Source organism: Hibiscus syriacus, unplaced genomic scaffold, assembly GCF_006381635.1.
Source record: "Hibiscus syriacus cultivar Baekdansim isolate YM2019G1 unplaced genomic scaffold, ASM638163v2 tig00111745_pilon, whole genome shotgun sequence".
NCBI lineage: Eukaryota > Viridiplantae > Streptophyta > Magnoliopsida > Malvales > Malvaceae > Hibiscus > Hibiscus syriacus.
Genome location: NW_024063168.1, coordinates 796,830 through 868,918, shown reverse-complemented (window position 1 = coordinate 868,918; position 72,089 = coordinate 796,830). Strand labels below are relative to the sequence as shown.

The 72,089-nt window shown below is 34.6% G+C and overlaps 4 protein-coding genes and 4 pseudogenes across 6 annotated transcripts; 5 read left to right on the top strand and 3 right to left on the bottom strand.

The window, feature by feature from the left end:
- The first annotated feature begins 9,178 nt into the window (after positions 1 to 9,178).
- LOC120169058 lies at positions 9,179 to 15,386 on the top strand (annotated as a pseudogene).
- A 2,772-nt stretch (positions 15,387 to 18,158) lies between these two features.
- On the top strand, positions 18,159 to 20,379 carry LOC120169027 (bet1-like protein At1g29060). The gene is made up of 4 exons (XM_039177262.1): positions 18,159 to 18,321; positions 18,452 to 18,575; positions 19,124 to 19,180; positions 19,981 to 20,379. The coding sequence occupies exons 1-4, from the start codon at positions 18,254 to 18,256 to the stop codon at positions 20,140 to 20,142; spliced, it is 411 nt and encodes a 136-aa protein (XP_039033193.1). The 5' UTR covers positions 18,159 to 18,253; the 3' UTR covers positions 20,143 to 20,379.
- A 21,904-nt stretch (positions 20,380 to 42,283) lies between these two features.
- Positions 42,284 to 44,558, top strand: LOC120169077. The gene is made up of 7 exons (XM_039177304.1): positions 42,284 to 42,583; positions 42,678 to 42,950; positions 43,283 to 43,440; positions 43,568 to 43,673; positions 43,751 to 43,876; positions 44,019 to 44,138; positions 44,307 to 44,558. The coding sequence occupies exons 1-7, from the start codon at positions 42,392 to 42,394 to the stop codon at positions 44,355 to 44,357; spliced, it is 1,026 nt and encodes a 341-aa protein (XP_039033235.1). The 5' UTR covers positions 42,284 to 42,391; the 3' UTR covers positions 44,358 to 44,558.
- A 5,153-nt stretch (positions 44,559 to 49,711) lies between these two features.
- On the bottom strand, positions 49,712 to 51,000 carry LOC120169085 (annotated as a pseudogene).
- A 3,721-nt stretch (positions 51,001 to 54,721) lies between these two features.
- LOC120169028 (14-3-3 protein 7-like) lies at positions 54,722 to 57,173 on the bottom strand. The gene is made up of 7 exons (XM_039177263.1): positions 56,941 to 57,173; positions 56,125 to 56,431; positions 55,958 to 56,045; positions 55,725 to 55,834; positions 55,335 to 55,483; positions 55,101 to 55,135; positions 54,722 to 54,966 (listed from the first exon to the last, which is right to left on the bottom strand). The coding sequence occupies exons 1-7, from the start codon at positions 56,999 to 57,001 to the stop codon at positions 54,961 to 54,963; spliced, it is 756 nt and encodes a 251-aa protein (XP_039033194.1). The 5' UTR covers positions 57,002 to 57,173; the 3' UTR covers positions 54,722 to 54,960.
- Positions 57,174 to 59,202: 2,029 nt separating this feature from the next.
- Positions 59,203 to 62,515, bottom strand: LOC120169070 (probable protein phosphatase 2C 10). Of its 3 annotated transcripts, none has more exons than XM_039177297.1 (6): positions 62,289 to 62,379; positions 62,060 to 62,182; positions 61,265 to 61,504; positions 60,893 to 61,169; positions 59,626 to 59,780; positions 59,203 to 59,476 (listed from the first exon to the last, which is right to left on the bottom strand). In XM_039177297.1, exons 2-6 carry the CDS (start codon positions 62,090 to 62,092, stop codon positions 59,336 to 59,338), a joined length of 846 nt encoding a protein of 281 aa, XP_039033228.1. In that variant the 5' UTR covers positions 62,093 to 62,182; positions 62,289 to 62,379; the 3' UTR covers positions 59,203 to 59,335. The 3 variants fall into 3 exon arrangements, with proteins under 3 accessions (XP_039033228.1, XP_039033229.1, XP_039033227.1); XM_039177298.1 differs by having other exon boundaries at positions 62,060 to 62,162; positions 62,289 to 62,377; XM_039177296.1 differs by lacking the exon at positions 62,060 to 62,182 and having other exon boundaries at positions 62,289 to 62,515.
- A 3,538-nt stretch (positions 62,516 to 66,053) lies between these two features.
- LOC120169067 lies at positions 66,054 to 68,799 on the top strand (annotated as a pseudogene).
- Positions 68,800 to 70,704: 1,905 nt separating this feature from the next.
- LOC120169075 overlaps positions 70,705 to 72,089 on the top strand; it is a 5,582-nt pseudogene continuing 4,197 nt past the window's right edge.

The window sequence follows — 72,089 nt, the reverse complement described above, 5'->3', positions numbered from 1 at the left end:
TCATTGAACTTTTCCATCATTCTACTTTAATCACCAAATTCTGAAACTTTACAATTTAATCACTAACCCGATATGGAGGATGTTACAAATCTCACCCTTAAGAAAATTCATCCTCGAATTTTCAATAAGAAAAGAGATGGGGATACTGATTCCTCATATCCTCCACACGCTCCCATGTTGCTTCCTTTACTTTGTGATTCTTCCATAAAACTTTAACCAATGGGATAGTCTTATTCCTTAATTGCTTAACCTCATGAGCTAAAATTTGAATCGATTCTTCCTCATAAGTCAAATCCGGTTGTACCTCGATCTCTTCTGGGGTTACGATATAGGAGGGATCCGATTGATATCTCCGAAGCATTAAGACATGTAATACATTGTGAATCTTTTCCATTTCTGGTGGTAAAGTCAATTGGTATGCTACTGGTCCCACTCTTTTTACAATCTCATATGGTCCAATAAACTGAGGACTTATCTTTCCTTTCCGACTAAACCTCAACACATTCTTCCATGGAGATACCTTTAAAAACACTTTATCCCCAACTTTAAATTCAATCTCCTTTCTTTTAAGGTCAGAATAGAACTTTTGCCAATCAAATGCCACTTTTAAGTTATGCTAAATTTCCTGAACTTTCTCTTCCACATCTTGAATCAAATCTGGACCAAGAACACTTCTATCTTTGAGCTCATACCAGTTTAATGGCGTACGACATTTCCTCCCATATAACGCCTCATAAGGTGCCATCTTGATACTAGGCTGGTAACTATTATTATAAGCGAACTCTGCCAGTGATAAATATTTCTCCCACGATCCTTTAAACTCAATGACACATACTCGCAACATATCATCCAATATTTGAATAGTTATTTCTGATTGTCCGTCTGTTTGGGAATGAAAGAAAGTATTAAAGTTTAAGCGAGTCCCCAACGCTCCATGCAAGAATTTCTAGAATCTTGAAGTGAATCGAGGGTCTCGATCAGAAACTATAGAAACAAGCACCCCATGCAGTCTAATAATTTCTCTAATATACAATTTCGCATATTTTTACATAGAGAAATATGTTCTGACAGGAAGGAAATATGCTGACTTGGTCAATCGATCAACAATTACCCAAATTGAGTCTCTTTTGTTTGGAGTCAGGGGTAACCCCGAAACAAAATCCATCGTTACATTTTCCCACTTCCATTGTGGAATGGAAAGTGGTTGCAATAATCCAGACGGAACTTGATGTTCGGATTTGACTTGCTGACATGTTAAGCACTTGGACACAAATTCAGTAATGCTTCGCTTCATCCCTGGCCACCAATACCGATCTTTTAAATCCATATACATCTTGGTTCCACCCGGGTGCATCGTCAATGGACTGCAATGAGCCTCTGCCAATAAATCTTTCTTCAACTCTTCATCGTCTGGTATCACAATTCTTTCTTTATAATACAATTTCACATTAAACTTCACCTCAAAATCCTTAATCTCTTTATTCTTTACTAGCTCTATTCTTTTCAAACATATTTCATCTTGGCTTTGCAATTCTCCTATTCTATCCAACCATGCTGGTTTAAGTTTTAACTCTGCACATAGACCACCATCTCCAGTTAAAGATAATCTTGCATCCATAGCTCGTAAGGCTGCAAATGTTTTCCTGCTCAAGGTATTTGCTACCACGTTAGCCTTTCCGGGATGATAGTCAATTATCACATAATAATCTTTTAAGAACTCTACCCATCTACTTTGCCTCAAATTCAGCTCTTTTTGATTCATCAGATACTTTAGGCTCTTATGATCCGTATATAAGTAACAACGCTCCCCATAAAGATAATGACACCAAATCTTGAGAGCGAATACTACAACAACCATTTCTAAATCATGAGTGGGGTAATTCTTTTCATGTGGTTTCAACTATCTCGATGCATACGCTACCACCTTCCCTTCTTGCATTAATACACAACCCAAACCATTATGAGATGCGTCACTGAATACTACAAAATTCTTGCCAGATTTCGGTTGAACCAAAACATGAGCTTCTGTCAAAATTTTCTTTAAAGCTTCAAAGCTATCTTGACATTCAGGAGTCCAAACAAATGGTACGTTCTTTCTCATCAACTTCGTTAAGGGCAGCACTATCATCGAAAAATTCTTAACGAATCTTCGATAATAACCGGCAAGTCCAAGAAAACTCCGAACTTCAGATACATTCTTTGGAACTTCCCATTCCATTATAGCTTTTATCTTTTGAGGGTCCACCCGAATCCCATTAACAGAGATCACATGCCCTAAGAAAATTACTTCCCTTAGCCATAATTCACATTTGGACAGTTTGGTATAAAGCTTCTTATCTCTAAGAATTTGCAAAACTGTTTGTAAATGTGCGCTATGCTCTTCCATGGACTTTGAGTAAACCAGTATGTCATCAATAAAGACAACAACAAATTGGTCCAAATAGGGCTGAAAAATTCTGTTCATGAGATCCATGAAAGCAACAGGTGCATTCGTTACTCCGAATGGCATTACGATAAATTCATAATGACCATATCTCGTTCTGAAAGCCGTCTTTGGAATGTCCTTATCCTGAATCTTTACTTGGTGATAACCCGAACGTAGATCAATCTTCAAAAATACCGAAGCTCCTTTTAACTGATCAAACAAATCATCAATGTGCGGGAGGGGATACTTATTTTTTATTGTCACCTTATTAAGCTGTCGATAATCAATGCAGAGACACATTGACCCATCTTTCTTCTTAACAAATAACACCAGAGCTCCCCAAGGCGACACACTTGGTCAAATAAATTCCTTCTCTAACAGCTCTTGCAATTGATTCTTTAACTCTTGCAATTCTTTCGGAGCCATCCGATAAGGTGTCATTGCAATTGGAGCGGTTCCCGACATTACTTCAATTTGAAATTCTACCTCTCTATCTGGAGGTAATCCTGGCAACTCAGCAGGGAAAACATCAGAGAATTCCCAAACTATTGGAATCTCATTTAATCATTTCTCTTTAGTTCTAAAATCTATCACATTAGCAAGAAAACCTTGACATCCTTGCAACAGTAGCTTCTTGGAAGACATCACTGATATTACATTTGCAAAAGGATTAAGCCTTTCACATATCACACTTATTTTTGTTCCTCCTGGACTCTTCACGGTTACCTTTTTCAATCTACAATTAACATCTCTATAATAACGGAACAACCAATCCATTCCCAAAATTACTTCAAATTCGTCAAAGGGTAATTCCATCAGATTAACAGGGAATTCAATTCCCTGAATCTTTATGAGACACACCTTACAGACTTTGTTCACCCGAGCACTATGGCCTAAAGGATTAGTTACTATAATCTCATTACTCGTAGCATCTAAGGGGATCCTTAATTCCTTTACTAACTTACTTGTAATGTAAGAATAATTAGAACCCAAATCCGTCAGTACCAATACTAATTTATCATACAGTTGAAAAGTACCTGCTATAATATCAGGATCATCCCGATCTTCACTTATCTTCAAACTGTATACCCGAGCGGTTGAGCGAACTTCATGTTGCGCAGAGGATTCAGACTGGTTCCTTTCTTTGCCTCTTCCTCGTCCTCTCTACGAGGAAGAGCCAACTCTCTCAGATATTACAGGCTCACCAACCATTAATGGACAATCCCGGATAAAATGTACGGCATCTCTGTATCGAAAACAGGTTCTAGAAGCCATCCGACATAACCCAGAATGATTCTTCCCACAATGCTGACACTGTCTCACTTGACTTTGAGTGGATCTCCCAGCACCAGATCCCACTGATTGTGTCTATCTAGGTTTCACCTGACTTGCTCCTCTAGCAGAGGATGCAACTGATTCTGATCTAGCTTGTGTTCAAAATCCCAAATTTCTTCCTCTTTTTGATGGTGCTGAGCAGGAAGAAACACCTGTCCTCTTTGATGTTTAAACTCTTGAATCCCCGAATCTCTCATTCTGAGCTCTCTCTAGAGCTTTTGCACGATTGATCACCTCCTGGAACGAGGACAAATTCAATACTATCAGCATCTCTTTCAATCTAGGGCGTAAGCCCTCGACAAACCATTCACAAGCATATTTTTCAATAGGCACAAGCTCGGCTACGAACCGAATCGGCTTATTGAACTCGCGCTCATACTTATATACAGAGCGATTCATCTGTTTCAAATTAAAAACTCCTGTTTCATCTGCCGAATGAACTGATCTCTAATGTACTTGTTTTTAAATTCATCTAAGAACAAAGACCAAGTCAACTGGTCACTGGACATCCTCATGGTGATGTTCGTCCACCATATCCTCGCCTGACCCCTCAGCAACGAGACAACTCCATCTAACTTCTCCACTTCAGAACAGTGGAGACCATCCAACATGATTTTCAAATCATTTAACCAAAGATCCGCCGCAACCGGACCTTCCTCGACTTCTACCTTAAATTCGGGAGCTCCTAAACCTCTCAACTCTTTTGCTACATTCATTCTTTGAGTTGGTGGAGCAGGAGGTTGAAGACGCGTTAGAATATCATCCAACGTCCTGAAGAAAGTATCTTGGTCTTGTACAGGCACTCCCTAAGATGCATGTCCTTCACCTTGCCTGGCCAGGGCAGGTGAATTACTGTTTTCAGCAGGCCTATCCTCTCCCGCTTCACTTCGGGAGCTACTATGTATGGACATCTAATAAGAATAAACACATCGTTCTATTAGCAAAACAACATACGCATACTATACCAGATCAGAAGTTCTCACTATATGTTGGCATGTATTCCATTTAAAGACTCTATAGACTCTGGTTTATGCTTAGAATCGGCTAAACCATAGCTCTGATACTATTAAATGTAACACCCTCAACCCGTACCCGACCCGGATACGAGTCTAAGATGTCACATTACCTTTTTAAAGCATTATTCTTAACAAAATAATAAAACCTTTGAATTATATTAAGAAAATATGATAATCTACATATATATATATTATACAAGGTTCACAAAATACTCAGAGCATACACAACTTAACCTTCTATTACATGCCAACACTGATTTACATAACAAAATGACATACTATTAAGTTGCTTCTGATCTGATAGTTGCAGGAGTAATGTTGTCCAGCTGCTTAACCTCGATCGTCTACTTTATCGAATCCTATGTGTGCAACACTCACACGCTAAGTCATCGACTTAGTGATGCAATATAATAATAACCATAAAATATAAAGAAATTGCCAAAATGAGATGGGTTGCAATGATAATATGAATGTAATCAATGCAATAACCATAACCATATTCTTACACATAGACTTATCAAATTTCACATTCATAAGTTCACATTATTAAGTTCATTAGCCCATGATATCATACTGAGAACCTAAGGTATGTGAGTATTGTGAGGTTATGCACTATGCTGTCACCACAGCTCGTATAATTGCACCGAAGTGCCATGTAGAATTACACCGGAGTGCTGCGTAGAATTGCACCATAGTGCCATATAATAATGTCCATAAGGACCACATATCATTCCTTAAGAATCATATACATATACTAGGGATCAAGTATGTGTCTCACAAGACTTCACACATGTTCCAAAGAATATATATATATCCCGAAGGACTGCGTAGACCCTCTACCCTTGGCATGCCAACTATACCTATAGTTCTCATCTACATAACATGGGCTTTCATAATTCACATAATTTGTATCACGTAGACATAATATTTTCATACCTTTATCACATAGACATATCATTTCCTGCATATTCATGTCACATAATGCATATGGTATAAACTCATATCATATTCCATAATATGGAATGTAATCATGTATCAAAATATTGAATCTAGACTTATCATAAGTCTAGAACTGATTATAATACTATATTCATGCTATGCATATGCACTCACCTTGATTTCTTTGTCTTTCCCTCGATCGATCCTACTTGTCGATTGTTCCAGAACTCAATTAGGCTCAATATCTACATAAACATAATTTTCAAGATGATTATCAGATGCCTAAGTCTTGAAATTAACCTCTAATAGCCTAAACAATTTAAGGAATTGATAGTTTTTTATGGGGGAATCGGTTCCCCCCCTGTGGGGGTATCGATTCCCCTCTAGCATTCTGGAATTCATATTCGTTTGAGGGGGAATCGATTCCCCTTGAATGGGTATCGATTCCCCTAGCCCAGAAATCTCATTTTGACCTCGAAAATCACCTTATTTCAACTCAAACCTTCCTATTTTACTCCCTTTAATATTCCTAACTTTAATACACATATTTAAACTCATTTCTACTCCATAATCACTTCTTTAAACTCCAAATCTAGTCATTCTTATATAATTGCAAAAGTTATACTAGTTTTGCAACATGCTCAAATTCCTATTCTAACACTTCTTATCCCTTAATTAACTTGATGACAAGTCAAATCTCACTTCCAATTCTTATTATGAACTCTAATCCAAGATTTCACTTTTCTACTTCCTTTCTTTAATTCTTCATATACTTCTCATCTTGAGGTTTTAAAACAAATCAAACTTCCTTTAAGCTTAACTATTGCCTAATGGTCATAAATCAACCATAAATTCATCAAGAAATTCACTAACAAGAGATCTTACCTTTAGCTTGGGTCTCACGTATGAAGAAGAAGAAGAAGAAGAAGAGAACTCTGGAAGCTTGTTTTGATTTCCTATACTTCCACGTGGTTTAATATAATACTAACCCCAAATAATTATCTTGCTATAAAAAGACTATTTTTTCCTTCTAATCCTCCTTCTTTATAATTTAATCCTACACAAAATAGCTCAAATAAGTCATTGAACTTTTCCATTATTCTACTTTAATCACCAAATTCTGAAACTTTACAATTTAATCACTAACCCATATGAAGGATGTTACAACTGGTGTCTGGTTGATAATCAAATCTGAACAATCTTTTCTTCATGTGGAGACGATTCTGAGAGCTTTTCTTTAGGATTTTTTTCCTCCAATGCTTTCCACATCTTACTTACATAAGTCTCGTTCTTGTAGCCATACTTATGCTCCTTGGAAAGACAATATCGAATCGTGCTGCACGCCAAACGATTGATTGTTCCCCATTCTTTCTCCTCCATATATTCGGGCTTTTCTTCCTCAATGGAGATGTCTAGACCTTGTTGGAATAAAGTGTCTAACACCTCGCCTTGCCACATGCTAAAATGACCGGATCCATCGAACAACTCCACCGAGAAATTTGCATTTGACATCACCCTCCTCATCGGTCCAGATGAAGAGCTTGATGTCTCAATTGATCCATATTTTGGCATTTTAATTCTAACGAACAATATTCAATATCACGAACTGTATCTTCAATGGAACCACCAGGATAACCTCAACCGAAGCTCTGATACCAATTATTGGGGAAACTGTGTTATTTCCCACACGAACGTAGTTTCAAAATTGACCTAAAATGTCAAGATCAAAATCACCAAAGGTTGCACAGCGGATAAACTTGTCAAACTATTGAATATTGAACCACAATGGAAAAACCGAATAAAAAACAATAAATGAGAGAACACACCAAATTTACGAGGTTCGATGAGAATATCGTCTACTCCTCGGGCACCACACCGGATGATAACTTTACTATCAACAAAATATTACAACAAATGGAATTCTTTAGAATTCTCAAAGTGAGAGAATGAAGAAAACAAATGAAAGACATAACTTGTTTTGGGATGATTTCTAATGGAAATACTTAGGCATATTTATAGTTGAGTTTTAAGGACTAAACTTATAAATAACCTAATATTTTAGGGATCAAATATGAAATTCTCATGTTCAAAGTTTGGGCACATACCAAAGAATTTTCCAATGTGTACAAATTAGCCACCAAATATGAAATTCACATGTTCAAAGTTTGGCCACCAACCAAGATGAAATTTCCAATAAGTTGGCCACCAACTAAGATGAAATTTTTAACTTGCCAACTTAATTTCAATCCAAATCTAACAACAACAATGGACCTGCAAGTTATAAATGCCATTGTAGAATATGTTAAAATTCACATACAATTATATATACCTTTCCAATGCAAGTTTAGTGATAGGTCAAACATTGACATCATCTGTAATACTAACAAATTCACATTTACATTAGTATTTGCACGTATGATTTGAAAGCATCGATGTTCATTTATAAGTAATGAAACAGTAATCAATCTCACCTCCTGATATTCTGAAGCTTCAATAAGAAACTTGGCTGAAATTCCAACCAGCTAAAAGGGTGGCCCTGCATCAAAGAATGTTGTCACCTTCATTTTTCTTTTTGAGATTCCTGTTCTAGCTTTAACCGCCCAACTCTTTTCTAATTTACTCGCCTATGCTCTCTCGAACTCACATCTTTTAGGAGTATGTCAACCGCATCGGTGCCACCCGAGCCATATCCAATTCGAACAACATTTATGTCGATTTTGAATTATTTGCTTGTGTATCTAAGAGTTTCAAATTGGCTAGGCAACACATCTCATCCGGAAGCGATGTTAAATTGGGAAAATCAAAGAGATGAAGCCACTCCGGAAGATGCACACTTTGGAATATTTGCCAGAAGTAGAGAGACTATTTGGATGCCATTTACAGATAACTCCAGCTCATTGCAGTTACATATTTGAAGCTATTCAAGGGAAGTGAGATGTTGGAACACAGGAAAGACTGACTTCAATCCACTGCAATAACCGATGGCAAACACTCAAATTATCATAATTTACATCATTAGGTACTAAATTGACCTATATAAAAAATATAAAAGTCACATTGAAACATAGAAACAAAAGGAAGAATGCACATCCTTTTTGTGTGTGACAAGTATAGGAACAAGATTGTCAGTGAGTTGGCATACCTACTTCTTAAAGTGTAAGTTGTGATTAGAGTTGAAAGGCGCAAAACAAAAGGAAGAACATGACAATGAACACCGGGATTGTTTACGCAATTCGGTGTCACAACTACATCTGCAGGGGCCTTACCTAGAAAAAAATACATCACTATTGAACTAACAGTACAAGATACATTTAGTATTAATTCTCCCCAAGCAACCTTTCCTACTAGACATTGTATAAACACTCTTTACAAGGAACCTGCTCTCGCTGCTGCTTTGGATGTACAATCTGGAAATGCCGACGCAAATATAGTCTCAGCAGAACCATCCATTGACTCATCCGGAATGACATTAAGTGGGATGAAGCTCAAAGAGGGTCCCAACGGGTGTACCAAATGCTGCAAACGTGTCTGTTTGACGGGGTTTAACTGCAAGTGTGGAAGCCTCTTTTGTGTAGCTCATCGTTTACTCTGATAAACACAATGCCCTTTAGATTACCGGGCTGCTTCTCGGGATGCTATTGCAAGAGACAAACTCACAAACCTATAGTCCGGGCTGAAAAGCTCGATAAGATCTGAGAGACCTGGATCAAGATAAGTGTGAAGGTTTACGTAAGTCGGTTGCTTATCACGTAAGTTATCCACTCGATTGATATTACATGTCGGAGTCCATCATAGGGAGGTACGTGATTGGCAGTGTAAGTCTATATTTCCCCAGTTTGTAAGTCTGTTTATTTGTGCGGGTTTGATGGAACATTCATACGATCACCTTGTAATGCTTCCTTGTGGTATGCATTTCTTTCTAAATTAAGATGCCTACGAGTGTGCTGCCTCAGCCTCGGCACCAGCGCCAGGCTCTGAGTCCGGAGCTGCTGCCACCTTGCCTGTGCTTGGATCCCTTGTTGGAGCCTCAATTGTTTCTTTTCTTTCTCACGTCTTGAAGTAAACTGATTAATGCATGAAAATGAACGAGCGGATGTTGAAGGAGAGAATGGAGCTTTAACTTATATATAAATTTTTTAAATGTCACTTGGTGTCCAATTGTTGAAGAATTTATGTTTATGATATTAAATTTATGAGTTTTGAACAATTCCTTCAATTAAGTTAACAAAATAAAATCATAAAATATATATCCAATAATTATGAAATTTGTATATAAATTAAATGATATAATATATAATCAGAGTGATAGATAATATATTCAATAATTATATAATTTTAATAACATAGAGTTAATTGCATCACATGTCCTCAAAGTATGACATTCATTTTAAATTGGTATCTAAACTTTTAAGTGTCCCAATTTCATCCCTAAACTATGATTAATATTCTAAAATAATACTCAAACTTTTGAAAATTTTAATTTCATCCCCAAATTATGACCTTCATTCTAAATTGGTCCCTAAATTTTTGAACATTCCAATTTCATCTAAAGTTATACGTATATACTAATCACATCATTTGTTAATAAAATCTTTAGGTTAAGTTATATTATTATATGTTTGAAAGAAAATAAAATTAAGGTTAAATTATGGTTGAAACTAATTATATATTTAGATGGATTTGGGGTTGAAATTGGAACATTCAAAAGTTTGGGGACCAATTTAGTAAGATGGTCATAGTTTATGGATGAAATTAAAATGTTTAAAAATTTAAGGACTAATTTAGAATGAGAGTCATAATTTGAAGATAAAATTGAAATATTCAATAATTTAAAGAAATATTTAAAATGAGAGTTATAGTTTAGGGACATATACAAATAACTCTAAAAAAAATTATTTTATTGATGATGTTTACCTTAAAATTTTATTTGTACGAATTATTTTTACTTTAAAAGTATTAGACTTCATTTGTTGCTTTTGGTTTTAATTGCTCCCTTGATCTAAGAATCTCAACATCTCAATCCACAATCCACAATCCACCGGGTGATTCTGCTGTGTGGCGCCTAAAAAACGCCTAAAAATGACGTGACCTGTTAAACAAGTGACCAGTTAAAATTTAGACCGATTATGTTATATCATTTAATCGAAAATATTATCAAGTACAATAATATATTAGGTAGCACTTATATTGACCTATTTTCTAACTAAACAGTATATTTAAACCGGTAACATTGCAAATTTACCTATTACATTATAATTATCGGTTTTGATGTTTTTGGGATTGATACAATTTTAAATGTATCGACATTTTATGCGTGTACCTCGTTGTGCTTTCATTTTGGGAAAAAAATATCGACACATATTTAAATAGTGCCGATACATAATGTAAACCTATTTGCTAATTAATCAGTATATTTTTACCAGTTACATTATAAATTTACCTCTTACATAATAATTATCTATTTCGATGTTTTTTGAATTGATACTTTTCATAAATGCATCGACACTTATGCGTGCACCAGTTTGAGTTCTTCAATCATAAGTTTATTCTTTAAGAAACTAAAACTGACCTAACTTTATCCTATGGAGATGATAAGAGTATATCATAAGTTTGAATTGAGAGATGTTTGTTTCTGGGTTTTTGTTCTTTGAGAAACTGATAACATGGTGGGTTTCCCAATGTTATTCTTTTGTTACTGCAAAGTTTTTGTTATTTTCTTACTGGGTTTTATTTAAAATATCCAACTTTTTGTATTAAAAAATAAAAATTCTGAAATAAAAATGATCACACAAGCACACTTTTTTACTACCGGTTTTGTCATTTCGAGATCGATTTTGTTATATTTTTATTTGTTATATTGTTATGGATCGATACATTTTTATAAAGTATCGACACTTTATTGGCGCTATAACTTCTTTTCTTTTAAATTCAAAAAGTGTCGATACTTATAATAAAGTATCGACACTATCAACATATCCGGTAGCTCTTTACCGGTTTTGTCATTTCGAGATCGGTTTTGTCATATTTTTACATGTTATATTGTTATAGATAGATACATTTTTATAAAGTATCGACACTTTATTAGCTCTATAACTTCTTCTCTTTTAAATTCTAAAAGTGTCGATACTTATAATAAATTATCGACACTATCAACATATCTGGTAGCGCTTTACCTGTTTTGTCATTTATAGAACGATTGTCATTTTTTAACTATTTTATTGTTATGGATCGATACATTTTTATAAAGTATCGACACTATCAACATATCTGATAGCACTTTACCTGTTTTGTCATTTATAGACCGATTTTGTCATTTTTTTACTTGTTATATTGTTATAGATCGATAAATTTTTATAAAGTATCGATATTTTCAATATATCCGGTACACTTTACCTGTTTTGTCATTTATAGACCGGTTTTGTCATTTTTTTTACCTGTTATATTGTTATGGATCGATACATTTTTATAAAGTATCGACACTTTCAATATATCCGTAGCGCTTTACCTGTTTTGTCATTTATAGATCGGTTTTGTCATTTTTTTACTTGTTATATTGTTATGGATAGATACATTTTTATAAAGTATCGACACTTTAAATATATCCGGTAGCGCTTTACCTGTTTTGTCATTTTTTTACCTGTTATATTGTTATGGATCGATACATTTTTATAAAGTATCGATACTTTCAATATATCATGTAGCGCTTTACCTGTTTTGTCATTTATAGACCGGTTTTGTCTTTTTTTTACCTGTTATATTGTTATGGATCGATACATTTTTATAAAGTATCGATACTTTCAATATATCCGATAGCGCTTTACCTGTTTTGTCATTTATAGATCAGTTTTATCATTTTTTTACCTGTTATATTGTTATGGATAGATACATTTTTATAAAGTATCGACACTTTCAATATATCCGGTAACGCTTTACCTGTTTTGTCATTTATAGACCGATTTTGTTATTTTTTTACTTGTTATATTGTTATGGATCAATATATTTTTATAAAGTATGGACACAAACCGACAAGCTAAGTTTACCGATTGCCAAAATTTTTAATATTTCTTCATGATTTACACCTATTACATTATTATTACTCGATATTTACAATAACGCTAAATCAAATTTATTAAATATATTTTAATATATCCGATAACACCATATATTAATCAGCCCCTCCCTAGACAATCCCAATCCACCCCATGGCTGAAGATGGTTTTTTAAGGCCGTGCGTGCAATACTAACTCATCTGATACGACGTACCATGGCGGACCAAATGCCTGACGACGACGAAAGCCGGCTTTCTCCGCAGTCGGATCTTGATTTCACTTCCAACGAGGTGAGAAATTGCATCGCGACCGGGTCGATGTCCGCCATCCCGAGTTCCAGTCACCGTACCCGGATCAGGTTCTGGAGAACGTGTTGGAAAACGTCCTCCACTTCCTCCCGTCCACGCGGGACCGGAACGCCGCCTCATTGGTGTGCAAGTTGTGGTATCGAGTGGAGGCGCTCACCCGATCCGAGCTTTTCATAGGGAACTGCTACGCGGTTTGGCCGACTCGGGCCACCGCTAGGTTTCCCAGGGCGAGAGCTCTTCATCTGAAAGGGAGGCCCAGGTTCGCGGACTTCAATCTTATGCCTTCCGATTGGGGTGCCCGCTTCAGTCCTTGGCTGCTGCCTTTCGCCAAAGCCTGCCCTTGTCTGGAAAAAGTTCACCTGAAGCGTATGTTCGTGACGGACGATGATCTGGCTACGCTGGCCGAGTCATTTTCGGGGTTTAAGGAGCTCGTTCTCGTTTGCTGTGATGGGTTTGGAACTAATGGCCTCGCCATTTTTGTTAGCAAGTGAAGGTATTGCTCTTTTTTATCTTTCAAAAATTTTATTTTGATGATTACAATGCTATGTGTATATGATTAACTGACTTATTCGATCTGTTTGATGAGGTGAGAGTACTGATTTGTTGTTTATTTGCTATGGTACGAAGAAATACTATTCATTTCTACTGAGATTTTTGGTTGATCCGATGCTTGTGTTTTCTAGACTGAATGTTTTTAGATCCATTATGATTGCCCTTGATCTGGGTATTGGTTGGAGGATGTAAAAGTTTATGGACACTTGATTGATGTATTTCTATATTTGCAGACAGCTTAGGGTGCTTGATGTGATCGAATCCGAGGTTGCAGATGATGATACAGATTGGATATCCTGTTTCCCCGAGTGTGAATCGCATCTCGAGTCATTGATATTTGGTTGTGTAGAATCCCCGATAAATTTCGAGGCACTAGAAAAGCTGGTGGCTAGGTCTCCTTCACTTAAGAAGCTTAAGCCAAATCGACATGTTTCAATTGGACAGCTATATCGATTGATGGTTCAAGCTCTACAGGTCACACACCTTGGGACAGGGTCCTTTAGCCCATTAGAGGTTGCTTTGCAAGGCGATCAAGAACCAGATTATGTCTCCGCTTTTGCTGCCTGCAAATCTTTAGTTTGCCTCTCCGGGTTTAGGGAAACAGTTCCAGATTATCTTCCTGCAGTTTACCCTATTTGCGCAAACCTCACGTCTCTGAATTTCAGCTATGCCAACATAACTGCTGAACAGCTTAAGCCAGTTATAAGCAACTGCCACAATCTTCAGGTTTTTTGGGTATGCGATTCAATATTTTGTCCTGCACAAGCTCTGTGACGAAATAAGTGCTTTGATGCTTACCTTATCTTTCATTATGCAGGTCCTTGATTCAATTCGCGATGAGGGACTTCAAGCGGTGGCTGCAACATGTAAGGAATTACGTGAGCTTCGGGTTTTCCCGGTTGATGCTCGGGAGGATAGTGATGGCCTTGTTTCTGAAGTGGGCCTCCAAGCTATTTCTGAGGATTGTAGGAAATTGCAATCTGTTCTGTATTTCTGCCAGAGGATGACTAATGCAGCTGTTATAGCAATGTCCAAAAACTGTCCAGATCTTGTTATTTTTCGGCTGTGCATAATGGGACGTCACAGGCCTGATCATGTAACCGGGGAACCTATGGACCATGGTTTTGGAGCCATCGTTAAGAACTGTAAGAAGCTCACTCGCCTTGCTGTATCTGGTTTACTGACAGATAAAGCTTTTGATTACATCGGAAGATATGGAAAATCGGTACGCACATTGTCAGTGGCTTTTTCCGGAGACAGTGACACGGGACTTAAATATGTGCTCGAGGGCTGTCTGCAGTTGCAGAAGCTTGAAGTTAGAGATAGCCCATTCGGTGACGCTGCACTGCGTTCCGGTTTGCATCGGTACTATAACATGAGGTTCCTTTGGATGTCTTCATGTAGACTAACTCGTCAAGTTTGCCAGGAGATTGCTCGTGCCATGCCTGGCCTAGTGGTTGAAGTGATTAGGTCCACCGAGGAGGAAGAGATGGATGACCGTGTTGGAACACTATACATGTATCGATCTCTTGTAGGGCCAAGAAACGATGCACCAAAAATCGTGACCATCTTGTAGGCAAATGTGGTGAAGGTCAAAAGAAAGTGGGGTAGTCACCCTCAATGTTTTGAAAATCGGACTAGATCGATCGATTCAACCGGTTTAACCGAAAATCGTTACCTAGTCCGGTTTAATCTACACTGGTTGAACCGTTGCTAGTGAACCGGTCGAAACCGTTAAACCGTTCGAACCGGACCGACTGAAAACCGGAAAAAACTGTCAATTTTGTTTTTTTATTAAAAAAAATTAAACCAAACGACGTTGTTTGTTAAATGAGCCAAGTCGAACTCGAGTATTGCTCTCGAACTTGAAAACTTTAAAAGTAAGCTCAACTCGACACAAACTCAGGAGTTAAAAATTATCAAGTTCAACTCGAACTCGAAATATAATATTGAAATTTGAACTCGAAAAGTCTTGAACTCAAAAAGAATTTAAAAGCTCGATTGAAGTCTAAAATTTAAGTTTGATTGAAGTAAAAAAATAGTTCACTTAATGCTCACCAAAAGGCTCTATGATTTTGAATGTCAAATTACCTTTATTATTTATAGAAGTTAGTTGGGATGTTCTTCTATATTTCTTAGTCATGTGGGATTGTTTTGTTTTCATATTTTTACTCTTTAGATTTTTGGGATGTTCTTCTATGTTTCTTAACCATGTGGGATTGTTTTTAAAAAAAAAATTAAATCAAACAATATTATTTTATTATGATTTTTTTATCTTCAAATTTATTTTTTAATTATAGTTATATAATTATATTTATTATTTAATATATTTTACCTTAAATATTATGTTGTAGTTAATTTGAATCATTTTGTTTCACTTGATGTTATAACTTGTTTTGAATATGACTTGTGATATAAAAAAATATTTTTTATTAAATATTTTTGGTATTTTTATTTAACTTTTTAAATAATTATGATGTCGTTCGGTTCTTCCGACCGGTCGGACCGGTTGAACCAGTGAACCAATGGCATGATCGGTTCGTTAACCGGTTCGATTCTGAAAACCATGGTCAACCTTACCATGAAATTCGCCTTTTACAAAAAGTAGTGTCAGATATCATCTCAAGTTAAGCTGGTCAAAAGAAGATTGAAAATAGCTAACCGGTTCGATTCTGAAAACCATGGTCAGACCCTTATTTTTAGGCTTAATTAGAAAATAGCTGCTCAAATTGTATAATTTTTCTTATAAAGGTGCTCAAACTTTTTTTAATTACAAATATTATCATTTTAGGTACTTTGACAGTAATGATCATTAAAAAATTCATTAAATAATAAATGTCACATTCTAATAATTTTAAATTACCAGAACGCGACATGTTTTACTTAACGTGTTTTTTAACAGATATGGATGGATCCGAAAAAAGTTTGGGCACCTATTTAGAAAATCGTTATAGTTTGGCCACTTATTTTCTAATTAATCCTTATTTTTATTTTATTTTTTTCATGGCATTACCCTCTTCAACTTAACAACCATCCATGAAATAAATCTCCAAGCTTGCACAACAGATCAATTTGAATGAAAATAAAGGCTTCCTAACTCTTTCCTTTACCCGTTCTTCTAAAGATACCAAAATAAAATATCCTACGATGCAGACTTTGTAATGGAGAAATAAGAAAATTGGAAACCAAGACGCTCCTATTCTAGGGCAACGTGTACGACTTCGAACAAAGGATACTCCTTTGACAAACACTCCAGTGACTAGGCGAGAACGTCAGCCATGCTATTCGCTTCTCGGGGGATGAGACAGAACTCGATCGTCCAGCTTTTGTGCAACACCTCTCGAATCCTTCGAAGGATGGTCGGTTCATGGTCCTAGTTCTGGCCGGTAACCAAACAAATGGCTTCCGCGTTGTTTATTTCCACCATGAGATGGCTAGCTCCATGTTTCCAAGCCACATGAAACCCGTCCAGCAAGCCCCAGAACTCGACGTGAAACACCGAGCAGTTTCCAATATGACGACTATAACCCGCAATCCAGTTTGCTTCAGGGTCACGGATAATGCCACCACTAGCTGCTCCCATGGTTCTTGGATTGACAGCACCATCGGTATTCAAGTTGAGCACACCAGAGAGAGGAGGCCTTCAGACTTGGCTGCTCTTCTGCCCAACTAGTTGATGGGTATGGTTCGTCACTCTTGCAGCGATGGAGATGGCCCAGGTGCGAGCATTCTGAATAATCGCCTCTGACGACCAGCTCTCTCCATTAAAAATTAGAGTGCATCGTTGTTTCCAGATTCACCAAGCCATTATACCTATGTTCCCACCTGTAAGGAAAACCATCAGAACCTGCATTTATGTATTTAATATTAATATAATATTTTAATAGTATATTAATAATATATTATATATTTATTTAATATTAATATAATATTTAATATTTTTTAAATGTTTTATATTAATAATTAGTAAAAAATTCAAAATATATTAATCTTATTTTAGTAAGTTAATAATATTCATTATTCTAATAAAATATATTAATCTTAATATTATTTATAAAATTGTAAAAAATATTTTAATAATAATAATATCAATGGAAATAATATTTAATAATCATTATAATGTTTAAAAATATTATTATTGAATTTTTAATAATGAGTAATATTATTTTATATATTTAATATTAATATAATATTAAAAATATTATAATATTTAAACATATTGAATAATATACAATTTTTAGTTTAATAAATAACAAATATAATAAATAATTTTTTAAAATATTTTAATCTTAATATTTTATGAATATAAATAATATTTTAATAATGATATTTATATAATAATTTTTATTAAAATATACTTTTTAAATAATAATATTTATTTTTTATAATAAATAATGAGTAGTGTTATTTATTATGTTTGGTATTCATCCCATTTTGGCCTAAATATAAAATCTACGTAAAATCGAAGTCGAAAAACAATTCTATCTAAAATCCTAAAAGAATATATAACCGCACGATTATAATCTTTCAAACCAGCGAGCTCTCGTGTTAATTTTACGCTTTTTCCCCTTTACTCAGCTCCCTTGTTGTTTAAAGGCCCTTTTTGCTTATTTCGGCTCGTTCGTTTCGATGGCGTTTACTTCGAACCGAACCGGTGGCGATTCCTTCTACGGTGGTGCGACTCCTTACCGATCTAGGTCTAATTTTATTTGTTGAATTTCTTTTGATCCAATTATTTTTTAATTAGAAGCGAGTTTAGAATTTATTTAGGGTTTTTTTCCTTATTTTGTCTGAGCCGATTTTAATTTGTTGTTAATGTTGAAATAGGGAGGGTTTAAGCACGAGACCGGTGGCTAGTTCCGATGAAATACAATTGCGGATTGATCCGATGCATGGCGATTTGGACGATGAGATCTTCGGTCTCCGTAGCCAAGTTAAACAATTGAGAAACGTAAGACCTTTTCGTTTATTGATTGATTTTCTAATTTCGTATTCTATGATTCATTTGATATTTCTTTCTATATTGGATGAAGTGGATGAAGTGCATAAAGGATTTTGATATGATTTTTACCTTCCTCAGTTTGGCTTTAAGCTAAAATCTGAGTGTAATTATTCCTTTGGATATCTTTCTGTTCTCCGTAGGTGTCGTGATTCGTGATAATATTATCATTGTTTATTTGGTCCATTTCCTTTCATATTGAAAATCAAATTTAAGCCAATGTTTATAAATATCAAACGTCACTTTGAATTGAGATAAACAATGCTCATAAGAATATATCATCTAATGACATTTAATACTATTTCTCTTTTTCTGTTGGAGTTGTGTATGTAATTCTATTTCTTTTTTTGTAAGGACTTGTTATTTGACACTTAAAGTGAACTTTGGCTTCGTTTTTTTTTACCTCTCTTTTATTATTCTCTAGAGGGAGGGTTATTTTCCTCTATATTCGTTCTATACCTTTAACTAGCTAAATTCTGTTAATCTTAAATATTGTGCAGGTTGCTCAAGAAATAGGATCAGAAGCCAAATTTCAGAAGGACTTTTTAGATCAGCTGGTATTATTACAGCTACATTTACCCGTTCTTCACATTTGCTTTTTTTGTATGGTTTCTTGCATGCTGTGAATAATTGCTATAATGTATTGTTCCTTGAAAATGAGGAATGACCACCTTAGTTTATCACACATTTTGTGTTTTTACTATAATATTTCTACATTCTTGTATAGCAAAGTGAAATCAAGGTGGAATAAAATTTTGAACTCTTTGAAACATGGAAGTCTTGGAAAATAACCTGAAAAAAGCGGGAAATAATTATTAACTGGCTATCTGCCCTAGACATAGTATTTATCATATGATTTCTCTATTGTGTAAAAGATATAGGATATTCATCTGTTTTTTATTCCTTCAGTTCATATGTTGTATTATTCAAGTAACTTTTTATTGGTTGAACATAACGCACTCTTTTCTTTTATTCATCCGGTTGTTATTTGCCTCCGTCTCTTTGAATCTTAGGGTAGACATGGAGGCAGGATCCTGTTAGCCATCTAGTTGGTATTGCTAAGCTGTAATGCAAAAGAAAACTGAATGCAAAGGATAAGCAGGAAGCTTTTCTTGATGATCAACCCTTTCTTGATTTGAACTGTTATCTAATGTGATCCCTTTCTATTATGCCTACTTTATTAAGTACATGTATACATGCAAAATCAATTCTATCAGTTCATGGTCTTAAATGGCGATTTTCTGTTGAGGATTACATGAATTGCTCGGTGCTTTGCCTGCCATTTATATTTGGGAGGAAAAAGATGCTTAATATTTTTTTTGCTGCTTCCTGAATGTGTGATCTCACTTTATGACAGCAAATGACAATGATTAAAGCTCAAGCAGGGGTAAAGAACAACATTAGGAAACTGAACAAGAGTATAATCAAGCACGGCTCTAACCATATTGTTCATGTGGTTCTTTTTGCACTATTTTGCTTTTTTGTTGTCTATATATGGTCCAAGTTGTCAAGAAGATGAAGCTTGTGTGACTGTTGAATGCGTGTCGAATGACGATGAGGGATAGTGCCAAAATTTCGATGTTGCTAACGGTTTCTGTAAAGGTCGTTCGTGTATCACTTTCTCGGTGATTTCTCAGCTGTAATTGACAAGAACACCAATGTTTCTAGGTTTCTTCTGTTAATCTGTGGTAAGAACATTAGTTATATTTTAAGGCATGATTTGTATGATCCACGCAGCTATTTTCAACAACACTCGGATGGAAGTGTTATTATATGAAGAGCATACTCTCCTAGGTATGCCTTCTGTTCTTATGGTGTGGGATGAGTCTAAGATACAATCGAGTAATACAAGGTTAAGAAAATATAGAAATCGATTGTAATTGAAAAACATATCAAGAATGTAACTTTTTAGAATAAATTGGATCGCATTCAGGTTGAAACAAAAAATATTACATTATCCATAACATATCATGTAAATTTTATAAGTATTCTGGTTGCAACCTAAAAAGAAAGTTACCATTAAGATTCTCAAATGTAATCACAATTATTACCAAGTTTTCCCTTTATAAAAAACCTGAGACAAACATGAATATTCTTTCTCAAAAAGCTTTGCAACTCTTTCCTATAAGTTAAATCCATAGAAATATCTCGTTCATCAACCCAAATTCTAAACTCTCTAAATATCATCCTAACAGCGTAACAATCCCTGTAAGTTCTTCTAATCCCTCGTAAACTTGTAAAATAAACAACAATTCGATCTTCAGCTCCAGATAGTCTTATCGATGCCCTTGAAATCGAAGGTAAACTTTGTCGGCTTTAATGACGGGAATGGTATTGGCTATCGCATCATGATTGGTTCCCTTGAAATCGAAGGAGCACTCGTGTTTTTCCGGGTACCAATGCTCGCCGCAAAATGTACTCCTCAGCGGCACTTGAACCCAGTCAACCCCACATTCTTTTCGCAGATGAAGCACCTGTTCGGCAACTTCGACTCTGGTTTTCATCTTTGGTGAGGACAACGGTCGGTTGTTTCTAAATTGCAACCGATGAGGAACTCTCGTGAAATAGCTCCTCGAGGGGCTTAATCGCTTCATTAACGACCTCATCTTTCATTTTGGGAATTTGTTTGCTCTCTTCGTTCATTTTCAAGATTAAGAGAGACTAGGGGGAAATTAGGGATTTTTGGGTAAAGGTGTGATTTACATGTAATAGGTAAAACCACTGGCAGAAATTAATGATTCTATTAGTTTTAACGGTCCATAATATAAAATAATGTAATTAAATAATTTTAAAAGTTAAATTAATACGAAAATACGATAACATGAAAACGATAAATTTGATTTATTACAAGTCAACAGTGACCCTTAAGCCTAATATTTATAAATAATAATGAAGTTTGTAATGTACATGCAGTTCTATTAATAAAACTAAATTAGAAATAGAATATTTAAAAAGAAAAAGGATATTGCCAAGTCATAGTGGGACCACATTGTAAAGTCTGATCTTAAAGGAAATTTTACCTAAATAATACCCTAACAACGAAACATTATCTGTCAGATATCATTTCTCTGAATATTATCGATTTAGCACTCTTTCTGACAAATTGCAGATCATGAGGCGCGTCTTTGCAGAGTTTTATCCGAACTGGTGTAACGATAGAAAATCACAAATCATGAAGCGTGTCTTCATGGGGTTCTGTCTGAGTTAGCGTCACATAGCAAAGGCGTAAATTATGAAGCGCGCCTTCACTGGAAAATCTGACACGTGCAGGGAAGACGCAGATCATGAGACACTCGTTCCTTTATTCACTTTGAATTATTGCACACTTTATTATTACTTGAGTCTTAACTCTCTCGGTTATTCACATATTCCCTTCCCCTATAAATACCCCGAATGCAAACATTAAACCACACTAAAATTACTTTCACATTATTCCTTCTATCAAGGTAAGTAGATTTTGTTATAGTTTTTAGAAGGTAAAATTATTTTTTTATTATATTATATTTAATTTATATTTAATTTTATCAAATTTTATTATACTAATTATTTTGTATTATTTTTTGTGGTTGTAAAATGGAAGGCAGAGCAATATCTCGAGACATTTTGTTGATACAGTAACAATATTAAACTATGTTATTTAAATTATTGTGATTTTTTTAGCATTATTTTATATTTTAATTCATATATTATTTATTTAATTAGGTGTATTTCAGCTATTATTTTTTGCAGATATATATGACTTTTAATCTTTCAAACTCTCAAAATGAATCGTATTTCAACTATTGTTTACTATGATAGAGAAATTCGGGAAGATGAAACCAGCGTTGTTTTCACATCAAATCATTCACTCAGAATATCCTTCAAGAGAAACTTCACTCTTAAGGATTTGATCACTAAAATTTCAACGAAGATTCATGTTGGAAGTACTAGAAGATTGTCCTCACTTCAGTACAGATTTCCAACTGCACTATTTTCGTTAACTTATACAGCGTTCAGACTCTCTAACGATGACAATGTTGCTATAATGGTTGATGCTCAGAATCAAAATTCAGACGTTGATACAAAAATGTATGCCACATTTGTTGAAGTGTCTGCGATTCGTGGTATGTTATTATGCTCCCACAATGGGCTGCCTCAACAAGTTGATCAAGTTGACAGCCCAACTCAAGTAATATGTAATGATTTTAACTTATTAATGGGAAATCAATATCATGGTACCATTCCATTAAGTTCAATGGGGAGACATTCATCAGCAACTTGTTACGATCTCCAACGAGGTGGCTCCACGAATAATCCGTATGGCATCATCGCTTCCAGTTCAAGGGGAAGACATTCATCTGCCAATTTCTTTGACCTGAATATGGAGATGCCCTTGACACAACAATCTATTCAGTACCCATTTGACATGATGCCTACAAGTTCTACAGGGAGGCATTTAATTGCGAGCTTCTTCGACCTCAATATAGAGATGCATGCGACACAACACTCAGTTTAAAACCCGTACGACATGATGCCTTCAAGTTTAAGGGGAAGACATTCAACCACCAACTTGTTCGACCTAAATATATGCATCACAGAGGAACCCTCATCTCCACCAGAAGAACCTCTTTGTGAGTCAGGTGCAGATTGTGCTGAGGGACTATTCGTTGAGCTAGAATCACCGCAGTTTGTGTTATTTCATTTTCGTTTACTTTTAATTAATGTGTTACTCAAGTGATCGGCTACTCAAGTGAAAATTAAATAAAAACATTACAAACTAAATAATAAAAACAATTAAAACAATTAAATACAAATATTAAATACAAACGTTACAATTCAAACAATTAAATAATAAAAACATTAAGAAACAAAATAAATAAAAAGTTCATAATTAAATAATATAAATATTAAGAAACAAAATAAATAAAAAGCCCATAATTAAATAAAAACATTAAGAAAAAAATAAATAAAAGTCCATAATTAAATAAAAACATTAAGAAACAAAATAAATAAAAACAAGTCTATTGATGTATGCATCTTGAATGTGTTCCACAGGGCGATAGCTGTCTATTTCGATGATGATTGCTTCGTATAAGTTGATCTTCCTCCTCACTCTCATCATCATCAGCAGCAACAACAACAATATTAGTAGATACATTTTGTTGATGAGGGACGAATGAAAATGTAGCACCTCCATAGAATAAGGACCCTGGAGGTGTATGACTAATCATCCTACCGCTCATAGAAAACTGTGAAAACTGCAAAAACATCGACATCGATGAATGTGAAAACTGAGCCAGAGGTGTTTGTTTCTTTGGTGGAGCATCACCTGCAAAATAAGTAGCATATGAAGACCACACTGAATCTATAAACATGGGAGTTTATCTACCAGGAGGTGTCATAAAACCATACGATGGTGGCATCTGAAATGATGCGGTGGCATAAAAAATAGTTATTGTGGCATCTGAAATAGTTGCGGTGACATCTGAAACAGCTACGAAATATAAACTAGTGACTGTTGTGATGGTTTCGGTGCTGTAGCTGAGGACGAACCGGAAGCGCTTACTCTCCGTCCACGAGTCGGGGGATGATGTTGTTTTGACAGTGGACTTTTTTCTCGACACCGATGAATGCTCATGCCTCGTGCTTCCTTGGAAAGTAGGAACAACTTCTCATTTATGTTGAACCACTGATAATAATCATCTGAAATCAAATAATGATCCACACAAATAGGCTCCTTACAGGGAATACGTCCACATCGATCCTCCCATATCATTACTAACTCGTTGTGCTTCATCAGTCAGTTAACTTCTTTTTTGCCCCGTCTATCGATATTATGCATGTTATCGAGATTCATATGTGCTTCAAAAATAGATTTAATGAAACCAAATTGGTGAAGCATACGATCAATAGGATGTCACTCGACAATAACATAACATATCAGAGGGACCACCGTCATCCATACATCTAATGGGTCACTCAAGTGAGGTGGGATGCAACGCCTCATTTCTTTAGTAGAATAAGGAGCCCATTGAAACTAAAAATATATATATATATATATAATTCTCATCAAAATAATATTCTAATTATATAACGATAATTAAAGGTAAATTGTTGAAAACATTTTGATATTTCAATATAACAAATTAAGTTAAATGAATTTTAAGATTGTGCAATAAGGTTTTCTAAGTATATTCGATATAATTATTCGAATATCAAAACATTACTCTAAATCTTTCAAAAATCATTTTTAATCCTTACTCAATTATAAAATTAAGTTTTAATCTTAAAACAATTTCAAAATAATTTTACAAAGTATTTCGAACCATTTCAAAGCCAAAAATTTCAGATTACTCAGAGGGAACCGATTCTCCCCCAAGGGGGTACCGATTCCCCCTGAATGGTTTGGCTCCGAGAATTCCAGTATGCTCGGAGGGAACCGATTCCCCATAGGGGGTACCGATTCCCCCTACGCTCCAAACTGTTTTATTAATTAATTTCACACTAAAACGGCTATATTATCTTCATTAATGATCCCCAACGTTCAAAAGTGATTCAATGTGTATTTAAGCAAGCTTAGAAGCCATTGATCAATAACAAGAAACATCAAGCAACTAGAATCAAGAGAGAATCAAAGAAAAAACATCAAACCTCAAGTTTGAGCATTTCAAGCCTATTTTTCATTCAATATTCATTTTGCTTTCAAGAACACTTATTGTGCTCAATTGTATTCATTTTTAGTGTTCTTTTCTTTGTTCTAGAATTGTGCAAACAATCTACCTTGTGAGGATTTCCTTGTAAGTTTGCAAATTTGTATTGTTCTCTTTGGGAGAGAGTCTTCTCAAGAATTTGGGGTATAATTATTGAGAGTTTGTAAGGTTACTCTTTGTCCTCAAAAGAAAGACAAATTAGTGAATTTTTGGAAAATCCTTAGTGTGTATAGCTAAGGTAATGGACGTAGACTTTGGTTGAGAAAGTCGAACTACTTTAAATTACTGTGCAATTTCTTTCAATTTTCTGCAAAAGCTTCCACCAAAATTGTTATTGCCAATTCACCCCCCTCTTGGCCAATTTCGTCAATCGATTAACTCAATAATTGGTATCAGATCCTAACTCATTTCAAGGTTTAATCACCTCTTGAGTCGATTCGGGAAGAGTTACATCGATAATCAAAGTCATCAATGGCCTCTACTTCAAACTTCGACTCTGATCTCGATTCGATGCCCGTCAACAAGTCTCATTTCTTCAATGGGGCTAATTATGCCTATTGGAAAAATATGATGATGTACTTCATTCAAGCAAGTGACATGGGAGCATGGATACTTCAAGCCTCTCACTCATCCAAGATTATGGAGTGAAAGAGAGACAAAAATGTTTCAGCTCAACTCCAAAGCCATCCATATCATATTTTGTGCTCTTGGACTAGATGAATACGGAAGAGTTTCATCTTGTACAACCGCCAAAGAAATATGGGACAAACTTCAAGTCACTCATGAAGGTAAAATTAGTATTTTAACGCATAGCTATGAAAATTTCAGGATGAAACCAATTGAAGATATCAAAGCTATGACGGATAGATTTTCAACGATTGTCAATGGTCTCAAATCATATGGAGAGATCATTTCAAATGAAAAGCTTGTGAGGAAGTTAGTCTACTCCCTTCCAAAATCGTGGCAATCAAAGAATACGACAATCATCGAGTCTAAGGATCTAACATCCTTAACTCTTGAAGAGCTAATCGGTTCACTCCTCACTCATGAAATGATGCTTGAAGATGAGGTGCACCTTGATAAGATTGAAGAGACACGAAAGGAGAAAGAGAAGAAGAAAAACATTGGAGTTGCTCTCAAATCCACAAAAAATGAGAGTGATTCGGATGAAGATGACGATGACGAGGAAATGACATTGTTTGCCAAACGATTCAGAAAAATGATGAGACCTTACCAAGGAATAAAATTCAAACGGAATGAAGGCCTCAAAAATGAACCAAAAGATAAGGACCCGATCATTTGCTATAAATGCAAAAAGTCGAGGCATGTCAAATATGATTGCCCACAATTGAAGAGAAATGGTCAATCAAAGAATAAGCACAAGGCTCATGTGGCTACATGGAGCGATGAAGAAGGTTCCGATGAAGAGGAACAATAAGTACCAAACTTGTGCTTAATGGCATTCGGGGAAGATTCTAAGGTAACCTCTAACTCATCTGATTTTGATGATTTATCTTATGATGAGTTATTAGAGGAATATAATGGGTTGGCTATGGATTATGAGAAATTGTTTTTAAAATATAAAAATGATGTTTCAAAATTGAAAAATGAAAATAAACTCATATCCAAAACCAACAACGATCTTAAAAGTAAAATCAAATATTTGCAAATCAAACTAGAAGAGTTTGAAAAGAAAATTTTGGATTTACAAAATTTACTTTCAAAGGTCAATGATGATCATCAAAAGAAAATTGATGATCTTAAAACTTCTTTTGATAAAGTTGGAACAAAACGTTTTGAAAATGGGGAAATTCAAAATCCAACTTTGTTAGAAAAAGTTTTAAAAACTACAATCATAGAGGTCCCCAAAGAACCTCTAATGGAAAAATCGTTAGAAGTATATAGATTCCTAAAGAGCTGATTACTACTAAAGATAAGGATATCCTACACAAATGGATACCTAAGGGGACTAGGATTTTGGAAACTAATGAATATGGACCCAAAAGAATTTGGGTACCAAAAATTAGAAATTAATATATGTTTGTAGGAAAAGGAGCATTGCTACAAGGCACGGGAAACAAATCCAAATTCATGGTACCTTGATAGTGGATGCTCAAGACACATGACCGGAGATAAAAACCGGTTCATTGAACTTAACGCTAAAAATGGAGGAGAAGTGACTTTTGGTGATGATTCAAAAGGTCACATTGAAGGTATTGGTACTATTGGTAATACCTCTTCCATACAAATTAAGAATGTTTTATATGTGAATGGATTAAAGCATAATCTATTGAGTATTAGTCAATTTTGTGATAAGGGATTCAATGTCATGTTTGATATTAATGGTTGTAAAGTCATTGACATTGCATCTAATCGGATTATACTTGTTGGTCATAGAATAGGAAACAAATACATGGTACATTTAGATTCTATTGATATGACTAATTTGTGCCTAGTTGCTAAGGATGAACATGATAGTTGGTTATGGCATAGGAGACTAGGACATGCTAGTATGAGTGTTTTGCAACGACTCACTCAAGGTGATTTAGTTCGAGGGTTGCCTAAGCTTAAATTTGATAATGATAAAATCTGTGATGCTTGTGCTAAAGGAAAACAAAAGAGAGTCTCTTTTAAATCCATTAATGACGTATCAACTAGTAGAGTATTACAATTGATTCATATAGATCTTTTTTGGCCAACTAGGACTACTAGCTTGGGTGGAAAACAATATGTATTTGTCTTGGTAGATGACTACTCTAGATATAATTGGGTTCTATTCTTAAGTACTAAAGATGAAGCATTAGAAAAATTCATCACGTTTTCAAAAGTAATCCAAAACGATAAAGGTTACTCTATAACTAGTGTTAGGAGTGATCATGGCACTGAATTTAAAAATCTTGGATTTATTGAGTTTTGTAATTCTAATGGTATTAGTCACAATTTTTCATCACCTAGAACCCCTCAACAAAATGGAGTTGTTGAGAGGAAAAATTGAACTTTAGAAGAAATGGCTAGAACCATGCTTTGTGAAAATAATTTGCCAAAATATTTTTGGGCGGAAGCCACAAATATCACTTGCTATATTGTAAATCGAGTAATGATTAGGACAATTTTAAAGAAAACTCCATATGAAATTTTCAAAAATAAAAAGCCTAACATTAGCTATTTTCATCCTTTTAGATGTAAATGTTTTGTTTTGAACAACGGTAAAGAAAACCTTTGCAAATTTGATGCTAAAAGTGATGAAGGAATTTTTTCTGGGTTATTCCTTAAATTCTAAAGCTTATCGAGTATTTAATAAAAGAACTTTAGTTGTAGAAGAGTCTATACATGTTGTTTTCGATGATAATCCCCTTCCGAGGAAGGATTCTTGTGTTAATGATGATGTAGGTATTATAAATACAAATGACGTTAGACATGATGCTGGAGAATCATCATCAAAAGAAGAAACGAAAGATGAGGAAACTCATGATCCCCTCGAGAATCCAACCATTGAAGAAAGGGAAGTATCTTATCCAAGAGAGTACAACTATGTCAATGATGGTGAGATTATAGGTGATCCATCCAAAGGGGTAACAACTTGATATTCTCTTAGAAATATTTGTAATTATGTTACATTTATTTCATGCATAGCGCCTAAGAATATTAAAGAAGCATTAAAAATGAACATTGGATTATGGCTATGCAAGAAGAATTAAATCAATTTGAGAGAAGTAAAGTATGGACATTAGTTGAAAGGCCTAGTAATAAATCTACTGTAGGTACTAGATGGGTATTTAGGAATAAGCTTGATGAGAGTGGTAATAAAGTGAGAAACAAAGCTAGACTTGTTGCTCAAGGGTATACTCAAGAAGAGGGCATAGACTATGATGAAACATACGCTCCCATAGCTAGGATGGAAGTAATTAGAATGCTACTAGTATTTGCATGTTTTCATGAATTTAAATTATATCAAATGGATGTTAAAAGTGTATTTTTAAATGGTTTTATAAAATAAGAAGTGTATGTGGAACAACCTCCAGGTTTTGAAGATTCAAAATTTCTGGATCATGTTCTTAAATTGACAAAAGCACTTTATGGTTTAAAACAAGCTCCAAGAGCTTGGTATGAAAGATTGTCAAATTTTTTAATTGAAAAAGGTTTTTTAAAATGGAAGGTTGACACTACATTGTTTTTAAAGTATAAAGGTAAATATTTATTAGTAGTTCAAATTTATGTTGATGATATAATATTTGGTTCTACTAATGAAGTTCTTTGCCAAGAATTTTCTAAGCTAATGCAAAGTGAATTCGAGATGAGCATGATGGGGAGCTCTCATTTTTCTTGGGACTCCAAATCAAGCAAAGAAAAGATGGAATCTTCATCAATCAAGCTAAGTACGTCAAAGATATGCTCAAGAAGTTTGGACTGGAAAATGGCAAACCTCATGACACTCCAATGAGCTCTTCAACAAAGCTTGACTTAGATGAAGGAGGTAAATGTGTAGATGTTAAACTATATAGGTCAATGATTGGATCACTACTTTATCTAACTGCAAGTAGACCAGACATTATGTTTAGTGTTTGCTTATGTGCTAGATTTCAATCATGCCCTAAGGAATCACATTTACTAGCTGTTAAGAGAATCTTTAGATACCTTAAGGACACTCCTAGTTTAGGACTTTGGTATCCTAGAGACTCTAACTTTAGCTTACATGTTTTTTCTGATACGGATTATGGAGGATGTAAATTAGATAGGAAAAAGCACCTCCGGTACTTGCCAATTCCTTGGAAATATGTTGATTTCTTGGTTTTCAAAGAAACAAAATTGTGTTGCATTATCTACCACTGAAGCCGAATACATTTCAGCTGGTAGTTGTTGTGCACAAGTTTTATGGATGAAACAACAACTTTTTGATTATGGAATTGAAGTTGGTACCATTCCTATCAAGTGTGACAATACTAGTGCTATTTGTCTCACTAAAAATCCCATCCAACACTCTAGAACTAAGCACATTGAAATAAGACATCACTTCATTAGAGACTATGTCACTAAGGAAGATGTAGTTTTAGAATTTGTTGATACTTTGCACCAATTAGCGGATATCTTTACAAAACCTTTAGACAAGGAAAGATTTTGGACACTTATGAGAGAATTAGGTTTAACCAACCTATCTTCACTTAGTATTTAAAATAATTTTAGCACTTTTAAGACTAAATAAAAAATATGCTAATTTTTGATTGCATTCATTGCTATTAGTTAGTGGGAGTTTATGATTCTTGATGAAAAAATAATAATTTTATGTTCAAATATTGTTTAAAGAATAATTTGATTGTTTGAACATGATTAATTTTCAATATATGAGTTGCCAATACCACTAGAGAAATTAATTTCGCATTTCATGTGTTTAAAATCAGATTTTAGCATTTTGGTGCAGAGGGAATCGATACCCCAATGAGGGAACCGATTCCCCCTTTGAAGGGGAACCGATTCCCCCCACAGGGGAATCGATACCCCCTGGGGTTCTGGATTTTAACACGGGCAACCTTAAATCCTCAAAACCTTCTTTTCTTCTTCCTTCAGTCGTTTCTCATCTCTAAACTCTCAAATCTCCATTTTTGCCTCAAATCATCGGTTTTAATCAGAATTCACTTCAAATATCAACTTCTAAACCTGGTAGCATCATTAAAATTGTGCAAACAACATCAAAATCCACTCAATCTCATCTTTCAAGGTAAATTTTTCTAAAACTCTCTATTTCATTGATTTTGAACATAGAACTGGTGTTAATTAGTTCTAAGTTGAACTTTAGATCGGGCATTGATTGTTTAGTGATTAGAAACTAGGTATTACAACTAATTTCATCAAAAACACAAGAATTTTTCAAAAATTTTGAAATTTTCGAAATTAAAAAAAAATTGTTTTTCAAATTATTGTGTTTTGATTGAATTATGTTGTTGTTATGAAAACTATACATATATTGTTTCTCAAAATCGTATTTTTCAAAAGTTTTTAAAAACTTTGCCCATTAGGATTGATTTAGAGAACCTTGAAATATTGAGGACTCAATTGAGTTTTGGGATTGATTGAATTGCATACATGTGTTTTTAAAATTGCAGGTTATCCATTCTATTCCAATTTCCTAAACCATGTCCAATCCTAAACGTGCTAGGTCATCATCTAGTCGCTCACACCGTCAACCAAATCCACCTCCAAATCCTCCTCCTATTCCTGAAATTCCAATTCCTAATCCTAATCCCATTGATCCTAATTTGACTATCCAAAACTCGTGCTTCAATCATCCTGGTCCTAGAAATCATCGTTTTTGGTATTATCAATATTTCGACTCTTACAAAATTAGAGAATAACGTATCCCTTCTCGTCAAGCTATGTTATATATTAATTTTAAATATATTCCTCTTTTACAAGAATGGAAATTTGATAAACTTTTTGATCTTGAACCTATTGTCTACCATCAACTTTTTCGTATCTTCTATTCTAATGCCGTTTGTGTTAAAAACCGAACTGAAACCGAAACCATAGAAATTCGTTCCTACCTCTTAGGACAATTCTTATATATTGACTCGGCTTACATAGCCAATGTATTCGGATTAGATAATGATGGTATTTCAAATGGAAAACAAATCTGAGGATCTCGTTATAAAAGAAGGGATAGTGCAAGTGTCTTAGACCTTCATGAACGTTTTCTTCATCTAATGATTTCTTGGTGGTTTCGACCATCTGGAGGTAGTTATTCTACTCTTAGAGCCTTGGATCTTTGGTGGTTACATTGTTTTGAAAACGGTATTAAAATAAACCTACCTCAAATCATTTTTGCTGAAATTGTTGAAACCGTAAACCTTGTACCTAACAAGAAACTTTGTTCATCTCTAGTTTACGGTTGCATTTTGAGTAACCTATTTTCTAAAGTCGGGCATAGAGTTGGTCTAGATGCCTCATTTCCTCTAAAGAAACAAATTAATCTTCTTTCTTTAACAAGAGCGGGATGGATAAATGATAAGGAAACCGGTGAATGGGTTCGATCGTCTGAACATACTCAGGGAGCTAGTTCTTCACGAGCTCAACCAGAAGCTGATGACGATCCCAAGCTTCAACAATTAATGCGAGACATCGATGAAGCCGAAGATGAGCCTGAGCAACCCGAGGAGCAAGCACAACAAATGCATCAAATGCCTCCATATTTTCAATCCTTTATGGAGACATTCAATTTCCAATATGCGACCATGGATTCGTGCTTTACTTCTATAGAGTCCCATTTATCCACAGTGGGAGCTCAACAATTAGAAATTCTTCGGGAGATGCGTACAAACAATGAAGCAACCAACGCATGTATTAATGAACTCATTCAAGAAATGGCCGCTATGCGAGCTCGTTTTCCTCCTCCCGATCCGGATGTTTGATTTTGTGCTTAACTTTAAAAACTTTGAACTAAAAGATTATTGTTTTAACATTTTGGTTATTTTGAAATGTTTGAATTTGTGGATTGATTGATTTTGAATTTGTTTGGATTTATAGATGGTGAGAACTTATAGATTTGGTGTGGTTAAATTTATTCATTATTGCATCATTTACATCATTTTAGCAATATGACCAATTTTGCCATATCACATTGTTTATGAATATTGATTATGAAACTAATGGCTAACATTTCTCCTGATTGTGATCTTAGCAGCTTAAACTATAATCAAATTGGCTAAATGATTTCAAAAAAAACTTGTTTAAAATCTTTTACGAATCTTTTAGATTTACAAAAAGGGGGAGAAGTGTTAAATATTTTAAATGGGAGAAGTGTTGAAGTAAGGGGGAGTAATTTTTCAAAAATGTCATTTTTGATTTCAAAATCTTAAAATTACTAAAATGTTTTGTTATATCAAAAAGGGGGAGATTGTTGAAAACATTTTGATATTTCGATATAACAAATTAAGTTAAATGTATTTTAAGATTGTGCAATAAGGTTTTCTAAGTATATTCGATATAATTATTCGAATATCAAAACATTACTCTAAATCTTTCAAAAATCATTTTTAATCCTTACTCAAGTGTAAAATTAAGTTTTAATCTTAAAACAATTTCAAAATAATTTTACAAAGTATTTCGAACCATTTCAAAGCCAAAAATTCCAGATTGCTCAGAGGGAACCGATTCCCCCTGAATGGTTTGGCTTCGAGAATTCCAGTATGCTCGGAGGGAACCGATTCCCCCTTGTGTAACGGTTGAAATATTTGAATTTTACACTTAGGGAACCGATTCCCCATAGGGGGTACCGATTCCCCCCCACGCTCCAAACTGTTTTATTAATTGATTTCACACTAAAATGGCTATATTATCTTCATTAATGATCCCCAATGTTCATAAGTGATTCAAGGTTTATTGAAGCAAGCTTAGAAGCCATTGATCAATAACAAGAAACATCAACCAACTAGAATCAAGAGAGAATTAAAGAGAAAGCATCAAACCTCAAGTTTGAGCATTTCAAGCCTATTTTTCATTCAATATTCATTTTGCTTTCAAGAACACTTATTTTGCTCAATTGTATTCATTTTTTAGTGTTCTTTTCTTTGTTCTAGAATTATGCAAACAATCTACCTTGTGAGGATTTCCTTGTAAGTTTGCAAATTTGTATTGTTCTCTTTGGGAGATAGTGTTCTCAAGAATTTGGGGTATAATTCTTGAGAGTTTGTAAGGTTACTCTTTGTCCTCAAAAGAAAGACAAATTAGTGAATTTGTGGAAAATCCTTGTCAAAAGACTCATTTTCCCCTTTAACTCCCCTTGTTTTGCTAATTGATCCTACACCAAATATTTCAATCAATTCCTTCAACTTTCAATTTATCTACTTTGATCACTAACTTTTAAAATTTCACAATTTAATCACTAACCCGATATGGGGGATGTTATAAATCTCCCTCCCTTAAGAAAATTCATCCTCGAATTTTCATTGTACTAACAGATGGGGATATTGAAGTCGCATATCTTCTTCACGTTCCCACATGGCTTCTTCTACCTTGTGATTTCTCCAAAGAACCTTGACCAACAGAACTGTCTTACTCCTTAACTGTTTGACTTCATAAGCCAATATTCTCACTGGTTTTTCTTCATATGTCAGATCCGATTGGACTTCTACTTGTTCTGGTGCAATGATGTGAGAGGGATCAGACCTATATCTTCGTAACATGGATACATGGAAGATGTTATGGATCTTCTCCATTCCCGGTGGCAAGGATAACTGATATGCCACGGGTCCTATCCTCTTAACAACTTCATATGGCCCAATGAATCTAGGACTTAACTTTCATTTCCGACCAAAACGTAATACTTTCTTCCAGGGAGATACTTTAAGGAAAACTTTATCTCCAACCTCGAATTCAATTTCTTTTCTTTTAAGATCAGAATAGGACATTTGCCAATCAGATGCCACTTTGAGGTTATACTGAATTTCTCAAACTTTCTTTTCTACATCCTGAATTAAATCCGGACCAATAACATTTCGATCTTTGAGTTCATACCAATTTAATAGAGTACGATATTTACTTCCATATAATGCCTCATATGGGGCCATCTTTATACTGGACTGATAACTATTGTTATAAGCGAACTCTACCAATGATAAATACTTTTTCCCATTATCCTTTGAATTCCATTACGCATGCTCTCAACATATATTCCAAGATCTGAATAGTTCTCTCTGATTACCCATCAGTCTGAGGATGAAAAGCCGTACTAAAGTTTAAACGAGTCCTCAACGCTCCATGCAAAGATTTCCAGAATCTATAAGTGAATCGAGGGTCTCGATCAGAGACTATGGAAACAGACACTCCATGCAATCTAATAATTTCTCTAATATACAGCTCAGCGTATTTTTCCATAGAGAAATATGTTCTAACCAGAAGGAAATGTGCCGACTTAGTTAATCGATCAACAATTACCCATATTGATTCTCTTTTGTTCGGAGTCAAGGGTAACCCCGAAACAAAATCCATAGTAACATTTTCCCATTTCCATTGAGGAATGTAAAGCGGTTGCAATACTCCTGACGGAACTTGATGCTCAACTTTGACTTGTTGACATATCAAACACTTAGACACAAATTCGGCAATGCTTCGTTTCATCCCTGGCCACCAAAATCGATCCTTCAAATCCATATACATCTTGGTTCTACCCGGGTGCATCGTTAATGGACTACAATGAGCCTCTGTTAATATTTTCTCTTCAAGTCTTCATTGTCGGGTATCACAATTCTTCATTTACAATACATATTTCCATCTGTCTTAACCTCAAAGTCTTTAATCTCTTTGCTATTTACTTGCTCAATTCTTTTCAAACATGTTTCATCTATACTTTGCAATTATCCTATTCTTTACAACCATGCTGGTTTAAGTTTTAACTCTGCACAAAGACCACCGTCTCCAGTTAAAGATAATATTGCATCCATAGCTCGTAAGGCTACGAACGTCTTTCTACTCAAAGCATATGCTACCACGTTAGCCTTTCCAGGATGATAGTCAATTATCACATCATAATCTTTTAAGAACTCTACCCATCTACGTTGCCTCAAATTCAGCTCTTTTTGAGACATCAAATACTTCAAACTCTTATGATCCGTATACAAATAACATCGTTCTCCATACAGATAATGACGTCAAATCTTGAGGGCGAACATCACTGCAGCCATTTATAAATCATGGGTGGGGTAATTCTTTTCATGTGGTTTCAACTGCCTCGATGCATATGCTACCACATTCCCTTCTTGCGTTAATACACAACCTAAACCATTATGAGATGCGTCACTGAATACTACAAAATTCTTGCCAGATTCTGGTTGAACCAATACAGGAGCTTCTGTCAAAAAAAAAATTTAAAGCTTCAAAGCTATCTTGACATTCAGGAGTCCAAGCAAACGGTACGTTCTTTCTCATCAACTTCGTTAAGGGCAACACTATCATCAAAAAATTCTTGACGAATCTTCGATAATAACCGGCAAGTCCAAGGAAACTCCGAACTTCAGATACATTCTTTGGAACTTCCCAGTCCATTATAGCTTTTATCTTCTGAGGGTCCACTCTAATCCTATCTGTCGAGATCACATGCCCCAAGAAAATTACTTTGTTTAGCTAGAATTCACATTTGGACAATTTCGCATAAAGATTCTTATCCCTGAGAATTTGCAAAACTAGCCTCAAATGTGCGCTGTGCTCTTCAATGGACTTCGAGTAAACCAGTATGTCATCAATAAAGATAACAACAAACTGGTCCAAATAGGGATGAAAATCATGTTCAAGAGATCCATGAAAGCAGTAGGTGCATTCGTTACTCCGAATGGCATTACGATGAATTCATAATGACCATATCTCGTTCTGAAAGCCGTCTTCGGAATATCTTTCTCCTGAATCGTCAATTGATGGTAACCCGAACGTAGATCGATCTTCGAAAATACCGAAGCTCCTTTTAGTTGATCAAACAAGTCATCAATGCGCGGAAAGGGATATTTATTCTTGATGGTCACCTTATTAAACTGTAGATAATTAATACAGAGACGCATTGATCCATCATTCTTCTTAACAAATAACACCGGAGCTCCCCAAGGTGACACACTTGGTCGATTAAATCCCTTTTCTAACAACTCTTGCAATTGATTCTTTAACTCTTGCAATTCTTTCGGAGCCATCCGATAAGGTGTCATTGATTTTGGAGCGGTTCCTGACATTACTTCAATTTGAAATTCTACCTCTCTATCTGGAGGTAATCCTGGCAACTCAGCCGGGAAAACATCAGGAAATTCTCGAACTATTAAAATCTCATTCAATCCTTTTTCTTTAGCTCTTGAATCTATCACATTTGCAAGAAATCCTTGACATCCCTGTAGCAACATCTTCTTGGCTGACATTATTGATATTACATTTGCTAAAGGGTTAAACCTTTCACTACTCACACTTATCTTTGTTCCTCCTGGACTTTTTAGGGTTACCTTTTTCGATCTACAATTAACATCTCCATAGTAATGGAACAATCAATCCATTCCCAGAATCACTTCAAACTCGTCAAAGGGTAATTCCATCAGATTAGCAGGGAATTTAATTCCCTGAATCTTTATGGGACACCCCTTACAGACTTTGTTCACCCGAGCACTATGGCCTAAAAGATTAGTTATTATAATCTATATACTCGTAGCTTCTAAGGGAATCATCAATTCCTTTACTAACTTACTCTTAATGTAAGAATAATTATAGCCTGGATCAATCAGTACCAATATTAATTTATCGTACAGCTAAAAATACCTGCTATAATATCAGGGTCATCACGGTCTTCATTTGTCTTTAGATTGTACACCAGCGCGGTTGATCGAACTTCAGGTTGAGCAGAGGATTCAGACTGGTTCCTTCCTCTGCCTCTTCCTTGTCCTCTTTGTGAGGCAGAACCAACTCTTTCAGATGGTGTAGGCTCACCAACCATCAATGGACAATCCCAGATAAAATGTTCGACATCTCCGCATCGAAAACAAGTCCCAGTAGTCATCCGACAAGCCCCAAAATGGTTTTTGCCACAGTGTTGACACTGTCTCGCTTGACTCAGAGTAGATCTCCCAACACTAGATCCCACTGACTGCTTCTGTCTAGGTCTTGCCTGACTTGCTCCCCTAGCAGATTATGCAACTGATTCTGATCTAGCTTGTGATCGAAATCCTGAGTCTCTTCCTCGTTTTGATGTTGCTGAGCTAGAAAAAACACCCGTTCTCTTTGATGTCTGAACTCTAAAATCCACGAATCTCTCATTTTGAGCTCTTTCAAGAGCCTTGGCATGATTGATCACCTCTTGGAACGAAGAAAAATTCAATACTATCAGCATCTCTTTCAATCTAGGGCGTAAGCCCTCCACAAACCATTCACAAGCCTCTTTTTTAGTAGGCACAAGCTCGGATGCAAACCTACTCAGCTTGTTGAACTCATATTCATACTCATATACAGAGCGGTTCATCTGTTTCAAATTCAAAAACTCATGTTTCATCTGCCGAATAAATTGATCTCCAATGTACTTGTTTTTAAATTCATCTAAGAACAAAGACCAAGTCAACTGGTCACTGGACATCCTAATGGTGAGGTTCTTCCACCATATCCTCGCCTGACCCCTCAGCAATGAAACATCTCCATCTAACTTCTCTACTTCAGAACAGTGGTGACCATCCAACATGATTTTCAAATCATTTAGCCAAAGATCCGCCGCAACCGGACCTTTCTCGGCTTCTCCCTTAAATTCGGGAGCTCTTAAACCTCTTAACTCTTTTTCTATATTCATCCTTTGAGTTGGTGGAGCAGGAGGTTGAAGACGCGTCAGAATAGCGTCTAACGTTCTAAAGAACGTGTCTTGATCTTGTACAGGCACTCCCTGAGATGCATGTCCTTCACCTTGCCTAGCCAGGGCAGGTGAATTACTACTTTCAGCAGGCCTATCTTCTCCCGCTTCACTTCGGGAGCTACTATGTCCGGACATCTAATAAAATAAACACATTGTTCTATTAGCAAATCATCATACTTATACTATACCAGATCAGAAGTTCTCACTATTTGTTGGCATGTATCCCATTTAAAGACTCTATAGACTCTGGTTTATGCCTAGAACTGACTAAACCATAGCTCTGATACCATTAAATGTAACACCCTCAACTCATATCCGACCCGAATACGAGTCCAGGATGTCACATTGACTAAACAAAACAATACTAAAAAAACCGATAAAACATTCGAACTTATTTTATTAAAATACAATAATATACATATATTAATACAAGTTTATCAAAATACTCAGAGCATACACAACTTAACCATTTAGTTACATGCCAACATCCATTTACATAACAAAATGACCTACTAATTAAATTGCTTCTGATCTGATAGTTGCAGGAGTAATGTTGTCCAGCTGCTTAACCTCGATCGTCTACTTTATCGAATCCTACATGTGAAACACTCACACGCTAAGTCATCGACTTAGTGAGGCAATATAATAATAACAAATAAAATATAAAGGAATTACCAAAATGAGGTATTTTGCAATGATAAGATGTATGTAAACAATGCAATAACCATAATCATGTTTCTTACACATATACTTATCAAATTCACATTCATAAGTTTATCTTATTAAGTTCATTAGCCCATGGTACCATAATGAGAACCTAAGGTATGTGAGTATTGTGAGGTTGTGCACTATGCTATCACCACAGCTCGTATAATTGCACCGAAGTGCCACGTAGAATTGCACTAGAGTGCCGCTTAGAATTGCACCGTAGTGCCATATAATAATGTCCATAAGGACCACATATCATTCCTTAAGAATCATATACATATACTAGGGATCAAGTATGTGTCTCACAAGACTTCACACATGTTCCAAAGAATATATATATATCCCGAAAGACCGCGTAGACCCTCTACCATTGGCATGCCAACTATACCTATAGTTCTCATCTATATAACATGGGCTTTCACAATTCACATAATTTGTATCACGTAGACATATTATTTTCATACATTTATCACATAACTCATATAACTTTTTCTTGCATATTCATGTCACATAATGTATATGGTATGAATTCATGTCATGTATCATAATATGAAATGCGATCATGTATCAAAATATTGAATCTAGACTTATCACAAGTCTAGAACTGAATAGAATACATATTCATACTATGCATATGCACTCACCTAGATTTCTTTGTCTTTCCCTCGATCAATCCTACTTGTCGATTGTTCCAGAACTCGTTTAGGCTCGATATCTACATAGTAATTCATTGATACTTATCAGTATACTAATTAGTATATTCTAAACTATCATTTCTTAGGCTAAAAAGAAAAGCCATTGTCATCTTTTAATGGAGGTATGCATCGATGTACTACACCATGCATCGATGCATAAATCTTATTCAATGTTTGTATTTAATGGGTTGCATCGATGCACTCCTTATGCATCGATGCATCGATGGCATTCGATGTTTGTATTTTAAAAGAGTGCATCGATGCACTTCATGTGCATCTGTACACCTTGAACAATTTCTGGGATTTATCCTTGATGCATCGGTGCACATTGCCCAAAAATGTCTTTTAAGCACTAAAATCTCTTCTTAATCTTCTCAACACTTTATATATCCCCTCTTTTTATATCCCTAACTTGCATACGCTTACTTAAACTAATTATTATCCATTTCATACCTCTAAAACTTAGAAATTCAATTCTCCATATAGAATTTAAGAATCTAACCCAAATTCCAAAATGTTCTAATTTGAATTCTAACACCTCCTACTTCTTAGTTAGCTTTATGACAAGTCAAAACTCACTTCTAATTCTTATTATGAGCTCTAATCTAAGATTTCACTTTTCTACCTCTTTTCTTTGATTCTTCATATTCTCCTCATCTTATGGTTTTAAGATATCTAAGTTTTCCTTAAGCTTAGTTATCAACTAAGGATCAATAAGCAACCTTAAATTCATCAAGAATTTGATCACAAGAAAACTCACATTTAGCTTGGCTTCACGGCAGAGAAGAAGAAGGAAGAAGAAAGAAATATCCAGAACCTTGTTTCTCTCATTAGCTTTCCACGTGGATTTAAATATCCTCCACTATCATTTAATTATTTTTCCTTATCAAAAGACTCATTTGCCCCTTTAGCTCCCCTTGCTTTGCTAATTGATCCTACACTAAATATTTCAATCAATTCCTTCAACTTTTAATTTATATACTTTGATCACTAACTTTTAAAATTTCACAATTTAATCACTAACCCGGTATGGGGGATGTTACTTCTGTTCCTCGGAAGAGTCATCGCTCAATCATCTAAAGTTTCTAGCTAACCATGATAACGGTATTCGACCACAATTAAAATTAGGCGGGATACCTCCAAGATATTCCTTGCACAAGGAATGACAATCACTATCCGCCACACCAGTAATAACATCCTCATCTACCAGAAGCCCTAAATGTAAAGAAACATCCTCCGACATAATAGTACATTCCCCACACGGAACCCACACGGAAGATGAATGTGTGTGTCTTTGGTCTCCACCTCTCAATTAGTGCAAAAATCAGGTTGGATTCAAGGTTACAATGCCCTTCATATTTCACTATGTAATTCAATCCGACCTCAACTAAATACGACCAGACACGACTCTGTATCTCTAATTTAGTGTTACGAATAAATGGATCTAATAAACAGTCAGTAAACTAATTAAATAAATAGTATACAAATTAAAATATAAACTAATACTAAAAATATATAAGAATAAAACATCCACAATAAATAAAATAATAGAATTTAAAATTATTAACGTATCAACAAAATGACTCGATATATGATTCTCATCTAAATGCAGCAACCTGTATGCCATTTTATAACTACAAAAAGTAATAAAAAATTAGTACAATAAAATATAATAAAATAATAACTATTAAATGATGATAATATAATAAAAAAAATTAGCTTCTAAAAACGATAACTATACTTTCTTAAAACTAGATAGAATGATATATAGAAGGAAGAAATAGAGTTTTTTTTTGTGTATTATGAGTGTTGGATGAGAGGGTATTTATTTGGGGAGAGGGACGGGGGTTGTGCGATATTTAAGGTGGGACGATTGAGATTTAAAGCAAAAGGGCGCTTCATGATCCACGTTTTATCACCGATGATCCACGTTTTATCACCGTAGCGTTAGTTCAGATATAACCTCGAGAAGGCATGGATTATGATCCGCGCTTTTTCACCGTGGCGCCAATTCAAACAAAACTCTACGAAGTAACGCCTCACAATTCACGTTTTATCAGAAAAAATGCTAAATCGATAATATTAAAAAAAATACATGGTAAATAGTATTTATAAGTTAGTGTGATTTTTGGATAAAATTGTCGATCTTACAAGCCTCACTCTAACAAGTACTTTTTTATTTTTTATTTGTACAATTAGCAGAAAATCTCCCCCCCCCCCCTCCCTTTTTTCGTCTTCCCTTTCAAAAGCCCTAGTTCCAACTCCTAAATATATCTTCTAATTTCACAACTTTTCAAATTTTTTCGAGATCTAGGTTTATTCAAGAACATGGATATTCCTCAAGAAGTCGATGATTACATGAAAGAAACAATCGAGCATTCCTTAGGTCTTCAAATCTCCACTCAATATTTGCAATCTAAACTCCGCTACACCGAAGAAGCGCAGGGTCGCCTCCGTGACCAGTGCATATTCCTCCTCTCAAAATTGAAAGAGAAAGATCAAATCATCGAGCGTTCGAAGGTTGCTCAACTCGATTCTTTTTTATAAAGCAATTTTTTATGCATTTATATTCAGAATGTGAACTTATTGGTGTCCTTATTTATTCTTTGTTAAGGCCGAAGCGAATATGAATGCTGTGGCTTTGAAGAGATTCGTGGATGAGAATCAGAAACTTGCGGCGGAGTGCGCGGATTTGTTGACTCAGTGTAACAAATGGGAAAGAGAGTGTTCGCTTTATGATCATGATAGGGAGGCGTTGATGGATTTTGGGAACGAGGCTGATGAGAGGGCGAAGAAAGCTGAGTTTCGGGCTCATGAATTGGAAGAGGAGTTAGGGAAATTAACTGAAGAGTTAAGTTTCTACAAGCGCCATGATGAGAGCCGAGGGGTAAATTAAAATTTCCCCCCCTAAATCTTTTATTACTTTGTTTTGAATTATTGATAATTTGGAAGTGGAGTTGATATTCTCTTGTAGTAAATATTGAGTTTTCATTGGATTTAATTGCTGACTTGTGGAAATTAGTTAAAGATTTAAACTTTTCTAAGCAGCATGATAGAACTATTGCTGATAGAGATATAACTTGGACACAATGAAACTGCTTATTGGAGATTGTTTCATTTTTTGATGCTCTATGATTTGATTAGAAAATCTTTCATCATTTATAGTTTTGTCTAGTTCTACTATATCTAAGACTGATAAGCATATAACCTTCCTCGAAGATTGATTCATCTTCTGAGGGAACTACTTTGGAAGAGAATTTGCTTGATTCAGTTTTATCAACATTGATATGTAAAGATGAAGTCACGTGTGGACGAACATTCTTGGAGGCAAATAATTCCCTTGAAGCATGTCAAAGGTTACATAAAATGTGGAATAAGTGAGCGTTTTCTTCTCTTATTTCGATATTGTATCTGCAACTTCGTTAATTAATGCAGATATTTGGTTCATGAGGACTACTCACATATTTCTTGAATAAATTTCTTTGGGCTTATTTTTCTTTGCAGGTTAAGGCCTTCAACTCAAAAAATTTTGGCGCTGGCTGCTGAAGTAAAGACCCTTGAGAAAGACAAAGAACATCTTAGAATGAATCTTTGCAAAGCTGAAGATGAGGTAAGAAGTTTGAAGATCATGCGCTTGTGAAATTCCCATCTCTTGTTAGAACTTAACGATATATTTTATCCCTATAGGTCAAAGTTCTGTTTGAAGAAAACAATATATTGAATGAGGAAAACAGAAGATTATTAAGGCAATACCACAAAGAAAAGAACCATCACGGTTCTGGTGGGAAGAATTCTGGTAGTGCATCTACGAAGGTGAGTGAGGAATTTGTTGGTATTTCACATGAATGCTTGTTATCAGTTCTCACATGTAAAATAAGTGCATTACCTGCATATTTCTGGTCCATTATCAGTAGTTTGTTGATTTCATGATATTATTTACTTGACCCTCTCGCAGACAAACAAGCGTCCAAAGATATGCAGTCCAATTGAGAAGAAAATTGACTTCACTGATCCTGATTCGCCGAGGAATCCTCTGTCACCCTTGCGACAACTCCCCAGATTTAAGAATGCACAAGTGAGTAAATCTCATGATAGGGTCTAATGTCGTCTCATCTTTTACTTTTCTTTAGCATTATCCTGACTAATTTGATAATAGAATAGATAAATTCTCAATATAATGCAGTAACGAGAAAAACTTTAGCAACTTTAGAAATGATTGATCGAGTCTTATTGTTCTTGACAGTCTCTGATTAATGCTTCGAATTCAGCATCAACAAAAGTGACATGTATATGAATGTTTCGGCTCCATGTTGGTTTTGGTCATTTGAATGCGCGTTTCACTTCAGTGATGACAAAAGGAATATAACTGTAGATGAACGTTTCATACATTTTAACTGTGTTACTTTTGTGGTCCTTCGAATGATCGAGTATTCTTTGGTAATATTAACTGCTGTTTGGGCTTTCTACTCCGAAAAGAATGCTGTATCTACATGAATTGAGATTATGAAAGAGAAAACTACATCAATGATATTCTATGAAAAGGGCCAAAAGAAAAGTTTCCGGTCAAAGTAAAATTACTATTTTCACCATTTGTTTTTTGTTATGTTCGAGTAGTGTATCGCTTTATCGGCATTAATCACATTCATCGAAAAAAAAATTATAATACATAAGCTAAACAAAACTTACTTTATATCAGTATATCAACATAAATCACATCCATTTTAGTTGTACAAATTTAGATAAGGGCAGGGCACAAACATATAATATAAAAGAATTTTGTATACTATACCTTTGTTACATATAACTGAATTTGGATCAAATTTATATGCTCTATAAACCATGTTTTAATTTAGAAAATTTCAACATATAAAATTTATTAAACAATAGAAAAATAAAAGTATTTTAATTTCTAGTCTCAACTATCTCAGTTCTAAAGGGTGAGATAAAATAATGAAAGAACACCCAACTTTCAACAAAGATGAGAAAAAAATGAAAAATGCTAGAAACATTAGCAAATCAAATTAAAAAAAAATAATATGAATGTAGATTGTTTATAATTCATTGACTTTTATTTATTCTAAAGTTTAAGTATTTATAAATTATTACTATTATTTCTTTGTAGATAGAATATAATTTTATTCATAAAACAATAGTAGGAGTACCCGCATCAGCATGGGCTTTCGGGGCTTTTTGGATTCAAAGAATAAAATCTAGAAAGCAAATAACTTGTAAATGTCACGTGAATTGAGATTATGAAAGAGAAAACTACATCAATGATATTCTATTCATAAAACAAGAGGGATTTTATGCCGACTTTCTCTGCGACGCGCTCGATTTTTTAGCAAAGACTGAGCAGGAGACCATAGCTTTCTTGGCTAAGAAAACAAAGCATAGAAATTTTGGCTTCAAAAGTTTGCCCAAGGTTAAGATGTGTACTTTTAATGTGGTGTAATATTATTTATGCACTTGGACAATATTTTAGCCTTAATGCATTGCACGACTAATTATGAACTTCGATAATACTATTGGTTTGATGTGTTGTAGTATAAATTATGAATTAGACAATATCGATATATTATTATGGTGGGATGATATTATTATTTTTAATGTGATGTAGTATTAATGATACGACAACTTCCCGGCCTCTATCTTCAACTTCCAACATTTTTATGTTTCACCCTTGCACAGCTACAGGTTCGTCGATTTAAGTGTTTAATTTTGAAGCTTTTGTTTTTAAATCATGTGTGGTATGCTTTCTTTACTTTAGGTGGTTTTATTACTTATATTTTTTAGTTAAGAAGAAATTTCATTCAGCAATTAAAAAAAATTATACACTTTGATAATTTTATTATTTCAACATGATATATTATTATTGTTTCAATATAATGTAGTATTAATTATACACTTTGATAATATTATTTTTTTCAGAAAAAAAAATATTGTTTTTATAACATAATCAAGATAAATTATTCATATTATCTATAAAATTAATTTGATATACTTTATACTCAAAAAAGGGTAAACTACATAAATTATCATTTTTGTTTGAGTTTTGTAAACTTATAGTCACTGGATTCAAAGAACATAATATACGGTCACTTTCTTTTCGTTTTAATTAAGATGCGGTCATTGGAACGTTAACTTTTGTTAGTTTGATGATGTGACACGTTATTAAAAGGGTTTATTTTTTATTTTAACCCCTGACATTTAGATAAAATACTAGTTAGAGATATTTTTATAAGTTCAAAGTAGTTTAGGGACAAAGTTCTAATTTACCCTTTTTAATATACTTTTCTTCTTCCCCCGACTTCCCCACTTGCTCTGCCGAATAACCCTTTTACTAACATGCCATCTCATTAAAATAACATAAGTTAAGTATCCGTGATCGCATATTAATTGAAACGAAACAAAAGTGATCATATATTATGTTCTTTGAATCCAGTGACCACAAATTTATAGAACTCAAATGAAATTGACCATTTGTATAGTTTACCCTTTAAAAAATTGTAAAGTGTAATGTTTTAACAACAAAATGAATTTCTAATAAATTTTAAAAAAATAAAAAAAATAAAGAAAATTCATAAAATATCTATCATTGTTTACTAAAAAAGATTCCAAAAATTGTTTGCAGAAAAAATTAGTCAAACAGCGAAAAACATTTTACACTGTAACATTCAAACAATAAAAAATGTTTTTTAGAAATGTAATTTACTTTTTCAGAAAACATTTTTTGAAAAATACTTTCAGTAAAAAAAATACCCTAAATTTTATTTTTAGATCAAAATTTAACTTAAATAGTGACTCTTCTTCTGTTTGATCAGATATCAAATTCTTTTGACTGTCGTGAGTAATGACTCTTCGTGTAAATTAAAAGTGTAAATTAAAAGAGGTGAACAATTATAGACGTCAAGAACCACCAGCTCTCCTTTAACACGCTAACAATTTAGTGCCGAGCACATGGACCTACCTCCATGGACAAAACAATCAATCATGAAGGCTTGACACCGTGAAAGGAACAAACGATGAAATCCACTATTAACACTTAAGTGGAAAAAGAAGAAAGAGTTTAGACCACCAAAATGTGACATTAATAGGACCCACTGTTGAAATTCTCTCTATGCTTTATGTAAAACTATTTATGAGAGCACTGTTAAACCTTTATATTTTTCCGATTAATCTGGAATAAATACAAAATAATATTGACAACTGTTACATTTCCCTCTGGAGACAACTACTCGATTAATTTGGGGTAAATAAAAGACATTATTGACAACAGTTACATTTTCCTTCGGAGACAACTATTGATAGCATGATAGATCCCTCTAGTGTAGTAAATCCTTTTCTTGAACAATTGATTGTAGTGTCGCATGTCCTAGGATTATTTCTCGCTTCTTAATTGTATGTTTAAATATGTTATGTTAATTAAATTACTTGTATTTTGTACATCTCTCGAATCAATTCAAGGAACTTTGCATGAACTAAGCTAGAGGGGCGAAATGAGGTTGCATGAAGCAATAAGATTTTTGGAATGAGAGATGGTGAAAGTTTGGGCACAAATTTTAGAGAGATGAATAAATAGTATGGAATTAAAATATCTTCCAACTCTCCATAACATCATCTCTACTGACACCATACATAAATATTGCAAAACATAAGTTCCATGAATGAAGCATTTTAACAGAACTGACTTTCATCAAAAGAAAAAAGAGGGTGTTGGTGACAACACACCACCTGTATTAGCTAATTATAAAGGGTAGACACGTCTAAATAAATCCGTCGGTCCTATGATAATAAGATAGTTTTCTAAATCTACAACTGTCGATGAAATCCAGTAGAAAAGCAAGTATTCTCTCAGTTCCGGTATAGATGATACCAAGATTATTCCCTGTCAAAATACATGAAAGATATTAGTTACAAGTTCAAGAAATCCTAACATTGTATCCTTGTTAATTCAATCCATTATGTTACAGCAACATGATACTAAGTCATAAAACAAATCTAATAATATCTTAAGATCAAGCAAAGCATAAACTAAACATGCCAGTATGTATGTCATTCACAGGCTAAATGAAAAACTTATCAAAGATTTACTGGGAAGGGGTACAAAGTGCAATCGCCAAAATCACACGTGAAGGTGGCCCAAAGCTTTGATAAAATGATTTGCCAGAGTTCAACGGGTATGCCTTGTCATGAATACAAATTATTTAATTGAAGTGCATGCACATTTGGTTACATGTGATACAGGGAGACTCTGAAATGTATCCAGGTAACATGAATTCTATCTTCAATAGTTTTAAACAAACAAATCACTATTGAACACAAAAAAGACTGGCAGAACCAATATTCATCATTTCTTGCATACAGCTAAAATGGTCGTTCCATGTACCACTTTGAGGACATTTTAAGATGACATTTACACTTTCAATGGTGGCTTCAGAAAGGAAAGCACCTCAATCGGAAACAGAGACTATACAGAACCAAATCTTCATCAGCCATCTCACACGGTACAAACCTTGTTTTTCATATTATACTGATGAGAATTTAAGCTGTTGTAATTTTAAGCTGATATACTATAGTCTATAGGAGTGACAGTGAGGATTAGTTGTATCAAGATCCCGACATATACAGCACAAGCCTATCATGAGATTCAAGGAATTTTACCAAATTCAATCATATGGACTAATATATGATATGCATATACAGACAGAAAAATGAAAGGATTAGTACACAAATGTGCATTCCTACACAAGGACAGAAAAAAAAATATTTACCAAGAGTGTAGAGAATAAAGTGAAATACGAATTATGATTACTTGCAGTAATCAAAGATAGCATAATAATTAAGGCATAAGTAATTAGTAATCAGTTACCATGCCAGTTACTCTATTAGTTCCATCACACCCTACGACAACTAAAGAGAAGATAAATTCATGGGGAAACTAGTTTGATACGAATTCGAAACGGTATTAACTTGTGACTTATTCTATGATAAGGTTCAAAATAGCATAAAACCTATAGCAAGGCATGAATTCAGTAAAACATGAGGATAGCGGCCTTGCCATCTAATGAAGCCGCCAAAGTCTGCATGCTGAGTAGACTAAATTATCCAAGGATAGAGAAAAAAATCTCTAGGGTATGCCGATGCTCGTTAAATATCTGGCATGGATCTATAAGCTAAGCTGATACTCTCTAAATATCTAATTTACTACTTTTCGCGTGTGTGTGTGTGAGCGCAGGTGTTTCAGGGATTGCGTTTCTTTTAGTTGATTTAAGTAAAAATTGGATCAGACATTTTACTTATGAAGATGGCCATTTTTTGGGGAAAAAAAAGAGAAAATGAAGACTTGTGTTTATAAAATGGTTCTTTAAAAAATACTAAACAATATGTTAATAAGGTGTAAAGACAAAAAAAAGGTGTTAATATGTGATTAATGTAACTTGATTAAACTAAAGATTCTTGATTTATATGAAAAATGATATTAACTTCAGTAATCTAGAACGTTAATTACTCGAATACAAATTATAATAAAATATGGACTCAAATCAAACTAAACAAAACGAACATGACATTCTAATCAGAAATGTTATATCATAAGAACACCGAGCAAAACTCTAACTTATATATGAACAACTAAACCCCAGAAATAACTTACCACTTAATGAGCCATCCAAAGAGGAAATGTTGCATAATAGGAACCTTTTCCAGCACCTCAGCTTTATACATCTTCAGCATCCCACCATTCACCTTCTTCCAATTAGGCACCGCACTTATATCATCCAACATGGGTGAATGCTCCGCAAACGGACCTTTTTTCACCTTATTTATAAACCCAATACACGAGAGATACATATATTCACTCGAAAAGTTCTCCAAAACATCCTCATTATGAATTGATTTCGGCTTCATATACTTATGATCAATCAATTGTGAACTCCCAAATATAAACGGCAAGAAATGGTAATCATCTAAACCCCAAACCCCGTGTGACCCCGCCGGTTCCAAGCAATAAACAAGCTGAAGCTTCCTCATTAAGTCTAAATATTTGAAAAAATTCTAGCCACCACTGCTTGGTAATCTTCTTCCATAATTAACCCCATTCTGGCTAAGCAATACAACCAGGCTGCAAAATTGGTTTCGTGTCCCGTTCCGTAATCTATTCGGATCGTGTTCCCGAAGCTGTCGGCGAAGTAAGGGACTATTTCGATTGTTGAGGGTTTGAGATCCTCGGGGAGGAACCGTAGCATGAGGGATTCGGTGTTTTCAGTTAAACGTTCGTGCCAGGTTCGATAAGAGATGTTACCGTATCGAGAGGATTGCTGAACGGGTGGGATTTGATCGACCCAAAGAGTTAGGTTTTCGATTATGGAAACGATTTTGGACACGATGGGGGATTCGTGGCATGGGTCGGATATTTTACGGCCGCGGATCGATTCCGACAAGACGACGATGAAACCCAGGAAGTTTTTAGAAGTAGAGGAGTCGTGGAACTTGCGGATGTCGTCGGGGCAAGTGATTTTTTTGGACGGGGTTCGGAAATGAAACGGCGGAGCGATGGTCGGAACTTTTTCGGATTGAGGGACGGGAGTTAACATAATGGCTTGGGTGTTGCTCTGAGGGAGGTTCAAGGCGGGAGCTCGAATGGGTCGGTATATAGGGGGAGATGAAAGGTCCGAACAGGAAGTTGGGGATTGGCTTGGTGGCGCGTAGGTCGTTTCGCTGCTGCCTTTGCAGCAAGTTCCAGTGACGGGGATTGAGGTGGAGGGATGAGAGTGAGTGTGGGGGGCTTCGTCGTGTGGGGATCGCGGCGGATGTGGCTCCATGGCGGTGGCGAAAAATTGCTTGAAATAGGAAGAATTCCGATTATCGTTGGACAATTACGCCTTCAGGGGAAAATCGATCCGTCTTCAAAATGACTGAAAATTCTCTCTTTTCTTTGTGATTGACGAATTTTCCAGACCAAAACTGGATGTTTGCATATCTATTGGGCTACGTAATTAAAACGGTCCATGAGTGCCTATTTGAAAAGCCCAAGGCCATGTTCATAGCAAAATTGACCCAATAAGGCAAGTGGGTAAAAAAATTAGCCCATTAGATCAACCCATATTTTATTTTGGGATTTACGACAAATTTACAGTGCGGGACAAACTCGTCACGCCCACATATCGAGTTTATTTAAATAATATTTTTTATTCAAACTCATCACGTCGACGAACAAAACATACGAAAACAAACAAATTTGAGGTATAGTTCAGACACCTAAAAGTGTATTAAGCCATAAATAAACTGTTAGTATTTGAGATTTAATTAATTAAAGAGTGAATAAAATAAAATAATTGAAAGAAACAGTCGGAGTGGAACTCTACTGGTTGCGCTTTAACGCGTCTAAGATGAAAAGCTTAGAGGAGATTTGTTTAAGAGCAATTTCGTTATCATTGGATTAATTTTTTTCCAGCATTTCACGAGCTCTGTCCTGTTTGGGTGGATAGAAAAGCCGCTTACAGCATCAAAGGGAGGTCGCCATAAACAACACAACGAACAACTAAAAGAGAGTTTTCTCCTTAGTTCAAACGGAAGTAAATTTCCTCTTGGATCATAATTTGATGAAATCTGGATTGTTTTAAGGCCGGTTTCGCGCCATCTTTCCGTTTGCATCTCTACTCTTACGAACAAGATACACTTTTTTTTCTCCTTTTTTTTTGTTATTGTTTTGGGTAAACTACAGAGTTGGTCACTTTTATTTCATTTTATTAAACCTATGGTCACTTGATCCAGAAACGTCAATACGTCGTCACTTTTGTCTCGTTTTAATTAAGACGTGGTAACTGAGAGGTTACATGCCTTGTGTTGAATGACATGGCACGTTAGTCAAAGAGTTTAATTTTTATTTGAACCCTTAAACTTGAGATAAATTACTAATTAGGGATCTTTTTGTAAATCAATTAACCCCCTTTTCCCTATGTTTTATTCCCAAATCAGAAATAGAAAATCCCTAAAAGCAAACCCCCAAATTTCATTTTAATCCCATTACCATTCCGTCGATCCCCCGCCATTGTTCGGTCGCTAGTGACCATCATTGTCGATGCCAACGTGAGTGATTGATCACTGTGATCAAAACCCCGTTGAGAGTGTCCCATGAGCCACTGTCGTTCGACGTGGAAAGCTCGTCGAAGTTTTTTTGGAAAACTCAAAACCACCGCAGTGTTATCAACGAATTTTGACCGATACAATCACCGTTAGGCCTCACCGTCACCATCCATGTGCTCCTCGACTTCTTGCGAACCAAACCCAATAGGTGTGAACATCCTCGTCGTTGTTGTGGAAGGGGGTGAAGCGTGGAGGTTTCGGGTTTGTTGATAAACATATAAAAAGAATGGGTAAATTGGTATTTTATCCCTGAACTATTTTGGGTTTACAAAAAGACCCATGATTAGTAATTTATCTCAAGTTTAAGGGATAAAATAAAAATTAAACATTTTTACTAACATGCCACGTCATCCAACTCACGGCGGCTAATGTCTCAATAACCACGACTTAATTAAAATGAAACAAAAGTGACCACATATTTAAGTTTCTGGATCGAGTGATTGTAGGTTTAAAAAAATGAAACAAAAGTGACCAACTTTGTAGTTTAGCCTATTGTTTTTCTTTCTTCTGTGTTTTCTAACAGTTTTTGTTTTATAACAAAAGTGACCACGTCTTAATTAGAATGTGTTTTGTTGCATTGATTTTTTTGGTGGGTGAGTCTTCAAACGGGGATTTTTTTATATATACAAAGACTCGAACTCGAGACTTAAACAATATCAAGCAACTTATCACTTGAATTAACCCGTTAGTAACGTCCAGAGTTCAATTCTTACCCATGCAACAAGAATATCAATATTTATTCGATTTTTAATTGTATTTACAAGTATTTATCGGTTAATGTTGAAGGCATAGACGGACCTAGGTGCTGGCAGGTGGGGGAGGTTACCCCTCCTAAAAATTTTAAATTTCTATACATTTTAGATATTTTCTTTGTATTATCTATTGAAAATTTGTTTTCACCCTTTCAAATTATATATATATAAGTTTAATTCTCCTTTAAATTTTATAAATTCATCCTCCTAACATAAAATTCTGCGTCCATTGGATATTATAAAACTATATTTTTTATGTCCAATTTAACTTGTTTATTTATTGGATTCTTTTATTATTTTATCTCAAAACATATTTTATAATTAAAATAAATTTAGTGAGATTTATGATTTAAAATATCGAATTAAACATAAACAACACACATAGATATTCTAGCTTAGGAACTTATATATTTTATAATAACCTTTTTAGTAGGATGATCAAAAATTAAAAAATTATAATAAAATTTAAATTTCAAATTAAATGATTTGAGTTTGAAAATAACATAAATAAAGAATAATAACTGTTTAAGTTTAGATTAAATTGAATTTTTACAATTCAAGTATATGATACACATAAAATGTTACGTGGAAACTCTCTCATAATCATTGTTTAAAACAACTATAGAAATCGCTATGTTAAAATTACCACAACATATAATTCGATTCTTACAATCTCAACAAGTACACCGGAAAATAGTTAAATATATAAATAGTCACTTAAGTACGATTGATTTTTTTTTGCATAATACTAAAACTAGCCCCCCAAAAAAACATTTATCAACATAGTCATTTTGGCTTATTCTTTATTTTGAGTATTTTGACTCCCAACATTCCACTTTGAGGTAAAAAGTCCAGTCTGTAGATAAAAATTATTAGTTAACACATGATTGACGCTCTAAAATAAGGGTCTTTTTTTAATCTAAAATAATATGTTGAGGGTTAAAATGTTCAAAAAAAAAAGAATAAAGGTCGAGGTCACCATTCTGTTAAATGTTCGAGCCTTTCTATCTTAAAATAAAATGTTATGGGCCAAAATGCTCAAAAAAATAGAACATGGGTCAAAATGATTATTTCAATAAATATTGGGGGTTAATTTTGATATTATATCTTCTTTTTTCACCATTAAAGTTTAAAAATAATAAAATAATCACAAATGTTAATTTTTTATAACAAATCAATCATTTATATTAATGAAATATCATCTCGATAATAAAATACTGATGTAACATGTTAAACTAAGTAGCTTGGCGCCGTTTGAACATGTTGAAGGGTTGGCCGACCTTTAACTCCAATAAGAAAATGTTAACTGAGAAGAAGAAATGTTATCTGCCACCACCTTTCTTTTCACTCCTCATCTTCTTTCTCCGGTCGCTCTCTTGGTCACCATGCCTTTCCCTCTTTCTCTAAAATATGCTTTAACTTTTAAGTCCTTTTATCTGCATTTTGATGCATGTTGTTTAGCATGTGATTGCCTTGTTTGAAATTTCAATTATAAATGTAACACCATTCAGGTTGTTTCTGCACTCAATATTTACGACAGTTCACAATTAGAGCTGTAAACAAGTCGAGCCGAGCTTGACTCGACTTGAAAACTTTAAAATGGAATTTTACTCAACTCGAAAAATTGCGAGTTTAAAATTTTCAAGTAAAATGAATTATTATCATGAAGAGAATTACCAAAGATACCAAATTTCGACGAATAATATCACATTCCTGACCTAAGATCTTACTCTTCTTCATCCAAACATAAGATCACCATTCATAATACGAGATTCCATTAAAAAAAAGCACAAGAGAAAGGCTAATCACACATGGAAAACACAAGCTGAGAACCAAAAACTGACGCACAATCAGAGAATGTCATATTCAATTGTGTTTAAACACATGAGAAAGCAGAGCAAGTCTGCAAGCCATAAGTCACAAATTCAGGTACTAATACGACTCGAAAAGAGGTCACTCTACCACGATAGACAAGTCTTAAAAGAATTCTCCTCCATCGAATTAACTCTGCAAAGATGGAACAAAATCAATAAATATTTGCACCGAAAAAGATATCTAACATTCCAGGATAAAAGAAGTCAACGATGATCAATGATTAGTCCAACTTAAATACAGCTAAATTTTTTTTAACATTTTCTTACCTCTGCCTGAGGTTCGTCTCCTTTTGATTGCTCACCTGGAATATTATTTGCAAACAGAAAAGTATCAGTAGCAGCAGTGGACAAAAGAGATTAGCATAGCGGGTGAGCTTATACTTCTTGAAACAAGGGATAAATATATAAAATTCACTCAGACAATAAGTAAACCATGGCAATTAAATATACACCTATATTCATTTACTAAACAACAGATAAACAAGCATGCAAAGCATTTACCTCCTTCCTCTGGCAGATCTGAGGTCCACAAGGTGAGATTATCCCTGAGAAGCTGCATAATTAGGGTGCTATCCTTGTAAGATTCTTCATTAAGGCTATCGAGTTCAGCAATAGCCTCATCAAAAGCTTGTTTAGCCAGATGGCAAGCCCTGCCCAAATGTTGCATCACATCAGATAGAAAGTAGCTACTAAAGTGGAACTTGTATCAAGTTCATGCTTCATCTATAGGTATTAGAACATGTAAACAACAAATGAATGGCTATTACGGAAACTATTCCTGAAATTAGCACTAAATGAAGCATGGTCATCATTGTCCCCAATAAACCAAAAGTTTTCAAAGAGATTCATGCATGTGAGCCTAAATATGAGAAGGGGGGGATGCACTCCGACCTCTCAGCAGAATTTAATATCTCATAGTAGAAAACAGAGAAGTTCAAAGCCAGGCCAAGTCTAATTGGGTGAGTTGGAGGCAAATCAGAATTTGCAGTAGTTGTGGCAGCCTACAATACAAATAACAACACACACTTGTCAACTTTGTAATATGAAATCAAAATAAAGGGCAGATGAAGGGAAGAAGAGCAAGAACAATAAACAGAAAATGGGGACAGGCGAGTTTCATGCACCTCATAAGCCTCAAGGGACTGATCAGCAGCTTCTTTACGATCATCTCCTGATTTAAATTCTGCCAAATAACGGAAATAATCTCCTTTCCTGTAAAAATAAACGGGAATAGATAAGGATATAAACAAAACTATTGCCTTTAAAAACATATAGGCAAGATAATCCTCACATCTTACAGTAGAAAACGGTTGATTCCCCGGTCGAGGAAGACGGAATTAGATGCTTATCAATGACGGATAATATATCATTGCAGATCTTCGCTAGCTCATCTTCAACTTTCTGCCGGTACTCCTTTATCCTCTTCACATTTTGTTCATTACCCTTAGCCTCTTCCTTCTGTTCGATCGAAGACAATATCCGCCATGATGCCCTTCTTGCCCCGATCACATTCTTATATCCCACAGATAACAAATTCCTCTCCTCCACAGTCAGTTCAACATCCAACTTAGCAACACTCTTCATGGCCTCAACCATTTCTGTAATAAAAAGGTTTCTAAAATCTCAAAACAGATTTCCGATGAGCTAAAATTTCAACAAATCATAAGCAGCAACTTAAAAACAAACCAAATTTCACACATAAACATTCACATGAAAAATAAAAGCAAGCATTTTAGTTACGCTATTCAAGTTTTAAACTTTAATAAGCTAAAATACTAGCAATTGCTTTGGCATGTGATCCAACTTTTTCGCTACAAAATATGTTCATCTCTCTCTCTCTCTCTTTTCCCATCCATCTACAGCTAAAACTTAAAAAATACTTTTTTAAAAAAAAAACAAAAATGAAATCCTTTATTTTTCGCCATCAACTTCATTACTCATTTTCATTATATCATCAAATCAAAACTAAAGTCTTTACTATCCTCTACATCACAGATCACAGATCATTAAGCTAAAAAACGTAGTAAAAAGGGGGAAAGCAAAACTACAATCTAAATCAGAGATTCATCATTGGATAAAAGATTTTAAAAAGGATTAACAAATTTACCTTCATATCTTTCAGCTTGCTCGGCCAGTCTTGCCAAGTAAACTTGTTGCTCTCTTTCCATGTTCGTCACTTCTTTCTCCGCCTTCGTCTCTTCTTCGCTCTTAAGGGATTGCTGTTTGGGGGGAGATGGAAGGCAATAAAACTGCCTTTTTAGAAATGAATCTGACCGTTGGATGTGCTCCGATGGGTGAAGCTGAATTAACGGTCCAGATTGAGTTCTCTGGTGAGGACTTCGAGAAAACATAAAATGGAAATGTCTGTTTGGTGCGGGGGAAAATACTGCAATCAGAACGGGTGCATCTGCTCTAGATGTTTCCACCGTTGGATTAACGTCGAGATCACATGATGTTGACTGAGACGACGACCGATTACTTTTTATCATCTCTTTTGATAATTTAATAAGATATAATAATAAAGTTACCTTAATGTATATACAAATGATCACTTTGTCCTTGTGTATTTTATCGGGTATTTTAGCTTTAATATTTTTTATTTTAGAATAAAATATTCTCAGGTGGATAGAAATTATTAGTTGACCAATGATTAATGTTTTCTATTGACGTGATAGGTTCACGTGTGATGTCACGTCATCAAAAAATATTTTTAAGTTATTTTTACATATATTTTTATAGATTTATATGTAATTAATTATAATTATAGTATATTCTAAAAATAATTTATTGCTGAGATGACATCGTACGTGGACTTGCTACGCCTGAATGAAATATTAACAGTTAATCAACTAACAATTTTTATTTAATCATGGGACATTTTGTTCCAAAATGAAACATGGAGCAAAAATACTCTTAAGAAAAAAGATAAGAAGCAATGTGATCATTTGTACAAATATTGGGAGTGATTTTATTATTATGCCATTAAATAATTGATAAACTATTTGGATTGATAAGTTTCCTTTTACATTTGTATATCTTTACTTATTAAAATTAAACAAATTGTATTATGATCACTTATATTATTAATTTATTAAATTTTGGTCACTTGTATTATCAATTATTACCCAAATGAAGACTAGGAGGTGACAACGGTCATCCAACTAGGCATCTACAGCTGTGCAAATAACAACCATAGTTCAATCCGTCTATATAGGCAATCCTATTCAATGATGCATTATAATTTTGATGATGAAATACTATTTACTCTGAATTTCCTTTCTATTCTCTCAAATTCTTCTTCGTCTTTAACCTAAATCTATCCAAGTTCATAACAAGATCGCATATCATTAAGCTGGAAATTTTCTTTTCTCTCAATTCTTCTTCTTCTCAACCTAAATCTATCCAAGTTCATAGCAAGATCACAAATCATTAAGCTAAAAATGGAGTAAAAAGGAGAAGTAAAACTACGGTCTTAATAAGAGATTTATCATGGATTAAAGATTTTAAAAAGAAAATAGATCTACTGTCAGATCTTTAAGTAAAACTCTAAATTTAAGTAGAAACCCCTAAATCACATCTAAATTCCCCCCCCCCTATTAAATTTAGGATTAGAAAATTTAGGGTTTTAATCAATTAACAACATTGGGGTTTAGACTGTTAATAGCAACACTGGTGGTGGCCGACAATAGGAAAGATTAAAGAATTTAGGGTTTTGGTTCTTGGGGTTTATTTTTACAACTTTTTTTAATATAATTTTAGAAAAAAATGAGTTCTTTAAAATATTTTTTTTAAGTTTTTTAATAAAAAATTTAAAATATATATATAAATATGACCTTTTTTAGCAATGGTTAAAGGGTAAACAATTTTTTAAACAAAAAATTCTTTAAACATGTAAAATTAACTTTTTGATATGATTGAACACTTATTTTTACTTTAAACCATTAAAATATAATTAAATTGAAAACATAGACAATAATCCTTTTAGCACTAACGTATTGATATTTGCCGCAGCTTCGATCTTCGTTTTCTATTATAAATAAATTGATGTAAAAAAGGAAGCAAAGCTCTCGAGAGAAGATTGTTTTCCATGCCGTTTCAGGGTTAAAAGAAGATATCCACAGCATGCATCCCGGTCATGGAAGGGCCAGCTTCAAACGAAAATGGTACAAGGCGTTCATGGTAGCCCCATTGAACCACACCATCAAAATCAACTTCATCTATACACAACAATATACACTCAATTCCTAGTCACCTTCATAAACAAATTAAACATCTGAACCTAATTTATAGAACGAATTTGCATGAGATGAACCCTACATTTATGGTTTCTTGTCTAATATGTAATCAGTATCATCGATCCCCGGAGAACTTGAAGGATAACCCCATGCAGGTATGTATTTTCATGTAGGTTTAATCCACAAACTGGCATCTTGTGTAAACAAACTCTTATTTCAGGTATATACTGCAAACAAAGAGCAATGTGATCTATGAGCTAACCAATTCTATCCCCTAAACCTAAGGACGATGCAAGATATGTCGTCTTTACTGTCCCTATGAACTGCTTCGGCGATTAGTTGTTTCGCAGCCTTCAGTGGGTCTTTAATCTTTCTTGCAATATCAACGGCTTCCTGATTGCTCATCACCTGAATTAAGAACATAGAAAATGAAAATAAATAAATAAATCGTAGATAACTACGTGCAAATCATGCATCCCGAGCGATTCTTTAAGTTGGCACAAAGTAAATAACAAAAATGTATCAAAATGAGGAGACGTCAAAGCAAAAGGATTTACCTTCCAAAGGCCATCACTTGCAAGGATTAAAATATCTGTATTGTCATCTAAATTGGTGTTTTGAATGTCCGGATCTGATCGCAGATGTGATTTAAGGCTCTTGTCCCCGAAAGCACGTGAAACTGCCAGTTGTCCATTAACTCTGGGGACATCTCCTGACAACATACAAAAACAACAGATTAACAATGTCATCTACATCAGACCACCCTCCCAGCCTTTTTTTTCTTCTCAATTAACACGAATTATGACAAAACATACAAAAGCTAAGAAATGGTATTACAATATTCAGGGTCATATTTTACACATGGATAATGATGCATTTACATTAACCAAATTAGGACAAGACCTTAATACCAATCAATGGTAGAAACCTCAACGGAATAGAATTAGCAGAACTGATGTTTTCAGGCCTCGGCTTTTCTCTTGGTGTCTTGAGCAAGTATTTCCAAGGCCAATAAACACAAAGCAAAACAAAGAAAGCATAAACAAGATACTGGTGGATGGCAGTTTCCTTTTCAGTTGGCAAGATCAAGATTTTGAAAAATGCAAAGGAAACCCATAATCTAGATTTTTCCAGGAAATCCATATTTTTATGGCTTCACCATATGCTTGCCCGGTGCACTTTTACTTCACAACCAACAGAAAGACATGCCTTAAGAGACCCTTAAGCTGTTATAAAACAAGGAACAGAAAAGTAAAACAGAGTGCAGAATTTCCTCAGTGCTTAACATGTGAAAAGGAAAGGCAAACACTTCAGTCAGCTAAATGATTAAACATGCTAAATAATACTTAGCTATAACCACGAAATTCAACCAATAATCGGAACATTTGCCTCAATCAGCATTTACACCAGACTTTCTTCAACTTAATCCAAAAAGAAGAGTGCACACTAATAAGGGTGATTGCAAGATAATCCTTTCAATGTAATTGATCCATTCTTGATAAATAGATTAACTAACTGACGGCCGGTCTTATTGGGGAATGAAACTACATGGACATGAGTATATAGTACATAAAAGAGCAATTGCTCATCAGGAACTGAACAGATCAGGAAATTAGTACTTAGTAAAGTTGAAATAAGCTATTTTATGAACTTCTGACACAAAAGTGTTACGAATTAGAAGCTGCAAAAACACTTAAAAATAATCAGCAGGCTTGGGTCTTGACTACTCAACTGTCTAGCCAAAAATATTCGTTGAGTTATCAACATATATGATTAGACGTGCACAGGCTCAAAGAACTACTAAAATTGGTTGCAGTAAAAGACCTGGCATATTTGAGACAAATCCACCTCTGTTCTCAATGCTGCCTCGTTCAGTGCTGGGTTCATGATCTGTGCTCATCTGTATTGCCTGACCCCCTCTTGAAAGAACTGCACGAGAATCTCCAACATTTGCCACCCATAACCTTATTCCGTTTATCAGTATTGCAGTTACAGCAGTGGATCCGCCACGACCCAAGTCTGAGCTATGTGAAAGAATTGCTTGGTCTGTTTTCTCATAACCTTTGGAGATGGCTCTGGATGGGTCAACCCAAAACTCTTCCTACAATAAGTGAAAAAATGTAAGCATATATTGTCTTCAAAATAATAAACCAAATTATGTAAGTGCCCCTCTAAAAATGATATGACACATCTCACCTCCTTTAGGATATTGGAAAACAAATGCTTCTGTAGGTAGGAAGGAATACCATCTCCCAAATGACCATCGTAGATAGCGAAAAGCCCTAACTCATGCTCATGAATCTGCATGAACTTAGCGACATGATAATCCTCCATAGGATGATTAGCTTTCCCTTTAACTAGGCTGAAACCGAACTTTGTCATACCCTCACGGCTTTTCCCCTTACCAGAACTTGAATACGAACGCCTTTCTCCAAGCTGAAAGGACAAACTAAGAACAATAAATCTCATTGTAAACCAAACATAGCCACATTGCTTAATGGAAACAAAAGCAACCTCGTACTAATCCAGTTTTCAGAACCATCAAACAAGTTGCACTAACCACCGAAGTTTACAACTCATCCAAAGCAATGGTTACCAAGTTAGAAACATTATTTTCTTTTTACTGCTAAAAAATGGTTAGCAATGTTTATCTTACAGTGAAAAATACATAAAAAAATGTTTCAATGCTGTAAAGCTCATTACTAGGAAGTCTTTATGAAAAATGCTTGTAACCCCAAAACAAACCTAACATGAAATGACCAAATCTTCTCCAATAAGCAGCAGATTTATTCAATTCTAATCACAGTACACCCTTCCCCAGCAACTAAATTCATAACTCCCAATTAGCTAACACAAGAAAATTACGGAAATCAATTGAAGAAAACCCAATATTAACCACAGACCAGTCCATAAAAAATCATAATTAATTATCATTTACCCAACTAATATGGGACCACCGTGAAAAACCTTAAAGATAGAAACATGCTTTACCTGAGATGAACTAAAGCAGCACAACCGATCCATAGAAAATAAAATTGTACAAAACCTCTAATTTTGCAAACTAATTTCCCTTCAGCGTCAAATTGTAGGTCACCTGCTATCCAAATTAAAAGCCTGAAGCATCAGAACCCGAAAGCATTAAAGTAAATCCCTTTAAACCATAACCCTAAAATCCACGAAAATAAGAGCAAAAAGCAAGAAGTGGGTATTAAAGAATCACCCTAACGAGGATCAATTCAAAGGCCAAAGTATGGCCTTGCTTGCCGCTGCTGGGTGAAGTCGTCAAGAGCATAACATTTTGAAGATCTTTTTTCTTTTTTGTGATAGAAGGAATCAAGCTTTAGGATATAGATGATATGATATGATGAATTAGTTGAGGAAGAGGCTTCTTCTACTTCTCTGACACGAATTAGTTTTAATATATGATTGACTTTGCTGATTCTGGTTGTACCCTTCCTTGTTTGGCACTCTCACTTCATCTCTCTACCTCTGCCCAACACGGCATAACCATATCCATTGAAACCAATTGCGACACAAATCAAATTAACTCAGTAAAATGGTTGTTATTTTTAATGGTGTTGAGTTCGATCACGAGTAAGTGTAGTAAATGTGATTCAACGTTTAATATCAAATAATTTAAAAAAATATTTAAAATAAATATTATTTTTAATCATCTTAACTCAATAAAAAAATATAAACTCAATTGTGTGTTTTTAGGAATTTTAAACTATTATTAGAGAATTGATATTAAATTATTAAAGTATATTACTTTATTATTTAAAAAAAAATGATCATCCAGCTCAGTTGGTAGAGCATAAGGTTCTTAACCTTGAGGTCGTGGGATCGAGTCTCACGGAGGACATTTTATAATTTGGAGGTCTCTTACGGAAACTGCTCTCAACCTGGTATTGGGGGTAGCTTACTATTTTACATCCCCTTACTCCATATATATGGGAAAAATGGATAGTCATTTACTGTATTATTTTAAAATAAAAATTAAAAAATATATTTAAATAAAATTAAGAGTTCGAATTTTAATATTATAAATAAAATAAATTGAGTTAAAGAAATCATTCTATTAAGAGTTTTTTTTTAATATTTAGTCAATTAAATCGATGAACAAGTCTTCCGCGTAAAAGGTTATACAAAATTATTCCTTGTATATATATTTTTAGGATCTTTATCATATATGGTGGAATTATTCTTTAATACATCTATTATCATTTTAATAGTACGATATAATTATAAAATAATATATATTAAGATATTTTCTTAATTTATTAATAATACATACTATAAATGTATTATCGAATTTAAAACTTTAAGAACAATAATATTCAATAATATGTAGTTGCTCTCCCTTTCCTCCTTTTTTTTTGCTTTGAGTTTGTGTCGGTTTTTATAGATCATGTCAAGTTTTTCTTCTTTGATTTTGTTTAGTCGACAATGTCACTAATTTTGATGATAGTTGTCAACTGTCGGTTCTCTTTTCTCTTTTTTTGTTTTAATAAGAATAATTATATTTTTGTGACACGTTTATCTCTACCTTTTTGGCAACGATTTTGATGTTAGTTTCGAAATTTCATGTGCAGGTGGCCTTAATTGCACGTTTTTAAAGCTTCCAACGGTTAGAATACATCTCCAACGGTCATAAACGACTAACAACTCATTCCACATAATAAAACACTCTAAAAACATTTGAAGATGTTATTACACTTATCCAAGCTTAAAGATCAAGAAAAAGAGTCTCTAATATTTATTCTTCTATTTTCTCTTGTACATAAGTGTATAAAACTTAATTGCATATCCTTTGTTTTTATTCTTTACAAAATAGTTTAGTAAGTTTCTCTTTCCCGTTAATGTTTCAAAAGTAACGATAAAATAAAATTTAGCTGACTCTATTCCCATATGTAATGGGATAAGGGGGAGGTAGGGTAGTAGGCTGCCCCAATACCAGGTTGAAAGCACCTTCCGTGAAAGACCTCCGTTATGAATTGCCTTTAGTGGGAATATAACCGATCTGATTGTTAATATAACCGATCTACAATAAACCTACCACTCGGTGTTAACAATCGTTATTGGAGAAATAAAATGTTGATATAACTCCTATTTTTTATCGACTTTTAACACGGTTGTTTGTGAAAAATTAAAGAGCTAGGGATGCTCAGAAAATCCGTCGACTTGAGTCTAACCAGCCACGGGAGTGCATGGATAAGTTATCGGGTGAGCCGAATTCCATTGCGGAAGGTGAGTTCAAGCTGAATGCATCCATCGTTGAGTCCATATCCACCAAGGGATATTTCGTGCCTTGAATCAAATTATGGGAGAAGAAAAACAATTTACATGAAAGGGAATAGTTCTTGGTTGCGTGATTGGATATAAGATCACCAAAGATTATGTTGCACACACGATGGCATCACCACCAGCTACTGCCCAGTGCCCAGGTGACTCACGTGATTCAAGCTGCAAAGAATGTCCAAGATTTGTGCAGAGGGACTAGAGAGAGAAAAACTCCACGTGGCTTAATCGATTTCGTCTTTTAATTAACTTATTGCCTTTGTGTTGTTTAAAAGCTCGTTGGTGAGCGGGAAAGAAAAACATGCAAAAACCCTAAACTTGTTTCTCCTTCTCTAATATCTTCTTTTCTATCCACCCGTCTCTATTTTCTTGCATTCACGAAATCCATAACAGATTAAAGTGACAGAATTCTCTTAATTAAGGGTTATGTTTATAATTATCAATTAACTAAAATTGTCCACCTTTGGCATGGGCATAGAGGCTACGTGGCATGAGTTCGAATCAGTATTTCGTTATTCCAGTAATGACTATAAGCGTTTAGTGGCTGATTTGTTATAAATCGATATCAGTGACTATATAATTAGTTTTCAAACATTAGTGAAAAAATAGAAACTTATTTAAACATAAGTGATCATTTCTATAGTTTACCCTTTTATTTCACTCTATACATTTCATATCCGCACCAAACAATTTTCTTTTTCCTCCCGGTCTCTCTCTCTCTCTCTCTCTCTCTCTCTCTCTGTCTCTTTCTTACCGACCACTTCTAAACATCAGTGATCATTTCTAAACCGAGGTTGCCGGAGAGTCCATTTTATCCGACATTTTTGCTAGCTTAAGAGGTTTGCTTTTCAATTATGTAAAGCTCTTTCTTTCTGTCTTTATTACGGGTGAGTTATTTTGATTTTCTCGTTTGAATTTTTTTGTTGAGTTTCAGATCTGTGTTTTTCTCTTTAGGTGGCTTAATTGGTGAGCGTGTGTGTAAAGTGTATTATAGAGGAATACACTTGTATTAGTGTAAAATTAATCAAGCTTTATACACTTTTATTAAAGTTTTTTATGATTAATATTTTAATAATTCAACTGTTTAATTTGATATTTTATTCTCACATACCATGTTAAACTTTGAATAAATTGAAAATAATTAACTTTTTTATATGTAATATTGTCCGATTATTAAATATATATTGATGAAGATATCATTTCAGGTTGACATGATAAAAATATTAGATTGATTTGAAAATTTATATGCACAATCATATCAATAAATTTAACTGTTAGATTGTTGAAATATCAATCCAAGAAAGATTTATGGAACTTAGTTTAAGTTTTCCACTGGTGTAAGTTGATCCCTCTCTCGTGTGCGTACGCTCTCTCTCTCAGTCTCGCGTGTGTATATACGATTTCCATATATGATTCCCATATATATATATATATATGTGTGATTGAGGTTGGTTGTAGGAAAATTTATTCTTATCATTGAACCACCATGGTAATCATAGATAGATAGACAGACAGACAGACCTTCTTTTTATATATCTTCCTAGCATGCTTCTTTGCTATTAAGGGTTTTTTGCTTTCTTCTTATCCAAAATAATTGGGGCTCTAATCCTTTTATCTGTTCTTTTTGGAACTGTAGATCTCTTGTTTTAAATCTTGTGTTTCATTTCCACATATTGACGTGAAAGAAATGGACGGGACTAAAGAGATGGGACTTAAAAATGTGAGCTCAGTTTGCTCAATCTCCGAAATGGATGATTATGATCTCTCACGCCTCCTCGATAAGCCGAGGCTTAACATAGAGAGGCAAAGATCATTTGACGAGAGATCGCTGAGTGAGCTCTCTATTGGTCTCGCAAGAGGAGGTTATGAAAATTATGAGAACACTTACTCTCCCTGTAGGAGGTCGAGATCGGGTTTTGATACTCCGGCTTCATCAACAAGAAACTCATTTGAACCACACCCCATGGTGGCTGAAGCATGGGAAGCTCTCAGGAGGTCTTTGGTGTATTTCAGAGGCCAACCGGTTGGTACCATTGCGGCATATGACCATGCTTCTGAGGAGGTTTTGAACTATGATCAAGTAAAGTTCCCATCAGATTCTTCCCAAAAAAAAGTTCATTAAATCCTGTTTATTGGTGATAATGCAAAATATTATTGATATCAGTATATGCATAAAACTATGATTTAGTGCTGACTATGATCATAAGTTAAGCATCCGCCATGAAACACTTCAAGACAAACATGGGAACTTTAATATGGAAAGGGAAATCTGATTACTAAAATAGTTGGTGAGGAAAAATGGGAAGAGAAAGTATCTTTAATTGTTTTTTAAGCTAGAGACTAGAAAAATTCATAATATTTGTAGTTACCTTTAACACTTGAGATTCTTACCATTTCAGTGATTGAAATTTTCCGAGTTCGTTCAGGTTTTTGTTCGAGATTTTGTACCCAGTGCTCTGGCTTTTCTGATGAACGGAGAGCCTGAGATAGTTAAGAACTTTCTCTTGAAAACTCTACAACTTCAAGGGTGGGAGAAAAGAATCGATAGATTCAAGCTGGGAGAAGGTGCAATGCCAGCTAGCTTCAAAGTTCTTCATGATCCTGTACGAAAATCAGACACAATTATTGCAGATTTTGGAGAGAGTGCCATTGGAAGAGTTGCTCCAGTTGACTCTGGATTCTGGTGAATCATTCTTCTTCGTGCATATACAAAATCTACGGGTGATTTATCCCTGGCTGAGACCCCCGAGAGTCAGAAAGGAATGAGACTCATACTGACGTTGTGTCTGTCGGAAGGATTTGATACATTCCCAACCCTACTTTGTGCTGATGGATGCTCAATGGTTGATCGAAGAATGGTAACCTATCCTTCTGGCCTTAATCTTTCTCTCTCATTTGCGCATGCATATGTGCTTTCCTGCTAATATACATATAACATCGGTTATCACTCTTGTTCTTTGATTTAACCTGAGACACACAAAGCTTCTGAGAAATCAAGGGTACCGGGATATATATGATTATTAATTAAAAATATATAGTGTAGCCGAGGAACAAAGAGAATGGAGCAGTATAACCTATAGAAATCTGGTTGCTTGGTTTTGATTTTTATCACGTTGCTTCGTTTTACTGTGATCATCTGGTTGCCTTTTCAAGAAATAAAAATCTTTTAAGCAACTGGTTTACTGTGATCGTCTGGTTGCTTCTTTAAGAAGTAAAATAACCTTTTAAGAAAATGGTTCTTTATGCTGATGAAATACTTGGGAAGTTAATTTGCTTTGTGCATTCTATATTAATGTTTAAACTTTTATGAATACCTTGTTTTTTAAGTTTCCTTTTCTAATAAAAAAGCCAAATATAGGCAACGAGAATCAATAGTTTTCTTTTATCACGTTGCCTTCTCCCTCTTTGAGGCCGAACCAAGGACTCTTAGCTGCATGTTCGAATAATGGAGTGAACTTATTTTACAGGGTATTTATGGTTATCCTATCGAAATTCAAGCTCTTTTCTTTATGGCATTGCGGTGTGCTTTGTCGATGCTGAAGCACGATGCGGAAGGAAAAGAATGCATTGAAAGAATTGTGAAGCGCTTGCACGCCTTGAGTTATCACATGCGCAGTTACTTTTGGCTTGACTTCCAACAACTAAATGATATCTATAGATACAAAACCGAGGAGTATTCTCACACTGCGGTAAACAAGTTCAATGTTATTCCCGATTCTATCCCGGACTGGGTATTCGATTTCATGCCAACATGCGGTGGTTACTTTATTGGCAATGTTAGTCCTGCGAGGATGGATTTCCGATGGTTTTGTTTAGGTAACTGTATAGCGATTCTCTCTTCTCTCGCAACTCCCGAGCAATCGATGGCTATTATGGACCTTATAGAAGCCCGCTGGGATGAGCTTGTTGGAGAAATGCCTCTAAAAATCGCCTACCCTGCGATAGAAAGTCATGAATGGCGAATTGTTACTGGCTGTGACCCTAAGAATACAAGGTGGAGTTATCACAATGGAGGATCATGGCCAGGTAAGGCCACCACTCCCTAATCTATCTTCGCCTCACTACTTTGATCTTATAAGGAAATTAATTCGTTGCATGGCTAACTTGTCCTCTTGGAAAATAATTAATTCGTTGCAGTACTTTTGTGGATGTTAACGGCTGCTTGCATCAAAACGGGAAGGCCGCTGATCGCGAGACGTGCGATCGATCTTGCCGAGACACGTTTGTTGAAAGACAGCTGGCCGGAGTATTACGATGGGAAACTCGGGAGATATATCGGTAAACAGGCTAGGAAGCATCAGACGTGGTCGATAGCGGGGTACTTGGTGGCGAAAATGATGTTGGAGGACCCGTCTCACTTGGGGATGATATCTTTAGAGGAAGACAAACAGATGAAGCCATTGCTAAAGAGATCTTCTTCCTGGAATTGCTAAACAAAACAAAACAAAAGATTTGAAAGATTCCATTGTAACACCATATATGTATATTCCCGGACAAGTCGTGCATACTGCAAAGAGCTTTTAGTTTTGGAAAAGTTTCAAGTTTTCTTCCTAAATTCTTACTTTTCACCCACGTCACGCAGCGCCATTGTTGTTCATCTTCTCCGTCGCCGGCCACCTGACGGACATGGAGCAAGAAGTTTCGAAAGAAGTTTAGAGGACGTTGGAAGGAAGATGGCTAAGAAATGTAAAGGCTTGCCAAGGTTCTTGGGGGACTCTTGTCCAAGGTTCCTGAAGAAGTTGAGAAATGTATTCTCCGTCCCGTTATCTGTGATTTGTCTTCAGCCTTGATGAACCAACGTTCACCTATCAATGCAGGCTTGCTAACAACACCTATAAAAAATAAATTATTATATTAACCTAACACGTCATCAAACTAATGTGGGTTAACGTTTCAATGACTATATCTTACTAACATGATATCAATGATATCGTAAGTAACTAAAAATTAAATATTTTGATTTTGGAAAAAAGTATAAATATTTAATGAAAGTAATCAATCATGTAGATATGTGGGTAAATGACATTATATTTTAATAAATGCATAATGATAAAACTAGCCCCTAACGTTTGTTTAGATGATTATTTTGGCTTTTAATCTTTATTTGAAGCACTTTAATCTAAGGGTGAGTAAAACTCGAGTTGACTTGAAAAAATAAATTTTTCAACTCGAATTTATATGAAAAAATTTGACTCGAATGGACTTCGAGTTGTAATTTCATAAACTCGGCTCGACTAAAAAAATTCAAGTTCAAGTCGAGCTATAAAATATAACTCGAAATTTTTAGTAACTAATAGTTTGGTTTTTAAGTTTAAGTCAACTCCCTTGATTTTGTATAATATATGTATATTACATATGAAAAAAATGAAGAAATATATATATATTATGATTATAAAAAATCATTTAATTGGAATAAAATAATATCATCATATTATAAATATTTACAATTAAATTTAAATAGAAACTCGAATATTCAACTCGACTAGAATTTTTTAAACTCGACTCGAAAAAATTTCAAGTCAACTTCAAGTCGTAAAATAGGACTCATCAACTCGAATAATTTAAAACTTTTCTAACTCTACTCGATCGAACATTCACTCCGAACTTAATATTCAAAATTTATTTTAGATCAAAATAACACCCGATCAGATGAAAATTATTATTGAGTGAAGGTTATAGAATGCTGATATAATCTCTCTTTATTAAGAAATCAATATAAAAAGTCAAAATTACAAGCCTGAAATATACAAATAATTGAAGAGTAAAATTTAGTTAATGCCGAAGACTCACAACTCCACGGGTGCCAAAAGGGAATAATTATTAGGGTAAATTAAAATTTTCATCAATGAACTTTATCTCTTGCTAAATAAACTTTAAAGTTTTTAATTTTTTTACTGAGTTTAATATATTAATTTTTTTTGTTATTGAACTTTACTTAATTTCTTATTTTAATCACTCTAACGTTAAATAATTAACGATATTAAAATTGATATTATTTTTAAAAATAAATTTTTCACCAAAATAATGTCGTTTTGCATCTATATAACGATCGAGTGACAAAAAAACCTAATATATTAAGTTCAATGAGAAAATTAAAAAAAATTAAAATACAATAAGTAAAATATGAGAGAATAAAGTTAAGTGATCAAATTTATAATTTATCCGAATGATTAACATCATCGTGATTTTTATCGTGTTATTGAGTAATGGGTAGTCCGTAATTGTTTAATTAACATCCCAAATCAAAGATTTAAGTAATTAATGGGTATAATAAGTTCTTCGCCACTGTAGCTTCAAAATCTACACTAATGTTATTTTCCCAGCTGAATGTAAGTAAATGCCGACCTTTACCCTTCAACTGCTTCGATATTCTTTGCTTCTTTGCCTTTCTTTCCCAAAGTAGACTTTGGTTTCCAGTGCTTTTCTTCTTCTTCTTCCTTGATCTCTCAATTCCTTTTCATTTCCTGTGTACACAGTCATGAAACAATGCTCAAAGCTCCGATCGGAGGTACTTTCTTTTTCCTGTTTCTATACTTTCCCTTGCTCTACTTTTTCTTCTGCTGGTTTTCCTTTTTTTTTTTGAGTTTGGGATTAATTATGGTATAACTAAGAACTTGCAGCGAAGTTGGGTTGAAATCTGCTGTTTCGGTTGCTCCTGCCTACGGCTCTTTTGGCCTCGAGTTGTCATGCGGAAGTTGCTCAACATCGATCCCAGAGATTCCAATTACAGTGCCGATACAGATGGAGAGGACATTGATTTGGATTCTGAAACCGAAGGTGATCTCACCATTTTCGTTCTGACCCCTTTTCTCATGTCTTGAATTTTTCCAGTTTTATGGGAAATTTCAGAATTTTTTGTGGTTTTCATTTGATCTAGAGTTATTTTTAGGGACTGCTCTTTGTTTGAGCCTAAATGCTCAGCGTTTTGCAGAATTTTTTGAACGTAGCAATGGCATTGGCTCAAGGTTTAGAGGGATTAGAGAGGAGGACCCTCAGCGTGATCTAATTGGTAATGAGTTTAACTCCTTAGCAAAGTTGACGTTTTTAATTTGCTATGCCTATATCATTTGTGTGAGCAAATAAAAATCAAGTTGGCTAATTTTTTTTTTAATGGAACTTTTGGAAATTTAAGTTGCTGTAAAAGAGTTCTTAATACATGAGGATCATCTAGTCCAAAATTTTGAATTGTCAATCTTCATTGTGGTTCTGGTGAAGTTTAAACTTCATTTGTTTGATCGAGCTGTTCATGATGCATCCAGATTGAAATGGTTGTGACATTGTGATTTGTATTTCCTTCCAACATAAAATAGTTGATGATTTAGTGAAAGGCTTAATTAATCCCTTCAGCTGATAGCTGTTCGTGCATCTAATGAAATATGGTTAATAAGGCTGGCTAGATTAAGGCGAAGGAGTTATGTGTTGAGGAATTTTTGGATTTATTAATATTAGTTTCTTGGATTACATATAGCTCTCTTCTTCCCTTTCTTTTCATGGGATGTTATCCATTTGTATGCACAGTTCTGACAGTCCTTAAGAAGAAATGGCAGGTCACAAGGAAATGGAGATATCCTGTAGCATCTAAGCTAGTGTTTGGAGGTGTTCCTCCCCCCCCCCCCCAAAAAAAAAAAAACAAAACACACACACACGCATAATTTTAATATTTACAAGCAAATCACCTTCCAATTGCTGTGACATGTACCACAACTTGTCTGTGAAATTTTCA

What these genes read in the sequence shown, in the direction of transcription:
- LOC120169027 (XM_039177262.1), top strand. Translation starts at nt 18,254, where the DNA reads ATGGCGTTTACTTCGAACCGAACCGGTGGCGATTCCTTCTACGGTGGT. An exon ending in AAGTTAAACAATTGAGAAAC is followed by an intron (nt 18,576 to 19,123) that starts GTAAGACCTTTT and finishes AATATTGTGCAG; the next exon opens with GTTGCTCAAGAAATAGGATC. An exon ending in AGGACTTTTTAGATCAGCTG is followed by an intron (nt 19,181 to 19,980) that starts GTATTATTACAG and finishes ACTTTATGACAG; the next exon opens with CAAATGACAATGATTAAAGC.
- LOC120169077 (XM_039177304.1), top strand. Translation starts at nt 42,392, where the DNA reads ATGGATATTCCTCAAGAAGTCGATGATTACATGAAAGAAACAATCGAG. An exon ending in GCCATGATGAGAGCCGAGGG is followed by an intron (nt 42,951 to 43,282) that starts GTAAATTAAAAT and finishes CCTTCCTCGAAG; the next exon opens with ATTGATTCATCTTCTGAGGG. An exon ending in TTTGCAAAGCTGAAGATGAG is followed by an intron (nt 43,674 to 43,750) that starts GTAAGAAGTTTG and finishes TTATCCCTATAG; the next exon opens with GTCAAAGTTCTGTTTGAAGA.
- LOC120169028 (XM_039177263.1), bottom strand. Translation starts at nt 57,001, where the DNA reads ATGGAAAGAGAGCAACAAGTTTACTTGGCAAGACTGGCCGAGCAAGCT. An exon ending in AGTCCCTTGAGGCTTATGAG is followed by an intron (nt 55,835 to 55,957) that starts GTGCATGAAACT and finishes TTTGTATTGTAG; the next exon opens with GCTGCCACAACTACTGCAAA. An exon ending in AGATCTGCCAGAGGAAGGAG is followed by an intron (nt 55,136 to 55,334) that starts GTAAATGCTTTG and finishes ATAATATTCCAG; the next exon opens with GTGAGCAATCAAAAGGAGAC.
- LOC120169070 (XM_039177296.1), bottom strand. Translation starts at nt 62,360, where the DNA reads ATGCTCTTGACGACTTCACCCAGCAGCGGCAAGCAAGGCCATACTTTG. An exon ending in ATTTGTCTCAAATATGCCAG is followed by an intron (nt 59,781 to 60,892) that starts GTCTTTTACTGC and finishes GTATGTTGTCAG; the next exon opens with GAGATGTCCCCAGAGTTAAT. An exon ending in CAAGTGATGGCCTTTGGAAG is followed by an intron (nt 59,477 to 59,625) that starts GTAAATCCTTTT and finishes TTCTTAATTCAG; the next exon opens with GTGATGAGCAATCAGGAAGC.